At 39.6% G+C, this 72,089-nt stretch overlaps 1 protein-coding gene and 1 long non-coding RNA gene across 8 annotated transcripts; one reads left to right on the forward strand and one right to left on the reverse strand.

Annotated features, from left to right (window-relative positions):
- The first annotated feature begins 16,527 nt into the window (after nt 1–16,527).
- LOC104611721 (pentatricopeptide repeat-containing protein At1g77405) lies at nt 16,528–48,636 on the forward strand. Of its 7 annotated transcripts, none has more exons than XM_010278907.3 (4): nt 16,609–16,753; nt 16,835–16,890; nt 47,673–47,823; nt 48,207–48,636. In XM_010278907.3, exons 1-4 carry the CDS (start codon nt 16,615–16,617, stop codon nt 48,467–48,469), a joined length of 609 nt encoding a protein of 202 aa, XP_010277209.2. In that variant the 5' UTR covers nt 16,609–16,614; the 3' UTR covers nt 48,470–48,636. The 7 variants fall into 7 exon arrangements, with proteins under 7 accessions (XP_088749250.1, XP_088749251.1, XP_088749249.1 ...); XM_010278909.2 differs by having other exon boundaries at nt 16,615–16,753; nt 16,830–16,890; XM_010278908.3 differs by having other exon boundaries at nt 16,636–16,711; nt 16,830–16,890.
- Nucleotides 40,751–46,880, reverse strand: LOC148789991 (uncharacterized). The gene is made up of 2 exons (XR_016079455.1): nt 44,242–46,880; nt 40,751–44,054 (listed from the first exon to the last, which is right to left on the reverse strand). It is a non-coding gene; the product is annotated as an uncharacterized LOC148789991 (long non-coding RNA).
- Nucleotides 48,637–72,089: the final 23,453 nt, after the last annotated feature.

Consider the following 72,089-nt stretch of genomic DNA (forward strand, 5'->3'; position numbering starts at 1 on the left):
GTCTTCCAGAGGATGCTTGTTACTTTGTTTTGAATTTTGATGGGTAGAGAATGATTGTTATTTGATAAAATTGAGCTCCATGCGCCCCACTGATCAAACATTAGAGTTTTCTGTTCAATCTGCGGCTAGGTTGATCAATCTTCGCAATGGTTCTTGCTTTGTTCTTCTTTAGCACTTCAGAGTGAGGTGTAATATGGTTCTTGAAATCAAATGGTTTCTGTGGTTTATCCAAGGTAGATTTTAGAGGAAATGTTGAAGGACCAAAAGCATCTGGCACAATTTATAAGACATTTTATGATATTATTTTAAACTCACCCTTCATCTTTTTGGGATTCTCTTGGGCCATGTTTTCTTCAACTCTCATTCTTGCTCATTATTTCTAACAATAAAATTGTAGAATTGACAAAATGGGTATAATGAGAAAATATTGCTAGAATTAAACATTTTTTTCAAAAATAAAATGATTAATTTCTTTTTGTGTCAAAAATGAGAATATCGTTTGAACCTATTACAAATATAATAAAATATCATATAACTGTGTTCCATGTTATTCATTTTTATTCTTTAAAGAAGCTTTGTGCCAACAGTTTAGGGGGTCTGTAGTGTGGATGAGAAATTGGGTGGTGTATTTTCATCCACACAAATATGGCATGGATACATCCACACTCCACACCATGCCGTAGTAGGATAGTTGTCCTACACTGGATAAAAATATGTAGGTTGAACCACATCATAACCTCATAGGCGTACTACAAGGTGTGGTGTAATTCAACCATGCTCTATGTTTTGATTTCATGCATCTTGCCTACATTGTGTGAGATGATCTGTGTTGTTAATCAAGAATAAACAATATTCTATTTTTTAAGTAATATATATTATAAATAATTAAGATAATTAGTAAAAACCATTTGTTAAAAAAGCAATAATAAATCACAAAAATTAATAAAATATTATAAAAATTAAAAAATATATTAAAATTAGTAAATTTCCAATAGTGATATTTTTTTATAAAATCAAATAATTTTATAAAAAACGATAATTTTTATACAAATTATAGAAATTAAAGGAAAGGTCCATGATTTTGGAATTATCGAGATTGGATAAAATGCTTTGTGTGAAGTAGGAAATCATTAATTTTGGAATTGGCCACCATGGTGTGGAAAAGTCCACGAGATTTAACCATGGACGATATTTTAAGACATGTTGTGGGCCGTTCCACGATATAGTGTGGTTCGGCCCACACCACGGTGCAACCAAACGATGAGGTGAGGCATGGCGTGTTTCAAAATGGAATATATCATAGACATGCCATCGTTCCAAACACCACCTAGGTCTTCAAAACTGCCAATATAGATTTTTATCAAATTTTTAATAAGTGGAGAGAGTAGTGAGAGAACATACGTGGTCTACAATTTGAACATGATGATTTAGACATGAGACAAGGCTCTTGGGTTGCACCTTGGGTGGGCCTAACCTGAGCTCTTGCATAGGTTGGGAATGAGTTGAGATCTTGGGTAGTCCAAGTCTGGTCCAATACAATCCAAGGTTGCCTAACCTTCTATAATACATATATATATATATATATATATAACTTAGGTTATGTGCCCATGATCGACATTGCGCTGCATGAACATAAGGAAGAGTATCTCAGTAATCACAATGAAAAGCTATTGTAGCATATGACCTTATGAATGCACCTATAGGAGCACCAATTCGTGTCATTAAGAAAATGGTGAATACTGGTGATGATCCATTGACCTTTCAGTCATTGAGCAACTTAGCTGAAGAAAATGGCCTATTCAACTGAGTGATCAACTATGCTTTATCACTTAGAATCAGCTTTTAATGCAAGCCCAAATTGAGATTCTTTCAAGAGGTCCATTTTGTTTGGGTTCCATGTAAGTATTCTTAAATGAGTTCCCTTAAGTTTTATTTCCCTAAAATATAAAGTTGTAAGTTAGTTTCTCCTGATCTCCTAGATAAACATTCAATTTCATACTTGATCTCATTTAGTTTATCTATGTGAGCTACTCTTATAGTACAATAGAACCACAAAGGAAGCAAGGAAAATGGTTCCAAAAGAAAAGGAAACAAAAATAATAGTTTTCAATTCTTGTTAGTGAGGAATTTCTTTTCAATTCTTGAAAGGAACTATTATAATGGTTTCTTTCTAGGAGGCTTGGAGATCAATATTATTCAAACATAGAATTCTTGCTTATTGTATTTTCTTTTGTGTTTATGCTTTAACTATTATTATTATTACATAGTTTTGAATCTTGTGGAATCTAATAGATGTTCTCCATCAAAGGGACGTTTCTTCTTGACATAATAATTTCATGGAAGGGATTGATTTGTTATTTGAATTATCATATTCAATTAATAGAATGCTCAGTTGTCAGGGGACATTGCTAAGAGTTTGCCACGTGTCTTATGAGATCACTCTAGGACGATGTTTTCTTTCGTCTAAGGATTCTCATAATACGCATGTGATACTTCCTTTTGTGGGTTTTTTATACTTACATGGCATGGATGAAGTTAGTGCTAGCCTGATGTGTCTTCCTTAATCCTACTGGGTGTCCTATCACGAGTGATACTGGCTAGTCGTATTTTCGTTCATCGCCAATTTGTGATGGATTTAAGCTCATCGCAGGCTCACGATGACTTTAGGCTCATCGCAAGTCCGTGGTGAATTCGGATTCGTCATAGGTATGTTGTGGCTTTGATTTCATCACAGGTCTGTGGTGGCTTTGAGATCATCACAAGTCTATATAGGCTTTGAGCTCATCGCAAATCTATGGTGGCTCTAAGCTCATCGCAAGTTTGTGCCGAGTTGTGAATTCGTTGCGGGTGTCTTTGTAGCATTGGTTTAGTACCTTTGTTGCCATTGCAGTCATGGTGAACAACATCTACCTACACATGCTATTATCTTGCTATGTCCATACTTGAAGCTTACACAAATATTCTTTTAAACACAAAATATAGTCCACCAATAGACCACTAAATCTAGGTAGATGGTAGATGCACTTAAAAGTTGTTCTATTACCTGTGACGCACAAAACAAAAATGGTTTATGACTTCCCATTTAATGCCTAGTCAAAAATCCATATATAATATTTGCTAAGGTTCAGTTTCTTGGCATCTAGGGGGCTATGATGATTCTTTCATCTACAATTACAAAAGTTATTTGATTGTTGAACACAAGGATCTGGTACCTACAATTTTTTATGTCATGACTGCACTTTATCTTTCTAAAGTGTACACCAGTGGGTATCCTGAATTATTGGTTGGGGATTTAGTTCTTTAGGCTGCATTTGGAAACAATGCAATTAAGTGTGAATGCAAATATGTAGAGTGTAAAACGGTCTATATAAATTGCAAAGTTGGGTTAGTTTTGCATTGACATATTTACCTTCTTACCAAACAGACTTTTAGCTATAATGGATGCAAACACGAATTCCAATAAAGCATATGCCTTTTTTTATCAAAAGCCCACTTGAATGCAAAATTACTTCTTTTTTATTGATGTACTTGTACATCTTATTATCAATGTAAATATGCACTGGTTTGTCATTTTGTCAATGCATAAATGTAATGTTGCCAAACATAGGCAAAAGTGAACAATAGTGAAAATTTACCTTGAACCAGGATTTACACTTTAATTGCATTGTTTCCAAACACGACCTTACTTTTAAAAACTATCATTTCTAGTATTATAAGAGCCTTATAGTAATTTGGAGCCTCTTTATTGCTATAAGGTTGTTTCTTTTAGTTAAAGATTTTATTCAGTTGTATCTTAATGTGTTGCTAAAGGAAAGTATGGCTTCCTTCTCTAGGTCTTAAATTAAGCAAGGCCACAAACCATATCTACTAAGTTTTGTTAATCAAAAGAAAAAGTAACATAAAACACATAGATTTGTTACCAAGAAAGCACATAGATGTCGTAATAAAATAGCACCCTAAGTCCAAAGTATAAAGATGATGAGGTTTTAGTTGTAGAGAGAGAGAATGTGAGAGAGATAGAGAGAGAAAGAGAGATAAAACATTTTGGCTATTTGTAAGCTATTTAAGCATCCGCCTGGTTTTGTTAATCAAAAGGAAAAGTAACATAAAACACATAGATTTGTTACCAAGAAAGCACATAGATGTCATAATAAAATAGCACCCTAAGTCTAAAGTATAAAGATGATAAGGTTTTAGTTGTAGAGAGAGAGAGAGATAGACCTGGATGTGATTAGAATATAAGGTATAATTAAAAACATGATGGAGAAGAAGGCACATTACTTCAATCAAATCAGTTCCAGATTATAGGTGGTAGTATACTATGATTATCTTGCAGTCAAAGGAGTTGGATGATGATGAAAAGATATTTACAAAATAAATTATGGCTATTTATCAACAAAGATAAGTGGCTTTTGCATAGGAAACCATGAACAATAATAAGAAATCAAAAGCAAATAATAAAACTCGATGAACTAAAAAGGGGAAAAGAGATTCAATAGTGCCCCTTAGATACTTTGGATAATAAGTGTAGGTACATAGCACTCACTCAATCCCTCAAAGCACAGCGAACACTGGATTGATACCACACAGGTGCCTGCAATCTGCTTGCAGCCAATCTTTCCTCTGCGATGAACCTACAACACATCGCAGGTCTGTGATGAACCCACGGTTCAGCGCATGTTGGTGATAAATCCATTTTTAGCATAAGCCCAAAGCAGCCCTAGGACGAACTTGCGATGAGGCGCACACGTACCCAACCTAGCGATAAATTCTGAATCACCATGGGCCCCGGTTCATTAAGAATTGGATCTAGATCTTACCTACACATACACGACTTTGAGGTAACGAACACGATAAAATGTCACATAGGCCCGATAAGACGTCACCTGCCAGAAGGTGACGTCACTAGCGCCACGTTGGTTAAGTAAGGCGCGAAGGGGTAGTAGTACACATGAGCTATGAGGATCTCTGAGTGAAAAGAAAGTCAATCATTGACCAGATTTCCATAGAGACACGCGACAAAACCTCAATAGTGCCCTTAATAATTGGCAGCAGATCCAATATTCACTTTCCTAGTCGAACACAAACGCCTTTAAGTCCTTCTTTTCAGGATCTCGGGGTCTTCCCCCATAAATAAGATCCTTCTCATAACGAAACAGATTTCACTCAATCACCGGATATCCCCATCACTGATCCCTTATCCCAACATTCTCTCTGACACACCCTAATCTCCGATCAAACCCTTATGGCTTCAGGACTTCCTCTATCTTTCAAGGAGACCATTACCCTAGCCTAACCGCCACTTTACTTACAATAAGAGATCTAAGGCAAAAGAGATTCAACCAACTATAAATGAAGGAAGATCAGATTTACCTTTCTGAAAATAAAGGCAAATTGGTGGATTTGGATAATAAGGTCGGATCTCTCTTCTGATAAGGGAAGCAACCTAAAACAAAAAAAAAATCAAAATAAGAATTTAATAGATAGAAATGAGGATAGAGTTACTTCTCCCATTTTTAGAAATTGAGGGCAAAGATCGTTACATCTATTGCAACTCAAAACCACCCTCTTCTCTCTTGAACTCTCTTCGAGGGCTTTAGAGAAAGCAATTGAAATCGATGCAATGAGTATGCCTATTTACTTCAACAAAATATCAAAGCAAAAATTTCCTTTGTTTTAGGGAAGCAATATTTTTTCTTATTTTCAATGCAAACCCTAGTCTATACACATTTTTGCATTGAAAATTGGTGTATTTTTTAACCCTTATCAAATGGATGCACACCTGAATCAAAGTGCAAATTTTCAACGATTCAGCATTTACACTCCAACCAAACGTAACCTAAAATTTTCCAATGGTGGAAATACCTTTTGAGACTTCTAGATATTTTCTAAATAAGTGGAACTTAATATTGTAGGGATAAATCTTCCAATTCATGGAAATTGATGAGGAGTGTTTTGGTAGCACTTCGTTTACTGGTAACTTGGATGCCGATTGATGAGGAGCGATCTGGTAGCTTCCTGGTGGCCAATGACTCTGAAGTTGAGTTGGAGAATTCTTGTTGGACAATGGCTTGGAGGTTGAGTAGACTAGGCAGAACCAGGAGGTTGTTCGGGTGCCGAGCTAGGTAGATAGGTGAGTTGTGTAACTCTTTAGAGAGACCTATAAGGAATCAGTGTTAGAGGACCCGGGTGGCTTACTTGGTGTGGTTGCTTCGATGCTTAAGTCAATACTCTTTGTGTGCGAGTTGAATGTTTGTATGCTAGTAAGCTATTAGAGGATCCGGGTGGCTTACTTGGTGTGGTTGCTCTGATGCTTAAGTCAATACTCTTTGTGTGCGAGTTGAATGTTTGTATGCTAGTAAGCTAGTGAGCTAATAATCGCATGTACCTTCTCCCCCCTGTGATGTTGGAGGTGAGGCCTATATATAGGTGTTGCTTGGCGTGGGCTTTACACATCGCGTCCGAGATCTCTGGAAGGTTGTGCCTAATTGGTCCGAAGTCCTCAGAGGTAGCCATGCACGTAGAATAGTCTTCACGCCTTGTCTTGCAGGTCGGAGTGGGGGCCAACTTCTAAGAACCTGGGAGTGATGGGATGTGCATGCAGAATGGGTTGCCGAGCATGTCTTGCAGGTCGCCACCTAGACCTTAATCAGGTTGGCAAGCCCTCAAAGGAGGTCGCTCCTCACGTCGAGGTCACTTCGGCTGGTGACGAGGTGCCACAAGTTGGCCTTAGACGGGTGCTACAAGCCACCCTGAATTGTGGATGAGGTCGCCAACTAGGTTTTCGCCAGGTCGGCGTCGGAGGCAAGTTGCCAAGATGGGCTCTATCATTTTGGCTAAGACAAGTCATCACCTATGTGGTGCTGGGGTGTCATCCAACTGTTCTGAGATGCCACGTGTCATGATGTCACTGGAGGGCCAAATCCACCCTCATCAATTGCCCACTCCCAAGCTGAGATCAGCTCGGTGAAGGGAGTAGCTTGTTTCTTTGACCTGGAATGACTAATTTGATGAGCCCATAGCCGTTGGCGTTAATCTAGTTTTGCTCCCCAAGTTGGAAGAGTCTAAGTTTTGAATGCAGCCTTATGCAGGATCTCACCGTCTTGAATATCGGGGCGCAAGGACGAATTCATCCATTCAAGGAGAGGTGAAGCTAGCACTCTGAGGACATCTACCTTACCAAGGATGTAACCATCAAGAAGTTTTTCAATTCAACCCAATACCTCATGAGTGAAGTTTTCCGTCCCATCTTCAAGAGGGGCCTATAACTACGTGACTGCCTCGTCAAGTCGCTCAACCCGAGTAGACTACAACACAATGTCCCTCGAGCTGATTCTCAAAAGAGTAGCCAACGAAGTCAATGTGGAGCCTGATACCAAGGTGGAGGTCAGTTGTGAAGAGATCGGCCAAGTTTGCATCTTCCATAGTGCTGAAAGTGAACTAGTCTTTCCTTTGTTTCTTTTTCTCTCTCTTTTTTTTTAAGTTGGTGGTGAGATGTCGATGTCCTTTGAGATCAATTTACACGTGTTGCCGAGCTAGATAAACAGGGGGCCGACCTACTTAGATCGGTCTACCTGTTGTCGTCGTGCTTTGAGGTTGGCTTGAGGAGGCCTTAGCTAAATGCAATATAGTTTTCCCTTAGGACTCAATTTGACCAGGTCGCCGAGGCAGACAGTCATTCTATTGTAGTCTTAAATGCGGCTACTTCTATGTTGTCACTTTGAGATTGGTTTCCCCGAGTAGGTGCTTGCGAGATCATGGCGTACATGTACCACCTGCTCCTGGAACTGCTGGCTGCTCACTCCTATTAGAGTCAAGGGAAGCTCACCTTGAGGGTCGGCTCTATTGTTTACAGGTCACCTACTTTCACGGGAACTACGAAGGGCTCGACCTATGAGGCAAATTCCACATTCGGTTCGCTTCCAACTCTCAGGGGATCCATGAAGAGCTCGATATGTATGTTACTCTCTGTGTTGGATGATAGGTTGATGCTGCGGCTACACCTGCATCAACCCTTGGAGACGCTGGTCATCTACTCCTATGAGAAGCCACAGGAAGCTCGACCTGCGAGGGCAGCTCTACTAACTGTAGCTCACCAGCATACAAAGAGCCTTGAAAGGCTCGACCTGCAAGGGCATTCGCATAGTCTGTAGGCCGCTGACTCCGCGGGAACCGCGAAGGGCTCAACCTATAGGGGAGACCTTGCGAAGAGAGCTATTGAGGCTTGTTCGGGCTGAACTAAGGTCAACAAAGTTGCTCGATCTATTGGCCATCAACTCCCGTGGGAGCCACGAAGGGCTCGACCTACGGGGGCTTCCTTACTCTGAGGTGCCTATTGTCGGACTACTGGTTTGCTGTTTATTATTCTGTGAATGCGCCGAACTTCTCCTCCCATGTCCACATTTGGAGATCCATGCTTCATCTCATAAAACTGTCGCACTTCAATCCTAGTGGGAACCATTGATGGCTCTACCGAGGGGCGTTCACATGAGTTAGTAGTGTGTTTGCCTGGGGTAATGGGAGTGTTGGGTTCAGTGCAGTTAATACTCCATGAAGTGCTAGGGGTACTGATCTTGTTTGATTGTCATAGAGGGGTTTTCAAGGTTATCATGGATGTTCTTGCCCCCCAGTAACTGATACTTTGTTCTTGATGTTGGTGCTGCTCAAAAGTATCATTAAATTGACAAAAATGGAAATTAGAATGTGAAAACTTAGCAATCTAGAAGGTGAGATCTTAGCTTTCTAAAAGGTGAGAACTTATCTTTTTGTTGCATTTCCCATAGACGGCGCCAATTGATGAGGAGTGTTTTGGCAACACCCCATTTACTAATAACTTGGATGCCGATTGATGAGGCGCGATCTGGCATCTTCCTGGTGGCTGATGACTCTGAAGTCGAGTTGGAGAATTCCTACTGGAAGGTGGCTTGGATGCCGAGCGGACTAGGTAGAACTAGGAGGTTGTTTGGGTGCTGAGCTAGCTAGATAGGTGAGCTGTGTAGCTCTTTAGAGAGACCTGCAAGGAATCAGTATCAAGACCTGGCGTGGTCGCTTCGATGCTTAAGTCAATACTCTTTGTGTGTGACCTGAATGTTTCTATGCTAGTAAGCTATTGAGCCAATAATCACGCGTACTTTCTCCCTCGTATGAGGTTGGAGGTGAGGCTTATATATAAGCGTTGCTTGGTGTGGGCTTTACGCATCGTGTCAGAGATCTCTGGGAGGTCGTGCCTGACCGGTCCGAAGTCTTCAAAGGTAGCCATGCACGTAGACTAGTCTTTGTGCCTTGTTCGGTTTTCTCCGGAAGATTCGATGCAGGGGCCAACTTCCAAGAATCCGAGAGTGATGGGATGTGCATGCAGAATGGGTCGGTAAGCACGTCTCGCAGGTCGCCACTTGGACCTCAATTAGGTCGACAAGTCCTTGAAAGAGGTCATTCCTCACATTGAGGTCACTTCGGTTGGTGACAAGGTGCCACAGGTTGGCCCTAGATGGGGTGCTACAAGCCGCCCTGAATTGCGGACGAGGTCGCTAGCTAGGTTTTCACCAAGTTGGCATCGGAGGCAGGTCGCCAGGTCGGCGGCGGAGGTAGGTTGCCAAGTCGGGCTCTATCATTTTGGATAAAACAAGTCATCGCCTATGTGGTGTCGGGGTGTCATCTAGCTATTCTAAGATGCCATGTGTCATGATGTCGTTGGAGGGCCAAATCCGACCTCATCAGAAATCTTGGAAGAAATAAAAAAAATAAAAGTTGTGGATTAATGGAGAGGTAAAACCATGGTTGGTGATAAGGTATGAAGGGAGCTATTTCTTTTAGTTGCAATTTCAGTTATTTGGTTGCACCTGAGCTTTTTTTTTCTTTTTTTTAAGAATCACAATCTTTCAAAAGAGGATTGAAGAAGATCTTGTTTTATAAGGAAGGGGCAAAATTGTTTGTGTTATTGTTGTTTATGTCCTTTTAGAACTCCAATGTATTTTCAAAGTAAATATAAATATGTATTTAGGTTTTTTTTGGATGTTTTCTTTTCATTAATCCTAAATCCTTGAAGGCTAAGACCTAATGTCTCTTGCTTGAATGCTAAAATCACTGCTTCCTAGTGTTTGAATCATTGCCATCTACTTGTTACAACTCGACCATTCTTATTGGCTAAGTTGTGTGGCACTCACTCACTTAACCCTCTAAGCAAGTGCTAGTCAAAGTTGTGTTTAAGACCCTTCTTATACAACTTGAATTCATATAAATGAGGGAGGAGACACACACATTACCTCCCTCAAGAATTCTCTAGAACTATGTATAGATTGCATCATTAGAGAGGTTTTCTAAAACATTCAATCTTCTATACACTATTAGAGAATGCTCCTCTATAATATGTGTATATCCAACTAAGATGTCACAAGTGTGGCAAGAATTCCTAAGGCCTGTTTGGCATCAATTCTAAAAAATTCTCAAAATTCATTCATTTTTGTAAAGAACAAATTCTAAGAATTTTTCAAATTTTGAGAAAGAGTGAGGCATTTGGCAACTTATTTTTTCTTGTTCTCTCATTAATAAAGACCTATCCAATATTGCAAATATGAAAACTCCAAGAGGGAGTGCAGAATTGAAATATCTAAATCAATGTTGTACCTATACAAATTGGAAATAAAGATCTAAAAATAAAAATTCCAAAATATAAGACATTCAAAATGATGGAATCATGTACTATCCAAAACATTAGTGCAATAAGCTTCATAGTGAAGACCAAAAATCGGCGAACCAGATCGGCAATTTAAATTAAACGAGAAGAACCCATTATAAAATACAATGAAAAAACCCACTTCTTTTATTGATAGGAATATCTAAAGAAAATGAAAATAAATACAGGATTATAGAAAAAGCAAAGAGAACAAAAATGCAATAAACAAGAAAAAATATAATAGCAAAGAGAGGGGTTTGGGGGTTTTTAGAATGAGATAGTGTTTTCAGGGGGGTTTGAAATGCCATTCAATTAAGGACAAATTTCTTAAACTACCCTTATGGTTTAGCTAATTAACTAACTCTACCCTTACTGTTTATATATTGTCTTAAAGCACCCTTAAGTTTTCTAACAATTGACTAAAGCCTCCCTTACTGTTAACTTTCCATCACACTCTGTTCACATGTGACATCACGTGATTATTATATTTTTGAAAATTCCTAAAATACCCTTTAAACACCATCTAAAGCCACTTCTTCTCCTATCAAACGAAAATGTTCTATTTACCCTCACAATGTTAATCGTCATTCCTCTTCTTCTTTTAAGGGGTTTTCTTAGGGAGGAAGTCGTGCTACTTTAATATGGGTGATGGATATGATGATATGGAGGCAAGCCAATCACTAAAGGAGAATAGAGGGGCTGGTTGGCTGGAATTATAGAAATAGAGGAGGATTTACAAACTAGGTTCGCTTTCGTCATTCCTACTTGTTTTGTTGGAGATTTTGAAGCTATTTGTAGGTCTTTGCATCCTGGTCCAATAAGTTTGTTTTATTGGAGCAACAAAGGAAAACCATGGGTGAGATTGGATGTTGGTACCCCAATAAATGTCAAAGTCACCTTCAATGGCAATAGACTACACAAATGCTCTATTTTGACAACTTTGGCCATGAGTGGATAGAGAAGCTATCCACTGGTTGATATGCAAACCCACGCGAAACACTTGGTTGAGTTTGCTGATAGAGAAGCTATCCCCTTGACCCAACCATGCCTAGCTCGCCTCCATCCTTCTACCAAAAAGGCTCTTCTCAACAAGCTATCCCCCCTTTACGAGATGTTAAGCTTTTCCACCATAAGTAATAAACAAGGAAAAAAAAAATTGGTCGTGCCTTAGTCAAGCCACTAGTTCCCTCTATTTTTCAAGAACTAAAGTGAGTGTTGCTTCCTCTACATCCTATGGAATCGGATGAAACCTTGTCCTGAAATTAGAATTTCCAGGAACTACACGAGACCTGATCTTAGCCAAAATGGTGTAGGAGTTCGAGTCGAGTGCTCACCCCTTCCAACACAAGATAGACTTTAGCGAGAAGTTGGAATTCATGGTTGTGATGAACAACACCCTTTGGGTTGTGGTCAGTTCGAGGACTTAAAAGCTCCCAGGATCTGACACTATGGTGAACTTATTATTTTCTATGAAATTTCAAAAGCTTCTGAAGTCTAAACCATATATGTTTTATTTTCTGTTATTCTATTTGCTGAAGAAAAATTTTACGTGGTCTGTGAGTTTGTGATTTCATCTCTCTTTCCATAGTTATTATATTATTTCCTTTCTCCCTTTGTTTTTATGTAGTAATTTCCACTGGATTCTCTGGTGGAATACCAAAAATCCTTAGTAGTGATGGCATTAACAAATGGATTCCAGGTTTAAATGACTAGGCGGTTTGGGTGATTTACCCCTCTAATAGAAGAGAATTACCTCGCTATTATTTCTTGAGTGTTCGTGAAGTATCTTGAATTGATGAGGAAGTTGCAGACGGTTTATTGCCTTGAACCAGGGTTTGGAAATAGATCTTTTTCACTTTGTTGCTTGTTTTGATTTTCTGAGAAGGATTATGGAGAAGGGAAAAGAATTGGTTTTTGTTTCGTATTCATCTTTGGTTTCTTGTATCCAAGAGTAAATCTCAAAGTTTCCCCGGTTCTCGTCCGAGTTGCAAAGTTGTAGACTGAGGTTGCCATTTAAGGCATGCGCTTGTGTCATTTTCTCAACTTCCTCAAAATTTTCATTAGAAGGATTTTATTTTGAAAATTTGAGAAATAGTAGAGGGTAAATTTGACATTTCATTGTTTTCCATTAGTGCTTAACAATGATGTCAATTATAAAAAATAGTAGGGGTACTTTAAGACAATATGTAAACAGGGAAGGTAGAGTTAGTCAATTAGATAAACCATAAGGATAGTTTAAGAAATTTGCCCTTCAATTAATCTCAAGGAAGGAGAGGTTCTGACGTGGGAACAAAACTACAAAGACAAGAAAAACAATTGAAATGGTAATAATCTTAACTGAAATTTATCACAATATTGATTTGTGTTGTTTTCTGCACAAACTATGTAGTAAACTCCATGATACAAAGCTTCAAAAATGAAGGTGAGAACGTAATAGAAGAGATAAGGTATCAAGGCATTTTGTTATAATTTCATGAGAAATTTCAAATATGCCCTTAGTTTCATATGTGAATAGGGCATATCTGTTCGTTATAATTAAAAGACATAGCGAGAATTGATTAAGCTTTAGAATCCTATTCTTAAAATCTAGTTTTTTTTCCACTTCTAAGAATCAATTTTAGGATGGATTTTTTTTTTGTATAGAATAGAAAAGGAGGAGAATGTCGATCCAAATGCTATTCTACTTTTAGCCCTTCATCTGACTTAATTTTGTCACCTTATGACATGTCACATGTCACTAGTAATTGGTAAGTGCTTATCATTCATCAACCCCTTCCAATGTTAAATGTTAGTTTTTTTGTTGTTAGATAATGCCTATACAATTGAAATGACATCAACCTTTCATTTGTTGTAACAGGATTTTTTACATAAATCTCAAAGAGTGAATTTGCTTATTCTCATTTTGTCAACAATATTGTGTTTCAACTATTCATAAAAAAACAGTTTTGTGTTTCAATTCTAATCTTCTTACACAAAAATTTATTAATTTATACAAAATTCCAATTCTAATTTCCCAACAATAAACTATTGTCTCCTCTAAATCTAGCCATGCATCAGAGTTCTTTATTTCATTAATTCTTATTCATGTTTTTCTCAATGTTCAAAGAATTGGGTTGGGCATTGATAGGAAAAGGGAGAGTCTCACAAGTTAGAAGTTTAATTGAGGTCGCTATATACATACATCATATATTCAAAATATATAATTATATTCTACTATAACATAATATTAATTTTAGTTTCAAGTTTTTATTTTTTATTTTTTACATTAAGAATAAAGATTTGGGGCCAAAAAAGCTTTTTTTTTGGTCAACACCTTCGAACATATTGATCGCAAAGTTGACCTAAAATCAATAAAAAGTTTACCCTAATTAGACATTCGAACACTAAGTTATGGCCTTTGGAAGTTTGCATTTATGTTAAAAACCGATCAGTTTTCCAAAACTGAGACCAATTCATCGGTTTTCTAGTTGGATTGGTTGTGTCAACAATTTTGAGCATTCTTTTAGTTTCAATTTTAAATAATGGTTCAAAATTTTTGGTCTGGTTTTCTAAATAATGGTTTTTTAGTTCAAATAGTTAGGTCTCGCTTAACATCACTCCAAAGAATCTTTTTTTTTTTCTTTTTGTGATTTTTGTAATGCTTTCATTTTGAGATGAGATTGCCATTTGGGTAGGGTCTTTTCTCTAATATGGCTTCTATCTTTTTTTATACAACAAGAAAGAGGGTTAGCACCAGTTGAGAGTCCTTCCCACCATGGATTTTAGATGGAAAAATAAGGCCATTAGATGGAGTATGGGAAGTGAAGAAAAGAACTCATCTCCTATCTATATCTATATATTAAAGCGAAATGTGCCAAGCTGGCACTTTCCTTCTTTGTGGTTTATTCTCCAAGTCACTTACCTTTTTTCTAGTTTCTTCTAAAAAACATTTATCTTTTTTTTTTCTGTTTTTTTTTTTAACTTTCTAATTTTAAAATTGAGCAAAATAACTCAAGTGACCAATCACCTTTACGACTTTTAACATTGCTCATTAACTCATTATTAACTCTCTCTCTCTCTCTCTCCCTCTCTCTCTCTCTCTCTCTCTTCTTTCTCATTAACTCTTTTAATAATGCCTCCTCATTAATTATGCCATTAACTCTCTCATTCAATAACTAATCTCACTAACTCTCTTTCACCTCTATTACTCTATTAAATTTCACATAATTCATTTCAATTTAACTAGAATTTTTTATATATATATTAGATATATTTACATTAAATTGTAATTATTAGTAAAGATTAGTTATATTGAAATTAAGATATTCAATGATATATTATTACACTAAACAATCTATTTCCATTTAAAGTTATAATCTATTTATATTCCATTTAAAAACAATAGAAGTTAATTATTCATAATAAAAATAATTTAGTAAGTTACTTAAGAAAATAAAATAATTATTACTTATTTTTAATTAATATAATAAAAATAATAAGATAAATTAAAAACTAATATCAAATTAAAATTAATCTGAAACTAATATAATATTATCTAACAATTATCAGTTTTATAATTAATTTTTACTAATTTAAAATCAACTTAAGTTCTATTAAAAAATAAAAATTAATATACTTAATTAAATTTAATTTTAATAATTTCAAAAATTAATATAAAATATTAATCTTAAATATAGTTTAATTATTTTGAAATCAATTAAATTCCATTTAAAAATAAGAAAAATTATAAAAACCTATTTGGATTTTCTAACAATCCTATGAAACTCCCCAATGTTTTGACCTTGACAAGATCCTCCCCCATTGTTTTTGAAGAAAGGTGCAAATACCTTCCTTTTATCATCATTCCAAATAAAAATGTTGATGTAATGCATTAATTTTACTTCAGTCTTTTTGCCTTACTTTGTCTAAGAAGAGTAAGGATAATTATTCTTTGGAAGTTGTTTGGAAAAATAAATTGGTGAAGGGTAAAGTTTAAATTTTGAATTATGTATGATAATGCATTGACAATGATAAATGGTATTTTGGTAACTTAAGTGTCTTTGTTATTGAAATGCCAAGGGAAAGGAGGTATTCACACTTTGTTTTTCCAAAACTATAGGAGAGGCCATTGTTAGGGTCAAAATGCAAAAGTAGTTTATAAAATTATTATTTATATGATTTTTATAATTCTAACTAAAAATAATACAATAAATAACAATAAACCAATAAAAACTAATAAAAATTCTTTTTCAAAAAATTAGCATTAAGATAAAAAAAATAATACAAAAATCCAGAGAATAGGAAAATGACCACTCTCACTAAGGGCAACTTAGTTTGTGATTAGATAAATTAGACATAACCCAAAAAGTAACACTTGAATTGAACTAAGATATACACTACTTAATTGGAAATGTCATAAAACTCCATCCTAATCATAATCAATAATCAAGTCCGTGCATCGCACGGTCCTATCTAACTAATAAATATTTGTACTTGTACTCTTATAAAATGGAGCCTTAATAAAAGTGATAGATCTGCTCCTTACAAATGGGCGCCTCATAGGCACATCCACCATGCATTGAAACATTTCCCATGAATAATAACCAATAAATATTTGTACTTGTACTCTTACCAAACCAAACCTTCGTAAAAGTAACGGCATCTGCTCCTCACAGGCACATCTCCCATGCATTGCATTGGACATAACCAATAAATATCGGAGATGTTTCCAATGCATAATAGGATGTGCGTGAGGCGCCATGTGTGAAGAGGAGATCCGATCTCTTAATAAAACGAACCCGCGTGATCAAATCACAAGCGAGATAAAGGGGTAGAATGATAATTTATCCCACAAGGCCACAAATATAATAAGACTCAGATGAGAAATCTGTCCACGTCTACCTACAACACACTACCTCCGTGAATTGGGAACATCTCCCCTACGTAATAATATATAGAGATGGATGAGATGTCTCCCTCAAAAGCCCCAGCGCCCCCCTCTCATTCTTTCGTCGACCTTCTCTCTCTCTCTCTGCTCAACGGATCTATCTCTGCTCAACGGTACACATAATCTCCCTCTGTTCAACGGCACAAAAAGCTTGAGTATATTTCTTCTTAACTCGTCTTTACTTCTTCTTCTTCTTCCTTTCACAAGTACTGATCGAGACTCGCCGTTCAGTTCAGGTTTTTCACCGTGTTCTCCTTTTTCATCGATACACGCCGTTCTTTACCGTGTTCAGGTATAATCAACCCCCATTTCTCATTTTTTTTTTCAGACTCCATTGATGCATTAGGGTTTTAAATGTATATTTCCACGCCCAAATAGTTCCTTAGGGTTAGGGTTTAACATTTGTTAATGTTTCACATATTTCTCCACGACCAATGCATCAATTTCCGAATCCGCCCAAATAGTTTGCTGTAACTTGATCTCAACTGTATTTGCTTACCCTTCCAAAAACTCTCTTTCTTTTTCACAGTGGGGACTAACCAAAATCTGTGACAGTGAAATGCTGGTGCCATCCTCCTTTCTGAGAATATCAATAACTGTTGACTATCTACTACTGTTACTCCTCCCACAGCGACAACCTCTCATATTCCCTGTTCAAAGGCGTCGTTATGCTTCTTCCCCTTCAATTCCGTGGTTAAAATCTCTCAATCTTCCTCGTACTTCCCTTGTGAGTCAAGTGATGGTTGTTATGCTTCAAGACAAGCCTTTTGATGCTCAAACTGCCGCCTCAATTACTAGGCTCAATTTCAATCCATGGACTGTTGAGACTGTCTGTGAGGTTTTGAGATCCATTACCAGATTCTTTTTCCAATCTGCTAGATCAATTGGACGCCAAAAAGGTTTTAGGCACCGGACACCTCTTAGACAGAGAAATCTACGATTAGAATCTGATAATCTTCGGGATGGTTTGCGTTTTTTTGGCCCTGCTGCATACAGAGATCCTGAGAAGGTCAACTTAGGATTAGAAAAGGCGTTACAATTCTATTATTGGGTTGAGTCCCAATTTGAATTTATCCATAATGAGAGTACTTGTAGGGAGATGGCCTGTGTATTGGCAAAAGGGAATAGGCTGAAAATGCTGTGGAATTTTCTTAAAGAAATGGCTGGAAAAGGTAATGGACAACTTGTGACAACTGCTACTATCACCTGTTTGATAAAAGTTCTTGGAGAGGAGGGCTTAGCCAATGAAGCATTGGCAGCATTTTATCGGATGAAGCAGCTGCATTGTAAACCTGATGTTTATGCCTATAATACAGTCATATGTGCTCTTTGTAAAGTTGGGAATTTTAAGCAGGCAAAATTTTTAGTGGAACAAATGGAATTGCCTGGTTTTAGATGCCCTCCTGATATATTTACATACACTATTTTGATTAGCTCTTATTGTAAGCATAGCATGCTGACTGGGTGCCGCAAGGCCACTAGGAGGAGGTTGTGGGAGGCAAACCACTTGTTTCGGATAATGTTGCTTAAAGGTTTTGTTCCTGATGTTGTTACTTATAATTGTTTAATTGATTCCTGTTGCAAGACCTATAGGATTGACAGGGCATTAGAGCTTTTTGATGATATGATTCAGAGAGGATGTATCCCTAACCGGGTTACCTACAATTCATTTATTAGGTATTATGGCAAAACTAATGAGATTGACAAGGCCATTGAGATTTTAAACAGGATGAAATTGATGAACCATGGGATACCCACTACAAGCTCTTACACCCCTATCATACATGCATTATGTGAAGCGGGAAGAGTTTTGGAGGCACGGGATTTTCTTGTTGAGCTAGTTGAAGGTGGGTCAATTCCTAGAGAATATACATATAGATTAGTTTGTGATGCACTGAGTTCAGCAGGTGATGCTGGATTTTCTGATGAAATTCGGAGGTGGATTGAGAATGGGATCAATAATAGATATAAGCAAATAATGCAGGTGAAACCAATAATGAAAGGTAGTTCCATTACAGCAATGGTTAAATCTGGTGTTTGATGGTTTGGGAATGCTCAACCATGCTGAAATATGAGAAAATTGACTACTTGTGTAGTTTTCATCAAGTAAGCATTACCATTATGATTTTTTAAATCCCAATCAATTATTCTATGCATAGATCCCTAATTAATTATTTTTCATTTAAATGGAATGCACATTTCCCCTTTGTCTATAGACAGGTTGCTCAGTCTTCAATTATAATCTTGAATCTCTGATTTATGCACTTCAATGGAGAACAATAGAGGCAGAGAGTAATTTGCATCCTGGTTTGTAGCCTGGTAAATCCAGTTTAGGTGAATGGTGGGATATCAACTAATTAACTGTGGTCCTCTGATTTGGTCATGCAAGAGTGATTCTCAGAGAAATAGAAGGTTTGCTAAACTGAAAAACCTAGAAGTTTCAATGTCTTAGGTATCAAGAGTGGTCCTCTGAAGGTTTGCCACCATCAGTATCCCTATGCCTGACAAGGATGCCAGCATACCAGAGAAATAATGCCCAAGAACAAAACGAGAGGCCATGTATGGATCCAATACCCATTTCTTTCACAATTCCACTCCTTTTCCCTAAATTGACAGCTTTTGTGAGTGACTTGGAATATTCTTCAATTGCTTTTCTTCCCCCACAAAAGAATACACTGCACGAACCTGTGAAATAATCTGATCCATGGAAAGGAAAACTATATCAGTTGTCTTGGGTCAGCTTCTATGCTGATTTCTTTGTAATTTCTTGTTGTATATTAAAGCTTCTTAATTAATGGAAACAAGATTGGAAGATTAAAAAAGTTTAGTTAACTTCGTGGGCCATTAATTGGAACTTAATTGATGCTATTTGGCTTTCATATATGCTAAAATAATCTTCTCAACCATATGCAACAGGATTTGTATTCTTATAATAACCCTCCAACATAGACTAAAAGGGAAGGCAATATCCTAGAAATGGTTTATATACCGAAGAGTTCTGTTCACCAGGCTAGGTCAACTCTAATACTTGAGTGAGGGTAGTGTCACCATGCAATCAAGCTTTTAAACTTTGAAGGCAATATATACAGTACCACATTAGGGAATGTAAACTTGAGCTGAGGCAAAGGTAGGAGTTTACCTCTTCTGCAATACCGAAGAGTTCTGTTCACCATGCAATCAAGCTTTTAAACTTTGAAGGCAATATCTATACAGTACCACATTAGGGAATGTAAACTTGAGCTGAGACAAAGGTAGGAGTTTACCTCTTCTGCAATACCGAAGAGTTCTGTTCACCAGGCTAGGTCAACTCTAATACTTGAGTGAGGGTAGTGTCACCATGCAATCAAGCTTTTAAACTTTGAAGGCAATATCTCTACAGTACCACATTAGGGAATGTAAACTTGAGCTGAGACAAAGGTAGGAGTTTACCTCTTCTGTAACCTTCCCATCTTCAGCATAAGCTGCCTCACCTTTTCTTGACCATGTTGACATGATTATTGCATACTGGCCATACTCTCCACCAGAAATAACCACCAATGGAACAACAAGTCAAGATGACAAGTGAAAGCTGCCATACTGTTGTAAATCCTATAATAATGCATTGCCAACACAGAACTGAGCAAGGTACTGCAAAGCATGGCCTGTCTGCATTTAGATTAAAAGGAAAAAGGAAACACAATTTCAGTGGTCTTATTCAGACTCCAGATCATTTGGTCTTCCACGGCACCAGTTGTCCTATAACACATTCAGTTGTGTACCTTATCACCTATGGCATCCTGCGCGAGTACATCAGTTGAGATACGAAATTTGATGTTTGAATCCGTCTTCTGTATCAAATAATTTCATATCTTGTCTCAAGACAGATTAAAGATTTTCAATCTCAAACAAGCCATCTGTCTCTCCTGTTTGCATCCAGAATGCAATACCTGAGATCCATGTAGGAAGGGTTTTAATACAACCAGAGGTAAAAATTCCTTCATAGCCCCAAGGGCAAGATATAGACTTGTGGAAGTATGCCATTACCTCACCTAATATATTTAAACTGGACCATAACAGGAGATAAAGTGATGAGATGCATAGAGGTAATATAAAGCTAAAAAGTAAATATTAGGACGTATCCATCCATGCTGAAGCGAAGACAAGGACTCCTAATTAAACAAAGTGCAAGGCTTGTTGCAATAGAAATAAATATTCAACTGCAATTAAAGTGAACTCCATCAATAGGATTAGAGAACTTTTGCAATTTGGATACAAGGCTTCCAGATCCAGTCCTGTGGAGCAAGGTGATGGGGTTGAGAAGGCAAAAGAATGGGGTATTAGTAGACTGATATTGAGGGAGACTCAAAAACTGTGGTAAAATAACTCCATCAATAGGATTAGAGAACTTTTGCAATTTGGATACAAGGCTTCCAGATCCAGTCCTGTGGAGCAAGGTGATGGGGTTGAGAAGGCAAAAGAATGGGTATTAGTAGACTGATATTGAGGGTGACTCAAAAACTGTGGTAAAATGGCTGCATAAGGGGAAGGGGGTGACATGAGATTTGAGGATTCAGGAGATTTAAATGGCTGTCAAAGGATAACTACCAACAGTTTGGCAGATAGCTTTGCCCAACAAGGGGTTCATAAAACACATGTTTTGGGCTCAAATGTAATCTTGGTTTGGGTCAGCTTCTAAAGCTGGTTTTTATTTTCACAACTTCTTGTTGTAACCTGGTTTTTTTTTTCTAATTAATGAGATCTTTTCTTTGTTGTTGATAAAAAAAGGCTGGCTGAAGTTTCCGAATGTTCTACTGTACAGTTTCTTCAAGCTCCAAATATAAGTTGGATTAGAGATTATTCTCAGGGAATGTAACATGACACATGTTTTGGGCTCAAATGTAATCTTGGTTTGGGTCAGCTTCTAAAGCTGGTTTTTATTTTCACAACTTCTTGTTGTAACCTGGTTTTTTTTTTCTAATTAATGAGATCTTTTCTTTGTTGTTGATAAAAAAAGGCTGGCTGAAGTTTCCGAATGTTCTACTGTACAGTTTCTTCAAGCTCCAAATATAAGTTGGATTAGAGATTATTCTCAGGGAATGTAACATGGTGTTGCAAGATGGCTTAATGTTAATGGGCCTTCCATCCTTAATTATTATTTAAATGATGTGTTGGAGTATTAGTAGAAGTGTAGAATGATAACTTGTTATGTGATGAACTATGCGGGACCTACATTGTTTTTTTGTATAGGTGAATGCATGAGTGGGGCTGATAGGTGATAATCACATATGTCAATGTGTAGATAGGGAAATGCATGGGTGGGGCCCACTTTAATATTTTGTGTAGGTGTAAATGTGTAAGTGGGAACCGCAAATACTTTTTTTTTTTTGAAAAGGCAAGGTAAATTTATTAGATTAAACTTTTAAGAGTACAAAACAGAACCTGGCAACAACAAGGCAAGCCTGAGAACCCCCCATTACAAGCACCAAATTGACTGATTTCTCAGTAATTGAGCTACATTTATATGCTTGAATTCTCTGGGGTGACTGAAATCCAGGATATCAGTTCACCAGCCATCTGACAAATTTCCTCAGGCCCTCTCACTCTTTGTTTAAAATTTCTGTTGTTTCTCTTTGTTGTAACCTGGTTTTTTTTTTTCTAATTAATGAGATCTTTTCTTTGTTGTTGATAAAAAAAGGCTGGCTGAAGTTTCCGAATGTTCTACTGTACAGTTTCTTCAAGCTCCAAATATAAGTTGGATTAGAGATTATTCTCAGGGAATGTAACATGACACATGTTTTGGGCTCAAATGTAATCTTGGTTTGGGTCAGCTTCTAAAGCTGGTTTTTATTTTCACAACTTCTTGTTGTAACCTGTTTTTTTTTTTCTAATTAATGAGATCTTTTCTTTGTTGTTGATAAAAAAAGGCTGGCTGAAGTTTCCGAATGTTCTACTGTACAGTTTCTTCAAGCTCCAAATATAAGTTGGATTAGAGATTATTCTCAGGGAATGTAACATGGTGTTGCAAGATGGCTTAATGTTAATGGGCCTTCCATCCTTAATTATTATTTAAATGATGTGTTGGAGTATTAGTAGAAGTGTAGAATGATAACTTGTTATGTGATGAACTATGCGGGACCTACATTGTTTTTTTGTATAGGTGAATGCATGAGTGGGGCTGATAGGTGATAATCACATATGTCAATGTGTAGATAGGGAAATGCATGGGTGGGGCCCACTTTAATATTTTGTGTAGGTGTAAATGTGTAAGTGGGAACCACAAATACTTTTTTTTTTTTGAAAAGGCAAGGTAAATTTATTAGATTAAACTTTTAAGAGTACAAAACAGAACCTGGCAACAACAAGGCAAGCCTGAGAACCCCCCATTACAAGCACCAAATTGACTGATTTCTCAGTAATTGAGCTACATTTATATGCTTGAATTCTCTGGGGTGACTGAAATCCAGGATATCAGTTCACCAGCCATCTGACAAATTTCCTCAGGCCCTCTCACTCTTTGTTTAAAATTTCTGTTGTTTCTCTTTGTTGTAACCTGGTTTTTTTTTTCTAATTAATGAGATCTTTTCTTTGTTGTTGATAAAAAAAGGCTGGCTGAAGTTTCCGAATGTTCTACTGTACAGTTTCTTCAAGCTCCAAATATAAGTTGGATTAGAGATTATTCTCAGGGAATGTAACATGGTGTTGCAAGATGGCTTAATGTTAATGGGCCTTCCATCCTTAATTATTATTTAAATGATGTGTTGGAGTATTAGTAGAAGTGTAGAATGATAACTTGTTATGTGATGAACTATGCGGGACCTACATTGTTTTTTTGTATAGGTGAATGCATGAGTGGGGCTGATAGGTGATAATCACATATGTCAATGTGTAGATAGGGAAATGCATGGGTGGGGCCCACTTTAATATTTTGTGTAGGTGTAAATGTGTAAGTGGGAACCGCAAATACTTTTTTTTTTTTGAAAAGGAAAGGTAAATTTATTAGATTAAACTTTTAAGAGTACAAAACAGAACCTGGCAACAACAAGGCAAGCCTGAGAACCCCCCATTACAAGCACCAAATTGACTGATTTCTCAGTAATTGAGCTACATTTATATGCTTGAATTCTCTGGGGTGACTGAAATCCAGGATATCAGTTCACCAGCCATCTGACAAATTTCCTCAGGCCCTCTCACTCTTTGTTTAAAATTTCTGTTGTTTCTCTTTGTTGTAACCTGGTTTTTTTTTTTTCTAATTAATGAGATCTTTTCTTTGTTGTTGATAAAAAAAGGCTGGCTGAAGTTTCCGAATGTTCTACTGTACAGTTTCTTCAAGCTCCAAATATAAGTTGGATTAGAGATTATTCTCAGGGAATGTAACATGGTGTTGCATAGATCATTGGTGTTGCAAGATGGCTTAATGTTAATGGGCCTTCCATCCTTAATTATTATTTAAATGATGTGTTGGAGTATTAGTAGAAGTGTAGAATAATAACTTGTTATGTGATGAACTATGCGGGACCTACATTGTTTTTTTGTATAGGTGAATGCATGAGTGGGGCTGATAGGTGATAATCACACATGTCAATGTGTAGATAGGGAAATGCATGGGTGGGGCCCACTTTAATATTTTGTGTAGGTGTAAATGTGTAAGTGGGAACCACAAATACTTTTTTTTTTTTGAAAAGGCAAGGTAAATTTATTAGATTAAACTTTTAAGAGTACAAAACAGAACCTGGCAACAACAAGGCAAGCCTGAGAACCCCCCATTACAAGCACCAAATTGACTGATTTCTCAGTAATTGAGCTACATTTATATGCTTGAATTCTCTGGGGTGACTGAAATCCAGGATATCAGTTCACCAGCCATCTGACAAATTTCCTCAGGCCCTCTCACTCTTTGTTTAAAATTTCTGTTGTTTCTCTCAGACCAAATAGCCCAAATCACTGCTGCTGGGATGGAGGTCCAGACCAGTTTCCCTCTTTTCTTCAAATTACTGATCTTCCAGCTACAGAGCAAATCCTTAATAGATTTTGGCATGACCCAACATATCCCCACAGCCTTCAAGAAGTGGTACCATACCTGGGCAGCAAACGGGCAATGAATGCATAGATGATCCATAGACTCATGATGATCATCACAAAGGGCACAAGACTTATTCGGGATCCACAAGTCTCTTCTTTCAAGGTTAGTTCTGGATAGACATTTCTTTCAAGATTAGTTCCGGACAGACATTTATTTAAGGCCATTGTGCAAACCTCCTCAGCAGGAAAGTCCCCCACTGCCACTTTACTACTGAGTCTATTGACCATAGATTTTACTGAGAAATTACCCTCTTTGGATCAGACCCAATTCCATTGATCATCCTGATTATAGTCAATGTTTTGAACCTGTAAAGTTTCCAACAACCTCATAGCTTCTTGAACTTCTCAATCAAAAAGACCTCTTCTGAACTGGGGAACCCATGTCACCTCATTGCCCAAAACTGTGTATAAATCAGCCAAAACATTCTAGTTGGAGGCACATTGATAGATGAGAGGAAACTCTTCAGCCAAGGTATGGTCTAGACACCAATGATCTTTCCAGAATTTAACCCTATCCCCTTTAACAACTTTGAGACTGATTCCCCCATCAAATAAGGGGAAGAACTTCATGATGCTTTTGCATAAAGAGTAGCCCCAGTTAGGAGGGGGGCTCTTGTTCTCCAGTTTCCCCATTCAACCCCGAATTTAGAAGCTATCAGGCTTCTCCACCAGGCTCCCCTTTCAGTGGCAAATCTCCAGATCCGTTTACAAAGCGAGGCCAAATTAATCACCTTAATCCTTCTCAAGCCTAGGCCCCCTTCCTCCCTAGGGAGATATTATTTGTATGTTTGAATGTGTTAGTAGGGGTCCCACACATGACATTTCACATGTATGTAAGAGGGACCCACAAGTGTGCTTGCTAAACATTCTTCTGGTGTTTCTAGCTTTTTAGAAGATCTTTAAAAAAATTGCAACAAAACAATTTTTGGTCTTTGAAGATCTACCTGCGAAAGCTCATCAGTCTTTTGAAGTCTTGGGCTTTTGTAAGATCTTCCTAAAAAACCTTACCAGAATGCCTCCTTAGTCAGTGGTCGATCTCTTGGGTATGTGTATGTTTATTTTTTTGTTCTTTGTTCTCTCTCGCCCCTCACATTTTTTTGTTCTTCGTTTTTAGTCATTTTCTCTACTCAACCGTTTGCTATGTTGTAATGTTTACTTGTGAGATGAAAGGGGTTGGATTTTGTTTATAATTTCTTGATGTAGGATAGATAATTTATTTTTTTCAATCTCTTCTAATTTTTCAATCTCTGTTACTAAACTTTTGTGCCGTGTTTTTGAATGTGCCTGAGCCATATTGGCATTTGATAAAGTGGGTACTGATTTCATGGGTCCTATACAGATTATGTTCCCATGACTGTAACTTTGTAGAGAAGAGCAAAATATCTAGATAACAACAATTCATCAAGCCATCAATTTTTGCACCTTGGTTAGGCTGGTAACCACTTTATTTATGCTCTATTTTTTGTTTTTTATGGGTTGAGCTTTGAACTGTGGTCCCTTTCTCTTTCTTTGGCCATAGGGGTTATACTGTTATACTGGTTTCGTTCTACATTAATAAATCTCTCTTTGGTTGTTGTTACTGATAAAAGTGAGGAATGTGGCAGAATGGGGGTGAAGGGGCAAAACTTGTTACCCAGGTGCTATGGTTGGCTGGTTTATTTTTTTTTGATAAAATGGTTAACTTTATTCGAAATAAAGAAGAGGTACACGAGTGTACACAACAATTAAGCATTCAGAAAGTTACATAGGCAGAAGGCTATCACTAAAAAGGTAATCCCTGTGGGCGCCAGATTTAGCTAGACTGTCAGCTTCAGAATTTAGCTCCCTTGGAATCCAGACTACATGAGCATTTAAAGAAGAGAGGATGTCTCTCACTTCAGCCAGGTAGTGAGGTAAGGCCCAAGGCCCACTGTCAGGATTAGAAAGCCAATTAATGGTGTTGGCTGAATCTCCTTTAATGGTAAGGTTTAGTAAGCCCATGTCTTTTGCAATCCTGATGCCGGTTAGAGCTGCCATGACTTCGGCCTTTGTTGAGGAGGCTATCCCAATCGGCCCACTAAAAGCCCAGCTGATAATGCCATTTCTATTTCGAATTACCCCTCCAATACCCGCTGCACTTGGGTTTCCAAAAGGCACTCCCATCAAAATACAAGGTCGTCTCCCCTTCCACTTCAGATCTGAAACTACGACAAGTGATGAGCTGTATATGATTAGAGTGAAGAAAATTTACGGTGTTCTGTATATGATTAGAGTGAAGAAAATTTACGGTGTTTCTTTGAAGGTCATCAAATATAACTCCTCTAAAGTAAATTGAGTTGGAAGTCCACAAGAAGCATCTGTAACAAATTAGAGAAATCAGCTCCTCAAGGTTTTTTGTTTTGTTGGTAAACACCCGGTTGTTTCTCTCTTCCCAAATGCTCCAGAAAATAGCATGTGCAGCAGATTGCCATAAAGTTTTCCCTCTTTTTCTTAATCCTCTTCCAGACCATTGCCCTAAGCATTCAACCACATTTTTTGGGAACACCCAGTTATATTCAAATAGTGATAGAAAAAAGTTGCAAAATTTTCTAGATTCCTCACAGTGAAGCTGGATGTGATTGGTAGATTCCCCAACTTTAAGGCAGAAACAACAAACATGGGGGTATAGATAATACCTTTCATGGTTCTTTTTCTGAAGGAGGTTGTAAGTGTTGATTTTCTTTAAGCTGGCTTCCCACACAAAAAAAAATACCCTAGAAGGGATATGAGCACACCAAATCCTCTTGTAGGGGTACTGATCAGTAGTTTGTTCTTCCCTAACTAAAGCCTTGAAGCAAGATTTGGTTGAAAACTTACCTGATCGGTGAAGGGTCCAAACACGAAGATCAGGGGAATTTTGGGAGAGGTATACCTCTCTCAGGGTGTGCAAGAAGCTAGTGATTTCACTAAGTTCCAGGTCCCTTGGAGGTCTCCTAAGATTTAGATTCCAATTGAAGTAAGTGGGGGAGGGGGGTAAAACTTAATTGTTTTAGAGGGAAGGCTGAATAGGTGAGGGAAGGAGTTGGCTAAGGTAGAATTAACCTACCATAGGTCGGTCCAAAACTTAATTGTATTGCCCTTTCCCACCTTATATCTGATGAAGGTGATGAAAAAAATGTAGTTCGAGATTATACCTTTCCAAGGGTGGGTGTCTTTGACTCGATTCAAGTGGAGTTTGCTATCCCAACCGTTGGCGTGCTTCCCGTATTTGCTAGTAATTACAGCAGTCTAAAGTGCACTTGGTTCTAGAGGGAATCGCCACAACCATTTACTGAGAAGAGCTGTGTTTCTTTCAAGTGGCCTACTCCCAATCCACCACCCTCCTTTGGTTTGCTAGCCTGAGACCACTTCACAAGGTGAGAGCCCCTTTCCCCACCTCCTTCCCAAATGAAGTTTCTCTGAAGTTTTTCTACCTGAATTGCTATCTTGTTGGTATGGAAGATAGAGTGGTAGTAGGTGGGAAGGTTTGCCAATGATGCTCTAACTAGAGTGAGCCTCCCCCCTTGGGACAGGTAGTTCCTTTTCCATGTGGCTAACTTCTCACATTTTTCTAGAATTGGTTCCCAAAAACTTTGATTTCTCGAATTCCCTTCAAGAGGCATCCCTAGGTAGAAGAAGGGGAGGTTTTCTGCTTTACATCCCAAGATCTTTGTGAAAGTGTTCAAGGAGTGAGCACTAGCTAGATTTAGGCCAACAATACTACTCTTTGAGAAGTTTACTTGCAGTCCAGAAATTCATTCAAAACAGGTGATGACCCTTTTCAGATTTGATACAAATTTTTCATTAGCCTCTAGAAAAAAGATAGTATCGTCGGCAAACTGGAGATGAGATATCTGGGTTGGCTTCCCGTCCGACTTCAAAACCTTTCACCAGTTGGCTAAAGATTTCTGTGACTAGAGTAAAAAGCAATGGGGAGAGGGGGCAGCCTTGTCTTAAGCCTCTACTAGCGTTAAAATATCCTTTTGGTTGCCCATTAATTAGAACTGAGAACCAGGTGGAGCTTATACATCCCTCGACCCACTGAATCCACTTGTTTCCAAATCCCATTAATTTCATTATTTCCATGAGACCCTCCCAGTCTACTTTGTCGTATGCTTTTTCCAAATTGAGTTTCACAATCACACCTATTTGCCATTCGACTTTCTCTCTTCAACGCATTCGTTTGCTATTAGGATGCTGTCAATGATTTGTCACCCTTTGACGAATGCAAATTTATTCGGGGAAATGATTTCACCTAAAACTTTCTTTAATCCTTCAGCTAGAACCTTTGCTAAAATTTTGTATACACTCCCAATCAAGCTGATAGGTCTAAAATCTTTTGCTTCTAAAGTAACCTTTCTCTTGGGAATCAAGCATATGAAATTAGAGTTATTTCCTTTGTTGACAATGGCTGAATGATAAAAATCATTGAACACCTGTATCAAATCTGAACTGATTATGTTCCAACAAATCTGATAAAAAAAATTGGGAAACCATCAGGGCTCGGGGCTCTATCTCCATCCATGCTAAAGACAACATCCTTCACTTCTTGTTCTTGAAGTGAAATTAGAGTTATTTCCTTTGTTGACAATGGCTGAATGATAAAAGTCATTGAACACCTGTATCAAATCTGAACTGATTATGTTCCAACAAATCTGATAAAAAAAATTGGGAAACCATTAGGGCTCGGGGCTCTATCTCCATCCATGCTAAAGGCAACATCCTTCACTTCTTGTTCTTGAAACTCTTTTTCTAACCACAAACTATTCTCCTTCAACAGTTTGAGCTCTTCCTAAAGGCTTAAGGAGAGTTTTCCTTCTTTGAGTAAAGATCTTTAAAGAAGTATAAGAAAGCTTCAAAAATTTCCTCAGGGTCCTCCACTTCCCGTTGCCCAATTTTTAATTTTGTTACAAGATTTCTTTTCAGCCTCCCAGATGCATATATGTGGAAAAACTAGAGTTATTGTCCCCTTTCTTTAACCATCTGACCCTAGATCTTTGTCTCTAGTAAACTTCTTCTCTCCTTACTACCTTTTCCCATTCTTTTCTTAGCTCAAATCTTCTCCTTCTTTCATTCTCATCTAGATGACCAATCTGCTCCTTTTGGTCTAAATCATCCAATTCAGATAAGATTGCTGATTTTTCTTCCTTGAAGGCTTTAAATTCCTCTTTGGCCCATCCTTTTAGCTTCCTTTTTACAAATTTTAATTTTTCCAAAAATCCGTACCATGGCCCATCCTTTTGTCTTGCATTCCTCCCACCATGAGGCAACCTGTTTACCGAATTCTTTGTGTTTCCGTCCAGAATTTTTCCAGCCTAAAAGGGGTTTTTCCTCTAATCATCAAATCTGTACTTAAGGTGATAGGCCAGTGATTCGAAGTACATCGGGAGTGGATCTCCTGAAAGGTCAGGGGTAATGGGCTTCCCAATCTGAAGTAATTAAGAATCTGTCATGCTTCTCCTACATGTTCGACCAGGTAAAGTTACCATTCCTTAGGGGGAGGTCGTGCAGCCTGTGTTTGGATATAAAGTTGGAGAACTCCCTCATGCTTCTATTTACCCTCTTCCCATTTGAACGTTCCTGACTGAATCTTGTAGCATTGAAGTCTCCTCCCACAACCCATGGAATCTCATCATGTTCATGCAATGAATCCAACTCTTCCCAAAACCTACTCTATCATTAGGGCCATAAACTACTGTTAGAATCCAGGTGAAAGCATTTGGCTTGTTTGTGAAAAGCACTGAAAGAGAGAATTCACCTCTATCAACTTCCACTCCTGAAACCACGTCTTCTCTCCACATGATAAAGATTCCTCCTGAAGTGCCTATGGCTGGGAGTGCAGCCCATTTTTTGCCTTTTAAACCCCAGATTGCTTTGATTAACTTCCTGTCCACCTCTTCTTTTTGGTTTCTTGTATTAGAATAATGTCAGGATTCTCTCTTCGGAAAGTATCTTTTACTAAGCTTCTCTTTATTTCACCCCCTTACATTTCAGCTCAGGATCTTCATCTTAAACTCTGTTGGTCTTATCCTTACTTGTTCTTTTGCTCCCTTCTCCTGCATATTCCAAATTTTGATCAGCCATATCCCATTGTAGCCTCTTTAATTCCCTACTCGGTCCCTTTTTCAAAATTTTCTTTGTCCATGATGTCTCGTGGTCAACTCCTTACCTCTTGTGCTGTTCCATTCTTTACTAGAAATCTTGCCGGATTCACATTGTTGGAGGCCTAATTTTTTGGCCATCTCTGTGACTACATCAATATTCTGTTCCCTCCTAGGTCGGCTAACCAGTTCCTTGGACATAGAGGTTGAACCTGAAACCTCCACAAAATCACCTTTGTTTGGGAAAGCCATTGGTTGGGACAGCTGGCCACCTGAACCTGGAACACAAGGACAATAAGGGTGGCAATGAGAAGGTGAATCATGATAATGATAAAAACAAAAAGAAAGTTCTGGATTTGAAATGGGAGTTGAGTTCAAGAGATTTGCGAACTGGTTTTGCGGTAAGTTTCTTCGTCGTCCAGCCTCAAAGCTTTTGTTGGCGGAAAGAATTCCATAATCTGGATCTACCAAATGGACGTCTTCCAACATTTCTACACTTCCCCACGCTTCTCTTTCTACAAAAAGAACTTTGGATCTGTTGAGAGCTATCTCCTGAGTATCCATTTCTGATTCTGTCCTGTAAGTGCTCAGGTCTTCATCCGACTCGGATTCTTCTCCGGAGGAGCTTGGGGTTGAGATCTGCGACGGAGTTGGGGGTCGGTGGATTCCCTTTTTGCGATCATTTGGACTTGGGGGAGTTGCAGGGATGTTTTCTTTGCTGAAAGTTGGTGTCAATGGGGGAGCTTGGAGTGGCCTTCTCCTTGGTATGGGGGTGAGTGACAGCCCGAAGGTTTGACGGGCTTCCTGACCTGGTCGGGTTTGGGTATCTAGTGGGACTTCGCAGCATTTGGGTCCAAAACAATAAGCTCTGGCGCGGGCTTTGAGACAAGAGCCACGGATTCATTCAACTTTTGAAAGTTTTTCCTTTTAAGGCTCTTGGAAAAAAGTTACTCTCCTCTTCCTTTATATTTTCCTGGCAAGGAATGATTTTTCTTCTTCCTTGCTTTACATGCCTTTGCAACAGTTGCCATCTTTTTTTCATCCTTAACACGAAAGTTTCCTGCACTGGTCACAGGCTCAACTGCAGCTACAAAGGAATCTCAAGTTCGTGAATCGGCACTCTGAGTTGACTCGGTGGATGGAGAAGATGATCCTATTTTCTTCTCTACTTCGATCATGGCAAAGAACCATACATTTCTATCAAGGATTGGTATCGAACGGGGGATGGAGTGAACTCCTCGGTCTTTCACCTTTAGACGAGCGAAACTCAACTCTGGCCAGCCCTTGGTTTTGGGGTCATTCTCTTCCAGCCCTTCACATAAGCTTCCTATCAGGGAAAACACCTCCTTCAACCATAAGTGAAACCGGAGGCCGTGAACTACGATCCAACCATCAAAACTTAACTCGGAAGGAACTGCGTTAATAGTCGGTTACCACCGATCGATCTTCACCCACCTACCATAGACGAGAATCTTCTCCAACCTCACCCAAGCAGAGACTAGATCTTTAGACGAGGCAAAACCCACAACCCTGTTTCGGGAGAAGGGGTGGAGACGTAAGAGTTCTGGGGAATGAAGATTTGCTGAAATTCCTAGCTCCACTTCGTTCCAAGTTAGGTCGTCAGTTTTGGAGCACGCAAAGGCCTTTTTCCATTTGCCGAAGGGTCTCAGTTGATTTGCTATGGAGATGTGGGCAGAGCCGCTAGCCTTAACGACTCTGCTCGTAGCCGATAAGGATGGGAAATCCCCTTGTAGGGGAACTTAAGAGGTTGGCAAACTAGGACTTGGGAGAAATGAGTTTAATACATCAACGAAAGATTTCCAACCTAATTTCCTTGCTTCTTTGGGGATGCAAATGATTCTAAGCTTCTTAGCAATTTCCCAACAGCTTAAGCGGATGAACCTACCCCATCTATTTTCATTTATTTGAATGAGAAGCACCTTCCCTTTGTGGGCGTGTTTTCGTTCCTTTACCACAATCTTTTGATCTTTGATCGGCTCTCGAAGGAAATCTACTGACCACTCTTCTACTGACAATGAGATTTTTGACAAAGCACCTCTACCTCTCTCGGTCAAGGCCAGAACACCATCGTGTTTGTGGAGTGTTGAATCAAATTCAAAGGTTTTTGATCCTATTGCTACTAACTGTCGCATGTTTCTTAGACTTGACACTGGTGTTAGCAATCGTCGGAGTTAACAACTGCCAGCCATACACGTCGCATGTTTCTTGCACGTTCCTGTCTCTAAGCTTTGAGATATTTTAGGAGCACTTCACATTGAGACAACTCTCATATTTTTTTCCATTTTGGCTGGTTTATGGATTTAAAATATTGGTTGTCATACTGATACCATTTGAGTTCAAGTAAGTTATGCTCTTTTGATAGGATTTTCTACTTGGATCAATGGTTTCACGTATTCTTGATGTATCCATTTTTTACTTGATAATGTTTAATTGTTCTTCTTTCTGTCAAGTTGCCAATTCATCATCTCTATTCAAGTTCTCTGTCCAGCTTTGGCCAAACTAACAAGTCCTTTTAGCAGCGTAATCTGCGTGTTAAAACATTTTGAGTCTGTATCCTTATTTTTTCTATTTTTCTTAAAGTTCTTACTATCCATTTCATGGTCTTAGCTAAGATGCATTGGTCAGAATTGGCCCAATAAGTTTTAGGTTTGGGTTTTAACCACCTTTCTTCACATTGTTGTACCCATTCTGCTATTCAATTGGTAAAGGATGCCAAACAGGCAATGATTTAAAGGGCATGCTTAGGCGCACCTTTAGGGGACTCCTTTTGGGCAGAGTTAATGGCTGTAGTAGGGGACTCCTTTTGGGCAGAGTTAATGGCTGTAGTATGTGAGAAAAAAATTTAAGTGGTGCACAAAAGAAATGCAGCTGAAGATTAATTGGGTTCAAAGGTTGGCTAACAATTTAGAGGATAACCTAGAAAAGCAAGGATTAGAAAGATCTCTTTTTTGGGCTACATTGTAAAATTGGATGGGGGATAGTGTGATCCATGTAATGTGTTGTATAGTTTTTCTTCCTGTTGTATATTCTTATTTCTTTATCTTTATTGAAATTGCGTTGCAATATCAATAAAAAAATTTGAGGGTTGGAGAAAAATCTCCATGGACCATTAACCATCATTTTATTTAGAATACTACCAAGTATAGGAGTATAATTAGAGATCATTGAGCCAGTTACATTCTAAGGCCCCATTTGTTTGGTGGGTCCTAGGTAAGCCATCTTTCCCTCAGGTAAGTTTTTTGGCAACTTACGCAGGAAAGTTTCACCCATGGAGGGGGAAAAGTGGCCAAATTATGTGGGACTAAAATGCCCCAGCTTACCCACTAACATTTCTCTACAAAAGAACATAGGTAAATGTACTTACTTGGGTAGCACTTTCCCAGGTAGCTCCAAATGAATGGGGCCTAAATGTAATAGCCTCAAGTGTAGGTTGCTAGTTGAGGGAAGTAGTGCAGCAACTAATACATATTTCTTTTCATTATTTAGATCTATTTGATTCTAGTAGCTAGACAGTATACTATTGAAGCATTTAAGAATCTTTAGAAGTGACTTTCACTAGAAAGAGCTATTCAAAAGGTAGGCATTCATTGGAAATCCACAGATTAAAGAGATTGTAAGCTCTTGTTATTTTTTTGTTGTTGGTCACTGTTGATGGATCAACTACAAATGGTCACTTTGAACAATGAGCTCATTTTATTGTTTGGCTAGATCTATTGTCTTATTTTAGGTGAATATGTGTTATTTTTTTTTTTGATGGAAAAGCTTGTAATCTTCTATTAGATTTGGATTGGTAACAGAGGTATGCTCCCAGAATGCATCTAGCTGTTGTTCCTGTTAAAGCTTGTTATTTTCCACTTGATGTATTTCTTCCTTAGTAAATTTAAGCCTTATGTTGATATCAATTTTGAAAAATATTCTTTATGGAACTTGTCACAAAAAAAAAGGCTATGGACTTCTAAGTTTAGGTACCTATTTTTATATCTTTGGCCAAAGAAGTGCTTGAAGGAAGTTTCTATACATGGTTGTTGGAGGCTTTTTAAAATGAAATGGTTCATTCAAATATTTCTTTTGGATAGGGAAAGTGCTGTGATTTATGGTCCATTAAAGAAGCTTTGATTTTTGGGGTAGGCCTTTTGAATTCATACCTATAATGGGACAATCTTTTGATGTACTAAAAGTTGAGAGTATATGGCCATGAGTCTGAGGTGATTATGTTTGTGAATGGGAAACTAGTTTGTTGAATGCATCTAGTTTGTTGAATGCATCTAAGCCTATCCAATGAATCTTTTTTTATAGACTATTTGGTAAAAAGAGATTTGCCCAAACTTGGTGGAAGAACTGCGGAGATTTCAGTAGCTATGGATATCTTTATATGGCTTAAGAAAGTATTAAGCAAGAAACATGTCAAGTGAAAACAGAGAAGCTTTAATAGGAATTAATGCTTGGTGCGTTTTGGGAACACATGTCTATTACCAATCCACTTTTCTCATGAAGATTTTATACTTTTCCTTCATAATAAAGCATGTCCTTTAAAAAGGCAATATGGTGGGCCATTAAAATAACAAGAAGAATTCATTGCTCAAGTTCTCACCTTGTATGGTTGTTCTAGTAGGGAGATTGCAAAATTAATCAATGAATACTATCTCTTTCTTCCGTTTGTGTTTCTAATTTTATGCCTTTGTTTTTAATTGGAATCTTATGGTATAGCTTCTGCACTTTCAAAGTGTAAAGCCTACCTCACATTGTGTGGGGGGTGATGGCATAGGTAGGTAAACCAAAAATACATTGGGGTGGGGGGTGTGGCTATAGCTTTATGGTGTAGCAGCTTTTTCCATTGCATTTGACTTTGAATTGTTTTAGTTTTTCAGTAATTCAGAGTTCTATAAAGATTTCTATGGTAGTTTTTAATGTTCTTAGCTAGTTTCTGAGGCTTAGTTATTTTTTCTTTGTAGTATATTTTGACCTTGCCACCTCAGTGGGCCTTGGCGCAACAGTTGGGTTGCATTGTGACCTGAGTGACCAACGGTTCAAATCTTGGAAACAGCCTCCCTGTATGTGCAGGGGTAAGGCTGCATACATCTGCCCCTCCCTACACCCTGCATTGGCAGGAGCCTTGTGCACTGGCTTACCTTTAGTATATTTTGAATGCAACCCTTTGAAGGGCATGAACTATGAGATGACAAACATCATTCCCCTTAATATCTTTAACATGCTACTATGGCCCCTTATCTTCTTGAATTTCAATCCTCTAGGTCGAAACTGAAAACAAAGAAGTTGAGTGTTTCAATATAGCGCAGAGAGATACTGATGATCGTGAGGAAAGAAGAGTTGATGCAATTGAAGATTTAGAAATGGCTTCAATGGAAAGGGCTAGTGATCTTTTTGAGAAGGATAGTATAAGGAGAGATGGTAAGAACAAAAATCTGGATTGGGTAGGGATTTGTGGATAGGGCCTAAAGGAAGTGACGAGGGAAGGATAAAAGAGGATGATGGTAAATGTAGAGTTCTTCAGAATACGAAAAAAACCAAGAGGAAATTCAGGTTGATTGGTTCATGTTACCATAGTTTTTTATTGGTTGGGCTAGTGTTTTAAAAGTGCAAGGTGCAAAAAAGGCGTAGGGGTCAATTTGCGCATGAGGCGCAAGGCGAGGCGCACGCCTTTTTGAAGCAAGGTGCAAAAATACAAAAAAATCTAAAAAATAAAAAAATATTAAACATAATATTAATAAAAAATATAAACTTAAATTTTAAAATAAATGTTTTAAAAAACCTATTATCTAAAATTATAATACATAAACATAAGATGTAAAGCATATTCAAATGAGAAAAAATAAAATCAAACATATAAAACATTTTCAAGCATGTAAAACCTCTAATCTCTTTTTTCACTCAATTGCATTACTTCAAGTAGCTAATGTAATATAAAACATATTACATTCTTGATTCTACGAGTCGCCTTTGTGCCATGCCCCTTGAGGCAAGCCCAAACAAGTCCACATTAGGTCTTAAATTCTTAGTTTTCACGCAAAATAATGATTTTATGGTTTTAATTGCTTTTTAAGAAGACATTTTATTAGGATGAATGAATTAGTCGCTATGTTCAAAAAAAGCAAAAAAGCGAAAAATTTTACAAGGCGCACTCCTGTGCTGAGGCGCAAGGACCTAGGTGGGGTGCATACCCTGAAATGTGCCTCGCCTGTGCGCCTAGGTGTGCCATTTAAATCACTGGGTTGGGCTATGTGGTGCAGGGCCTTGTAGTATGTTTAAGAGAATATATGGGAGGAAGAAGGTGAATGTAAGTAAAGGATGGGTGGAAGAGTTTGATTCTAAGGAGGAACAAGATTTGTTGGAGACAGGGGATAGTTATTCTGGTGAAATGTAATTTGAGGTTGCAATTCTAGAATAGGAAGGAAAGAGTCATATCTAGAGGATGAAGGATTAGAGACACGAGATAATGAGCATGAAGGAAAAAGATTTGTTGGAGACAAGGGATAGTTATTCTGGTGAAATGTAATTTGAGGTTGCAATTCTAGAATAGGAAGGAAAAAGTCATATCTAGAGGATGAAGGATCAAAGACACGGGATAATGAAGATGAATAGATTAATGATCAAGTGAGATCTGGTGAAAAGAAAATTGATGTGGAAGAAGTGGTAGAGGAAGAGGTTCGAGTCAGTAAAATATTATTTTTTCTTGTGTGGAGAAGAGATTGCAAGGAAAACAGTTTTGCAGTTGGAGAAGAGTAAGGGTGACAAGACAATGAATTTTGAAGATTATGTAGGAGAAAGGAAAAGGTGATTCTAAAAAGGGGAATAGGGGTGTTTCTGGCTGGAATGAAGATTGAAGTTTTCGGTTTATGGGAATGGGTGCACAAATCTTAGGTTGGTAATGATGTGGAAGAACTTTCAAGAAGGCTTTGGAGAATTGGTTGAGTTTTTTCAGTGGATGTTCTAATATTTTGTTGGGTGTTAATTGTTTTCTTCGTGGTTTAGTTTCGTATTTTTTTGTTTGTATTTGGGGCAATTTTTTCATCATCTGGTGTTGTATGGAGCACTTTTGGTTTAATAAAATTTTTATTTTTTTGTTCCTTACCAAAAAAAGAATAGCTTGGTTTTTTTTTGCCAATTACATGTGCTAGCTTTAGGTTTAGGTCACTTCGTGGGGGGAAGATGCACAACAACTAATACATGTTTCTTTTCATTATGTAGATATATTTGCTTTCTAGCAACTATAATCTTTAAAAGTGTCTTTCACAAGAAAGAGTTGGGCCCGTTTGGAGCGTCTTTCCGCGCTGTCTTTTGGTTGTTTATAACCTGGGAAGATTGATTTTCGGTCTATTTTTGTTTGGCGTGCGAAAGATCTAGCCTCCAAAAGATGGAACACCGAAAAGACGTGAAAAACCCATTTTGGGCCGATTTCAAGAAGCTCCAAATGAAGTTTCTCGCGTCTTTTGCATTTTATTCTGGTGCAGAAAGGCCCGGGAAGACGCACGGAAAGACGTGCGTTTGCCAAACGTGCTTTGGGCTGCTCAGATCTTCATGCAAAAGCTCAATGCGTCTTTTGATTGTCAAAGCTACCAAAAGATCTTCCAAAAAAGACACGGCAAACGGGCCCTTAGTCAAAAGCTAGGCATTAATTGGGAAAACTATAGATTGAGGTGATTGTAAAACTCTTGTTAATTTTTCATTAGTTTCCATGATTGGATTGGTTACAAAAGTTGAGTTTGAATGAGCTGTTGTTCAAGCAGACCTATTATCTTGTTTTAGGAAAGCATGCTTCCTTTTGAGGAAGGGCATAATCTTCTATTAGATTTGGATCAATAACAGAGGTATGCTCCCAGAATGCACCTAGCTGATGTTCCTATTAGAGTTATGTTATTTTCCACTTGATGTATTTCTTGCTTGGTACCTACAAGTCTTCTAGTGATGTTCGTGGTTTTGAAAGGTATTCTTTATATTTCACTAGATTTGGATAAACTCACTCAAAGCTTAATCAAACTATTTGGCATTGGATTATTAATATGGCATGGATAATTTCAAAATGAAGGAGCTTTGGGTGCTATGGATATCTTTGGATGTCTTGAGGGTGTCATGCAAAAACATGTCAAGTGGAAAAATAGAAGCTTCAATAGGAGCTAATGCTTGGTGCATTCTGGGAACATATGTCTGTCATTGACCTACCTTTTCTTATGAAGATTATGTACTTATTCCTTCATGTTATAGTATTTCCTCTAAAACAAGGTGGGCTACTAGAACAGCATTGTTCAGACTATCACATTATGTGATCGATCTAGAAGGGAGACTAAAAAAATTAACAAGTGGCTGCAATCTTTCTTTTTTGGTATCCATAATTAAGTCTATCTTTTAATTTGTCTTTGTTCTTTAATTAGTATTTTTGGATTTCTATAGAGATTTCTATAGAGATTTCTATTGTAGTTTCATTTTGTGAAATTGAAAATAGAACTTTTGGGGCTAAGAGAAGATTTAGGAAATTTATTTGGCTGGAATGAAGATTGGAGTTTTCGGTTTCTGGGAATGGGTGCAAAAAGAAATCCTAGGTTGGTGATGATGTGGAAGAACTTTCAAGAAGGTTTTGGAGAATTGGTTGAGTTGTTTTTTAGTGGATGTTCTAATATTTTGTTGGGTGTTAATTGTTTTCTTCGTAGTTTAGTTTTGTATTTTTTTTTTGTATTTTTTGTTTGTATTTGGGGCGATTTTTTCATCAACTGGTGTTGTATGGAGCACTTTTGGTTTAATAAAATTTTTATTTTTTTGTTCCTTGCCAAAAAAGAATAGCTAGGGTTTTTTTGCCAATTACATGTGCTAGCTTCAGGTTTAGGTCACTTTGTGGGGGAAGATGCACAACAACTAATACATGTTTCTTTTCATTATCTAGATATATTTGCTTTCTATAGCAACTAGGATCTTTAAAAGTGTCTTTCACAAGAAAGAGTTAGTCAAAAGGTAGGCATTAATCGGAAAAACCATAGATTGAAGAGATTGTAAACTCTTGTTAATTTTTCATTAGTTGCCATGATTGGATTGGTTACAAAAGTTGAGTTCGAATGAGCTGTTGTTGTTGTTCAAGTAGATCTATTATGCTTCCTTTAGAGGAAGGGCATAATCTTCTATTAGATTTGGATCAATAACAGAGGTATGCTCCCAGAATGCACCTAGCTGATGTTCCTATTAGAGTTTGTTATTTTCCACCCGATGTATTTCTTGCTTGGTACCTACAAGTCTTCTAGTGATGTTCGTGGTTTTGAAAGGTATTATTTATATTTCACTAGACTCGGATAAACTCACTCAAACCTTAATCAAACTATTTGGGGTTGGATTATTAATATGACATGGATAATTTCAAAATGAAGTAGCTTTGGGTGCTATGGATGTCTTTGGATGTCTTGAGGGTATTATGCAAAAACATGTCAAGTGGAAAAATAGAAGCTTCAATAGGAAGCTAATGCTTGGTGCATTCTGGGAACATATGTCTGTCATTGACCTACTTTTTCTTGTGAAGATTATGTACTTATTTCTTCATGTTATAGTATTTCCTCTAAAACAAGGTGGGCTACTAGAATAGCATTGCTCAGACTATCACCTTATGTGATCGATCTAGAAGGGAGACTAAAAAAATTAACAAGTGGCTGCAATCTTTCTTTTTTGGTATCCATAATTAAGCCTATCTTTTAATTTGTCTTTGTTCTTTAATTAGTATTTTTGGATTTTTACAGAGATTTCTATTGTAGTTTCATTTTGTGAAATTGAAAATAGAACTTTTGGGGCTAAGAGAAGGTTTAGGGAATTTATCTGGCTGGAACTAAGATTGGAGTTTTCGGTTTCTGGAAATGGGTGAAAAAGAAATATTAGGTTGGTGATGATGTGAAGAACTTTTAAGAAGGCTTTGGAGAATTGGTTGAGTTGTTTTTTCAGTGGATGTTCTAATATTTTGTTGGGTGTTAATTGATTTCTTCGTAGTTTAGTTTCGTTTTTTTTTTTTTTGTATTTTTTGTTTGTACTTGGGGCGATTTTTTCACCAATTGGTGTTGTTATGGAGCTCTTTTGGTTTAATAAAATTTTTATTTATTTTTGTTCCTTACCAAAAAAGAATAGCTAGGGTTTTTTTGCCAATTATACATGTGCTAGCTTCAGGTTTAGGTCACTTTGTGGGGGAAGATGCACAACAACTAATTTTTTGTTTGTACTTGGGGCGATTTTTTCACCAATTGGTGTTGTATGGAGCTCTTTTGGTTTAATAAAATTTTTATTTATTTTTTTGTTCCTTACCAAAAAAGAATAGCTAGGGTTTTTTTGCCAATTACATGTGCTAGCTTCAGGTTTAGGTCACTTTGTGGGGGAAGATGCACAACAACTATTTTTTTGTTTGTACTTGGGGCGATTTTTTCACCAATTGGTGTTGTATGGAGCTCTTTTGGTTTAATAAAATTTTTATTTATTTTTGTTCCTTACCAAAAAAGAATAGCTAGGGTTTTTTTGCCAATTACATGTGCTAGCTTCAGGTTTAGGTCACTTTGTGGGGGAAGATGCACAACAACTAATTTTTTGTTTGTACTTGGGGCGATTTTTTCACCAATTGGTGTTGTATGGAGCTCTTTTGGTTTAATAAAATTTTTATTTATTTTTGTTCCTTACCAAAAAGGAATAGCTAGGATTTTTTTGCCAATTACATGTGCTAGCTTCAGGTTTAGGTCACTTTGTGGGGGAAGATGCACAACAACTAATTTTTTGTTTGTACTTGGGGCGATTTTTTCACCAATTGGTGTTGTACGGAGCTCTTTTGGTTTAATAAAATTTTTATTTATTTTTGTTCCTTACCAAAAAAGAATAGCTAGGGTTTTTTTGCCAATTACATGTGCTAGCTTCAGGTTTAGGTCACCTTGTGGGGGAAGATGCACAACAAATAATACATGTTTCTTTTCATTATCTAGATATATTTGCTTTCTATAGCAACTAGGATCTTTAAATGTCTTTCACAAGAAAGAGTTAGTCAAAAGGTAGGCATTAATTGAAAAAACCATAGATTGAGGAGATTGTAAACTCTTGTTAATTTTTCATTAGTTGCCATGATTGGATTGGTTACAAAAGTTGAGTTCGAATGAGCTGTTGTTGTTGTTCAAGTAGATCTATTATGCTTCCTTTTGAGGAAAGGCATAATCTTCTATTAGATTTGGATCAATAACAGAGGTATGCTCCCAGAATGCACCTAGCTGATGTTCCTATTAGAGTTTGTTATTTTCCACCCGATGTATTTCTTGCTTGGTACCTACAAGTCTTCTAGTGATGTTTGTGGTTTTGAAAGGTATTATTTATATTTCACTAGACTCGGATAAACTCACTCAAACCTTAATCAAACTATTTGGGGTTGGATTATTAATATGACATGGATAATTTCAAAATGAAGTAGCTTTGGGTGCTATGGATATCTTTGGATGTCTTGAGGGTATTATGCAAAAACATGTCAAGTGGAAAAATAGAAGCTTCAATAGGAAGCTAATGCTTGGTGCATTCTGGGAACATATGTCTGTCATTGACCTACTTTTTCTTGTGAAGATTATGTACTTATTTCTTCATGTTATAGTATTTCCTCTAAAACAAGGTGGGCTACTAGAATAGCATTGCTCAGACTATCACCTTATGTGATCGATCTAGAAGGGAGACTAAAAAAATTAACAAGTGGCTGCAATCTTTCTTTTTTGGTATCCATAATTAAGCCTATCTTTTAATTTGTCTTTGTTCTTTAATTAGTATTTTTGGATTTCTACAGAGATTTCTATTGTAGTTTCATTTTGTGAAATTGAAAATAGAACTTTTGTGGCTAAGAGAAGATTTAGGGAATTTATTTGGCTGGAACGAAGATTGGAGTTTTCGGTTTCTGGAAATGGGTGCAAAAAGAAATCTTAGGTTGGTGATGATGTTGAAGAACTTTTAAGAAGGCTTTGGAGAATTGGTTGAGTTGTTTTTTCAGTGGATGTTCTAATATTTTGTTGGGTGTTAATTGTTTTCTTCGTAGTTTAGTTTCGTATTTTTTTTTCATATTTTTTTTTGTATTTTTTGTTTGTACTTGGGGCGATTTTTTCACCAACTGGTGTTGTATGGAGCACTTTTGGTTTAATAAAATTTTTATTTTTTTGTTCCTTACCAAAAAAGAACAGCTAGGGTTTTTTTTTTGTCAATTACATGTGCTAGCTTCAGGTGTAGGTCACTTCATGGGGGAAGATTCACAACAACTAATACATGTTTCTTTTCATTATCTATGTATTTGCTTTCTAACAACTAGAATCTTTGAAAGTGTCTTTCACAAGAAAGAGTTGGTCAGAAGGTAGGCATTAATTGGAAAAACCATAGATTGAGGAGATTGTAAACTCTTGTTAATTTTTCATTAGTTGCAATGATTGGATTGGTTACAAAAGTTGAGTTTGAATGAGCTGTTGTTGTTGTTCAAGTAGACCTATTATCTTGTTTTAGGAAAGCATGCTTCCTTTTGGGGAAGGGCATAATCTTCTATTAGATTTGGATCAATAACAGAGGTATGCTCCCAGAATGCACCTAGCTGATGTTCCTATTAGAGTTTGTATTTCACTAGACTCGGATAAACTCACTCAAACCTTAATCAAACTATTTGGGGTTGGATTATTAATATGACATGGATAATTTCAAAATGAAGGAGATTTGGGTGCTTTGGATATCTTTGGATGTCTTGAGGGTATTATGCAAACACCTGTCAAGTGGAAAAATAGAAGCTTCAATAGGAGCTAATGCTTGGTGCATTCTGGGAACATACGTCTGTCATTGACCTACCTTTTCTTGTGAAGATTATGTACTTATTCCTTCATGTTATAGTATTTCCTCTAAAACAAGGTGGGCTACTAGAATAGCATTGCTCAGACTATCACCTTATGTGATCGATCTAGAAGGGAGACTAAAAAATTTAACAAGTGGCTGCAATTTTTCTTTTTTGGTATCCATAATTAAGCCTATCTTTTAATTTGTTTTTGGCTGCAATTTTTCTTTTTTGGTATCCATAATTAAGCCTATCTTTTAATTTGTTTTTGTTCTTTAATTAGTATTTTTGGATTTCTATAGAGATTTCTATTGTAGTTTTGTTTTATGAAATTGAAAATAGAACTTTTGGGGCTAAGAGAAGGTTTAGGGAATTTATTTCAAGAAATAGCCTCATTGAAGCATGGCAGAATGAACCAAATTTTATATGCTCTAATGGGCAACTCATCCAAATTTTGGAAGATTGGAGTCTTACCCTAACCTGGACCTGACCTGCCCTGCCTTGTTGAATGCATAAGGGGGAGTTTTCCATGATGAAGAAGTTGCAAATTCTAAAAGTAGATGCTCATATGATCAAAAGATGGAATTTATAGACTGTTATATTGTTGAACAAATCAAACAAGGAAAAACTTTTTTCACTGAAGTGATTATAGGAGTCTAACCCTAACCTGGACCTGACCTGCCTTGTTGAATGCATAAGGGGGAGTTTTCCATGGTGAAGAAGTTGCAAATTCTAAAAGCAGATGCTCATATGATCAAAAGATGGAATTTATAGACTGTTGTATTATTGAACAAATCAAACAAGGAAAAACTTTTTTCACTGAAGTGATTATAGGAAGTAAATCATTTATTCGGGTTGACTGAGTTGGAGAGAGAACTAACTAACCATAAAAGGAAAAAAAACATTAAAAGAGAGATCTCTACCATTATTCTTTGAAAAGAAAAAAAAATCTAGGGCTCTATTGTTGAATGGTTGTATAATTGTATCTTAGTGGGCTGTCAAACAAACAATGGATGGGATGCTGGTTGTCTTCATAGAGCTTCCTTGGCTTCTCCTTGGAAAGCCATCCATGACTGTCTTCCCGCCTTCCTCAATCACATTAGGTATGATTTGGTCTTGGGTCAAAAGATTAGGTTCTGGGAGGATATCTGGGTTGGGGAAACCCCTTTATAGGAGGTCTTCCCTTCTCTTTATGTTATTTCCATTTTTAAAGTCAGGCTGGTGGCTGACTTCCTTTGTTCGTCCCCATCACCTGATCTAAACTGGAATTTGGGTTTTATTAGGAATCTTAGAGAGTCTGAAGTTCCTCTTGTTTCTGATATGCTCTCCTTGTTGAACTCTATGGTTCTTGGGGATGGTGGTGTGGATAGTAGGGTCTGGACTCTTAACTTGACTGGGGCTTTCACTTGTAAATCCTTTTTCAATTCCCTTGTTGCTTTTTCTCCCTCCCCTTCCCCATTTACCCTGTGAAAGAAATTTGGTGTCCTCCCATTCCCCCTAGAGTGAATGCCTTTTGTTGGGTAGTGTTTCATGGTTGCATTAATACTTGTGATAAGCTTCAAAGAAAAAGGCCAAACTGGTGTTTGTCCCCCAACTGGTGCAGCTTGTGCAAGGTTAATGGTGAGATTGCTTTTCATCTTTTAATCTCCATCCTTTTATTTGTTTTATCTGGGTGTAGTTTGCCTCACTTTTTGGTTGCAGGTGGCTCTCTCCTGTTAGCTTGGAAGGGCTGTTTTCCCCTTCTGTTTGCAGGTGTGCTACTAAAAGAGGTAGACTGATGTGGAAATCAAAGTTTTCAAGGCGCAAGGCTAGGCAACGGGGGGGGGGGGGTGCCTTGTCGCCTTGTCGCCTAGGCATTGCCTAGGCGATGGAATTTTTTAAGTAAAAATCACATATCCTAGGGTAGTTCCCTAGGTTCCATAACCAGCTTTCTTTAATAACCATCCATAGTTTTCATATTTATGAGAAGAAAAAGAAGAAAGGAAAGAAGAAGAAGAAGAAATGTGTTGATTAGACAACTATGGTGGAAAGAACTAAGGAGGCATTTATTGAGGCCATAACCCCTCGAGTGGCTCATTAGGTTAAGATCTTGAGCTTGTAGAGTTGTGTTTGGTCTCTTCTGAATGTTTCCAATGTTCCAAATGCACTGTTTTCCTTATCTAACTTTGCTTCTTAATGGTGCTTGCTGGCCTTTCCTATCTCTAGAGCATGGGGGTATCAGGTGATCATCCACATCTGAATTGTTGACACATGAAGCCACTCAACCCAATCCGATATGCTTTGACTGGCCTCCCCCTCGGTCCTTAAAGTGGTCTCCCTTCTTTGTTTGCTTGAAGGAGACTATTCTCTTATCCTTTATCATCTGAAAGTTTTATTTTCTTTCTTTGATCTGCCCCTTAATGAACATTTGAATGACTGTACTCCCTAGGTCTGATCATTATTTTTTTTCTTTGTATTATACTATTAAAACCCCTACTCCCAAAAATATCTAAGGCTGCTCCTTGAGCTAATTGAGGTTGCTGATTTTGCTTCTTTGAACTCCTCCATGTCGTGTTTGGCCCTTCCTTGTCTCTCCCCATTCAAAATTCCAATATAATTTTGTATGTAAGCCAGCTCATCATTCTTCCCCAATGGTAATGCATGCCTAATCTTTGTCGTTAACCTTTACTTTAAGGTCATAAACCTCGATTTCAAAGTACAATTCAATGGTAGTTTGAGACCTTCAGTATTATCTGTTTTAATCAATATTCTTGCCAAAATCAACTAATTCCTTGTTATGTTTATATATCTATCTTCATAAATCCTTCTAAATGATTGACAACTACCAGAAAAGTTGGCATATACCACGCATGCAGTGTTGTGCTGACCACATTTACCCAATGCGTTTTCTTTCCAACTGGCCTTCTCTTGGCCTCGCTTCATAAACTCCGTTGGTTAAGTTGTAAATCTGGTTTTCTACTTTGGGCTTTGTTTGGGCTTGTGCCTCACTTGCACACATGTGGTGCTAGAAGGTCCTTGTGATTCTATTGTGTTTGTTGATTTTGGAACACTGACATGTGTTGACCAATTAATATTGGAATGCTAATTTACAGCTCTATCAATTAGTTATTTTAGCGTTGTTTACTACTTTTTGGGAGTGTTTCATTTCTGTTTACTAGTTTGACCTTATTGGTTGTTTCCTAACAATTTTTGAGGCAGCTAATAGTAAAGTTCAGCATGCCCTTTTTATTGGAGATCTCAACGTGTTCTCTTGCATGCTAATTTGAAGCCTATTGCTTTGTACAATTTCTTTTCATTGAGGGTTTGTTGCAGAAGCTTATGGTATAAAGTACTGATACCGATGGGTTAGCAAGGAAGAGCTGTAAACCCTTCTGCACTCTGCTCGTGTCCATACTTGCCACTCTTATGTATTTTGGAGTTATACTTCTGTATTCTTCCCCATCATATTTTCTTAAGCTTTTTGAACAGTTCATGCTTTGTAAAATGCTCTTCAATGTTATTTATTTTTGATAAATCTCTTCAGTGGTACAATTAAACATCTTGTTTATATACTCCCCTGTACATGTTAGATCCAGAACACTCCTGCCATCTGTTTCCATCTTCGTATGCATGCATTCAATTATTATACTGGAAAGACATGATAATGGAAAAAAACTTATGACCAACCAAAGAACCAACCACTATCATAAAAGTGGTAACCAATCATGAAAATTCATGGGAGGGTTTTGATTGGTCAAAGTTCTTCCAGTATCACACCTTGTCATAGATCTATGCACATACATATACAACAAGTCTCTTGAGACGGCCAAAGAAAAGAGGAACAATAATGTGGAAGGCAGTCAGAGCGGCATTGGTAGTCACATGGGAAGAAAAGAATGGGAGGATCTTCAATGAAAAGAGTAATATTTTGTGATAAAAAAAAAACAAGTGTCTGAATCCATGGTCTTTACATCAATGGAACACTTCATTAATCTTTTTCTGTTCTCTCCTCTTTCCATACAACTCTTCATCAAACATTCTGTGTCTGTTGTGATAAATGATTTGGGTGATTGTGTACTGTTTGTCTAACACATGGTATTTTATTTGATGGTTTGGCAGAAAATGTCAGCGTATGAGAATGTTGTTGGTGGGAAGCTGAAGCTGAAGGGGAAAGCTTTGGATGTGAAGGCTGGTGGGACTAAGAAGAAAAAGAAACATAAGAAGCATTATGATCAAATATCTCAACTTACTGGAAGCGAGCTTTCAACAGGTTTTTTGTTATGCCCTAATCAGAATTGTGAAACTATTTTTCTTTATAGAGAAGAGAAAATATCCTTTTCATCATCACTGTGAAAATCAATTCATCCTGCTTCACATTGACTGAAAATAGGAAATTTAGTTTATTTATTTTTGGTAAAAAATAGTAAGTTTGATTTGCGTCATTGTTTTCAACTCAATCTGATTTCCTGCGTGATCAGGGCCATAGTAGCTGTCTTTCTTAATTTGTTGTAAAGGTGCTAGTCTTAATTTGTAAATGGACCACCATTGGATAATATGTTTGTCAATGAGATGCATTGAATATAGCTCCCTTTCTGGGCAACACTTTCAGTCTGCCTTCTCTGATTTTCTTTAATCTTTCTTTGTGGATTTAAGGTGGAAGCACAGGAGTGTCAACTGATCAAACCGAGGAGGATATAAATGAGACCGACAAATTGGGTGGGGAAGGAAATGCTGGTACTCATGACGATCTTCTCACGCCTGCTGAAAGGCGGTACATTGATCAGAGGGAGAAAATAGATGTCCGAAGGCTGGCGAAGAATGCTAACAAATCACATCGCGATCGGATTCAGGACTTCAACCAGTATCTGGCAAATATGAGTGAGCACTATGATATTCCTAAAGTTGGCCCAGGTTGACTAGTCAAGATTGTAACCACCTAACCTACCTACTGTTGCCAAAAGGTTCAATTATTAGTTTTTATTTCTTCATTATTAGTGAGTGGCACATCATGATCATGGTTCTGTGGTTGCAAGCCTGTACACTGAATTATCCTTTATGGTTCAATTGACCAGGTTATGTTAAATCTTGCATTTTTGTATTTTTAATTTGTAACACTAAAAATGTGAATTTCCCAGGTTCAATTGACAAGGCACTAACAGGCATGAGTGATTAAAAATAAGTGCTCATTTGAATAAGCACTTGTTTTGGGCTGAGATCACACCGATAAAGTATTTATTGGCGTTTGGAAAGTAAGCACTTGTTTGAAAATGATTACTCATTTGAAAAGCTCAAAATTTCAGTGTTTTTAACCTGCCAATTGACCTGGTCGGTTAAACTGTTCCATGATTTTGGATCCGGTTTTAATTAAACCCGGAATTTGATCAAAAGTTGTTGACTAGGTCAAAAACCGGTGGTCTCAAATGACAATTTTTAATACAAATAAAAAAAATAAAAACTGAATTAAATAAAGTAAAATAATGCATATATAGTGCTGATGTGGCATGGTTGACTCATTCGACCCAGACCATACCTCGACCCGTAACCCAGAGATAAAAGTGGTTCGTAATTTGGATCGATTTTTAAAACATTGCAAAATTTTCTGGCCTGTCTTGTGTTCAAAGTATCGATACTTGGCCAATTCCAATTGGCCCTTCAGTGGGACTGGTTTATGTCCCGACTACCTCTGAACCAGACCCTGACCCAATTCAACCCCTGTAGGGGCGTATTTGGGAAGGGCCCAATACAATACACATTGGCAGATACGGGCCTATATGCAACGATTTTTTGAACCCTCATGTCAATTTGAAAATACCTATAATGCCACTATTTGAAACAAACAAGTACTTTTTCATAACACTTAGCACTTAATAAATACTTATTTTTCAAATATTAACCACTCCCAAATTTGGCCTAAAAGTTAAATTCATTCATCTTGCATGGAACAAATGTCCTGATTTAGTAACATAAAAAGGGAGCTACAAGATTTAGAAATACAGAATGCTTGCTTTGCCAAAGTGTGCGGTTTACATGATTATACTGAACACTGAGGGAAGCAGTGAGCTATCAATTTCCACATGCTGAAAGCCCCACATCTTTGAGCAAGCTTTAGGCACTCCATCAGTCCAATAAAAAGGGAGCCAAGTTTCCCCCCCAACCCTATCTGGGTGGATGATTGTCACACTGAAGCGTATGGCCAGACGTTTTCTCTAATCTTGGGCCCCTTTAGACCCTCTTTTGCCTTTGGTTGTAGACGACCAGATAATTTTTTCACCTCTTCCTACTCTGCTTGCACTTTCTTTCTATTCACCACGATTCATGAACTGAGGTCGGATTTCCTGCACTCACTTCGGTGTAGGCTGGGTGCTGCACGTCAGCATCCAATATGTATCTCAATTTCCACGCACGGGAATTATGAAACGGTAAACTTGGTTCCTTTAATTTTTCATATTTTATTTTTTAAATTCAATAAATAAGTAATAACAGAAAATAATGAAAAAAAAAATGACTGCTAATTCGATAGATAGGAGAGGGTAACCAAAGTTGCAGAAAATCAATTCAGATCTCTACCCACACCTACACTACAGCTGGGAACATCTCCCCGTGAACGGTGACATGCACATACGGGTGGTGTTCTCAATGTTGTACAATTGTAGTGAGGCATGGGTAGAGATTCGAACTCGCAGGATCCGTGAAATTCGTGTCCGACTTACGATATCGAATACCATCTTATATACTATTAAAGGGAAAGGGTGGTCTCTCTCTCTATATAATAAGATTCTTTATTGAAAATTCTCAAATTACAATAAACAAATATAAGAAATTTTATATATTTTAACTGTTCGGTTTGAACGGACGATCCATTCTGAAAACAAAAATTACAAATAAAAAAATACGGAGCCATTATGGCCATCGGTTTTTGGGTCAATGTTTGACCATCCGGTTTGAACGGATGGCCAGTTCTAACAACAAAATTATAGGCAAAAAATTGAGTGTGTAAGGTCCAATAAGCAATACCATATGTGTTATGTCATTCGAGTGTGTGACTCATACGACCTGAAACGGAACCATTTTGGCCACCGGTTTTCAGGTCGATGGTTTGACCGTTCGGTTCGAACTAATGGTGCATTCTAACAACAAAAATTAAAAAAAAAAAGACCAAAAACCATGGAACATGTCAACGACAGTTTGACCATCTAGTTTGAATGGACGGCCCGTTCTAACAACAAAAATTACGGGCAAAAAATTGTGTGTAAGGTCCATTAACCAGTATCATACGTGTTATAACCAGTATCATTGGCCACTAGTTTTTAGGTCAATGGTTCGACCGTCCGGTTTTGACAACAAAAATTAAAAAACGGAAAAAAAACATGGAACATGTCAATGATGGTTCGACTGTTTGGTTTGAATGGATGGCCTGTTCTAACAAAAAAAATTACAAGCAAAAAATTACGGAACTGTTATGGCCACCGGTTTTCGGGTTGATGGTTTGACCATCCAATTCAAACGGATGGCCCGTTCTAACAACAAAAATTACAGGCAAAAAATTGTGTGTGTGAGGTCCATTAAGCAGTATCATATGTGTTATGTGTCATTCAAGAGTGTTACTCATACAACCCAAAAACGGAACCATTCTGGCCATCAGTTTTCGGGTCGATGGTTCAACCATGCAGTTCAAACGGATGGCCCGTTTTGACAACAAAAATTAAAAAAAAAGGCCAAAACCATTGAATGGGTCGACGGTTCGATTGCTCGGGTCAATGGGTCGTTGACTGATTTAATGGTTTTTGGCTAGGGACTGGGATTGGGATAAAACGGAACCGTTACTTGGACGGTTCCTAATTAAAAAAAAAATGGTGGTTCAACCATCTGGTTCGAACGGATAGCTTGTTTTGACAACAAAAATTATAGGCAAAAAATTGAGTGTGTGAGGTCCATTAATCAGTATCATGCGTGTTATGTCATTCGAGCATGTGACTCATACGACCAAAAAATGGAACCATTATGGTCACCAGTTTTCGGGTCGACGGTTCGACTGTCCAGTTTGAACGAACAACTCGTTCTGACAACAAAAATTAAAAAATGGCCAAAAATCATTGAACATGTCAGCGGGTCAATGGTTCGACTACCCGGGTCAATGGACCATTGACCGATTCAATGGTTTTTGGCCAGGGACTGGGATTGGGATAAAACGGAATCGGTTGCCTAGATAGTTCCCAATTAAAAAAAAATAAAAAACGACCAAAACCATTGAACGGGTTGATGGGTTGTTGACCGATTCAATGATTGGCCAGGAACCAGGATTGGGGTAAAATGGAACCAGTTGCCTGGATGGTTCCCGGAAATGTCTGTCTGTCTGGATCAACGGTGGTTCGAAAACCATGGTTTTTATTCTTTTGGATTTTCGCTATTCAAAGGTTTCTTCTAATGTGGGCTTTATTCGAGTGTGTGCAGTATGTTCCTTTTTTTTCATTTTCTGCTTTTGTTTTTTTTGTGGTTGGTCTTCTTCTTTAAGATTCTCCAAAACGGTCTAGTGTTTATCTCCATTTTATTTATTCCCTTTTGATTTTTCTTTGGGTTTTCTTGTGCAATATTTTTTTTTAACTTCTTACAAGACGATCTGCTTTGTCTCTTTCTTTGATTGCATCGAAACTTTGAACTCGACTTTCTTATTTTTTTCTTGATTTTTCCACTTTAATTTTATTATCGAACAACTTTGATCCCCTAGTTGACAACAACCCTTTTTCCATATTTATCAATACCTTCGACATCGTACCCTACCTAACACCTTTGTTGCCAAATCCTTAACTAGACGACGCGCCCAACACTGCGCCATATTAGGTGGCACCTTATATAGATGATCCTTTGATGACACCCTTTGTCGTTTTCTGTTACCACTAAAGCCATAGAAGATGCCCATTATGGCCCTTGTGGTGGCCACGTTAACAGTGATGCTTTAGCTAAAAAGATCCTTAGGGCGGGTTTCTACTGGTCCACCATGGTCAAAGACTGTCATGATCCTTGTCAGTATCACTCTCCACTCATCCATGCACCAGCCGAATCTTTACATTACATCACCATTCATTGGCCATTTTGTTATATTGTCGGACCTTTTGAACCCTCTAATGGTAACAAATTCATCATCATCATCGCTACAGATTACTTTACTAAATGGGTAAAATCCACCACTCTAAAATCTCAAGACACAAAATCCATAGTCCGCTTCATTTACCAACACCTCTTGTGTCGTTACGGCAATACCCGTAATCCATTGTCACCGATAATGGAAAACCATTTCACAATCAAGATGTAGATAAACTATGCAATGCCTACCACATCAAGCACCATTTTTCAACAATCTATAATCCTCAATCCAATGGACAAGCTGAAATATCAAACAAAACAATAAATAGTCTCTGTATTAGGAAATGGTTGGTCAACTAAATTATTTCCAGCTCTCCTAGCATACCGCACCTCTTTTAGAACACCAACAAGCGCCACACCTTATTCACTTGTCTTTGGCACTGAAGCCATTTTATCCATGGATCCTTATGCATGACACAATCCCATATGATACACTTCATCAATCACACTTGCACCACTTACATCCCTTAGAAGAACACCGGTTACATGCTCTTGATCACATGCATGCATATCAAAAATGCATTTCTCATTGTTATAATAAGCATGCATGCAGTCGTAGCTTTAATGTTGGTGATTTGGTACTCAAACAATGTTTTCAGTACCATGGTAAGTTCCGTCCTGATTGGGAAGGACCATTTGTTATAATTACTACATACTCTACCTCTGTCTAGTGCATAGCTCATGTTGATGGTACATCCCATCTCCTTTCATTTACACTTTTTTTCATTTATTCCTTTTAACATTTACTACTTTTAACTTGGCACCTTCAAAACCACTTTCTTTTATTCACTTATACATACTGAAACAGATGTGCTTTTGATGAATCTTCAACATCTCTATTCAACTCTTTGTTCTTCTTCAAATTTGTTGCGTTTTGTTTTGGATTGCAACTCTCTAACTTCTATTTTAACAAATAATAATAATAAATATTTCCTTTGCTTGTCTTTACTTCTCATGTTTTCCACTTGCAAGTTTTTAGAGCGAAATTGATTTCTAGCCAACTCTCCTCTATTTCCTTGCTACATCAATGTGAAGCATATAAGGATGGTTGTATGTTATTGCTCCTCTTCCTCTTTCTTTACCTAACTTAAATTCTCTTCATTTTTTCATCCTTCACATACCCTACCTTCCTTGTCTCTACCACTCTCTCTTCTTGGCTGCCATGTGCTTTTGCACGGGGCAATCTCTCTCTGGTTACATTCACTCACCAAAACATGAAACCCCATTTCATTCAACCTAGTTCTTTGCCACTCATTGCACACAACAAGTGACAAAGAGGGGCAATTGTAAATATAAAATCATTTTAATTCTTTTTTTTTTATTTTTCCTATGGGCCCCATCCCTCCTTTATTTTTATGTTTTCCTCTCCTTTCCCCCCCACTCCCTCTTCTTTCCCTTTCTTTACTCCGCTCCCTTCTCTCCTCTCCCCTATTTCCTCCCTTTCACTCTCCCTCTCTTTATCACCGTATCTTCTTTGTTTTTTTTTTTTTTCTTTCTTATTTTAATTTTCCACATGCTTACTGATGTAGGGTGATTTGGCCCGACCTCGTAGCATGGGGACACGTGGACATGACCTGGCATAAGTGACAACTCAGTGTGACAGCCTGGCCACTACTCGGCGTAGCGAGCTCGCCGAGGCCTGGCCAAACAACTCGATGGGTGTGACAACTCGTCGAGAAGCAAGGCCCAGCTCGCCCCGAAACCTGAGGATGGAGCACCCCGAGCTCCCCCATGTGAAGGGACCCGAGCTCCTCCTGAGACTCGAGCTCCCCCATGCGAAGGGACCCGAGCTCCTCCTGAGACTTGAGCTCTCCCTTCCTAAGAAGGAAGCACCCCAACTTTTGGCTAAATGTCCCGAGGGAGAAACACCTCGGGATAGCACCATCGAGACTCCTGCTCGTACTTACTTAAAACTCGCCTCCAGTGCGGGCACCTTGGTGTACCTCAGCGCCTCGGTGCAAGGCAAACCTGCCCCAGGTGGTTCGGTGCACGGTAGCTCGGCAGACTGTAGGGAGATCTGCTTGACATTCATGCCTACCTGACATCCGTACCTGCCGGATCCGGTGGCAGTGCTCGGATCCCTTGCTAGACGGCGTTCTACCTACCGTCGCTGAAAGGCATGGCATGCCTGACGAGTCCGTGCCCTGCAGTAGCGGCCTGTAATAGCATCCTGCACCTGCCACCTCTGCCCTGTCAGTAACGGCTAGGGCAGTGACGGTTATGCCTGATATGACCGAGCTCCAGTATAAAAGGACACTGACCCTCACAAAGCAAAGGTATTGAAGCTTAAGCACTTTCAACACTCTTACTCTCTGTTCTTCCTTTGAGATTTCTCCAGTTCTAACTTAGCCATCGAAGTGTTCCCACCGAGAGAGCTCCCCGAGAATCCTTCACCTTCTTCTTCCTCTCAGGTGCTGCCCGTCCCAGCTAGAAGCCAAGTCACAGCCAGCTAGGAGTGCCCAAATTGTGCAGCATCATTTGGCACCGTTTGTGGGAATACGCTTCAAAAAGCCTCCCTCTAACTTCTGTGAAACTTCCCTCTCTTTAACTCATCGGCACCACCGACACCCATGGCTTCTTCTAGCAACTCCAAATGTCGGAACACCCCAGAGGAGCAACTCCAACTTCCCACCGTCTGCATCGAACAGTTCACCGTCCCCCTCTTTGTGGACAGGGTTCCTAGCTTGAACATGCCTATGACGGTGGCACCCGTGACTGTTCCACTGCCCCTGCAGTCGGGACGACCTTCGCTGAACCCACCATCCTCCCTCTGGTGGCCGGCCAATGTCAACTTGAAGACCTGACGCAGTGCATGCGGGCCATGCAGGCCCAGTTGCAACAGTTTCAACAACTTCAGTTCCACCAGCAGCAAGTGCTACACCAAGTGTCCCAGTATCAGTACCAGCAACAATTCCCATAACTCCCTCCCCGGCATCCGGCTACACAATCAACTAAGCCTCATCGCCGCAGTGAACTCCCTTCCCGCCGGGGAGAGACTTTGGCATCATCTCATGGAAGGAAGGGAAGACTCCTTACCCCCGCCTCGCGGCCTGCAGTCAGGTCGGGGGCTTCCCATCCGGTTAGGCCGGCGTAACCTCAGCATTCGCAATGCGAGCCTCTGCTTGTAGAGAACAGGTTCAAAGTGCTAGCCGATGACCTGGAACAAGGTCCTTCTGCCCGCAGCTACCGACAATCATCCCTACCTCCCTTGGGCCCATCGAGCTCAGCAATACTGAGGCCAGTAGCACCAACACCGAGCCAACTAAGAAACAGCGGAGATGTCGCCGGGCTCACCGAACTGCCACCACCCACGAGCTGCTCGAGCTCAAGGGCGAAATAGAAATAAGTTTGGGAGAGGTAAGAGATGCACCACTTCTCTCAGTCCCCTCTCCTCTGTCTTCGGAGCTCCTAGCTATCCCCATGCCTAGGGACTTCAAGCTCCCCCCGTTGGACAACTACGACGGGTCCTTCGACCCCAATGACCACGTCGACGCCTTCCAATCCTAGATGCATCTGGCCAGGGTGAGTGAATCTTGCATGTGCGTGGCCTTCTCCACTACATTCAAGGGAGTAGCCCGCACCTGGTACCGAAACCTCGCGCTGGGTTCAAAAAGAAGTTGGGCGCAGTTCGTGCAGGTCTTCACCTCCCATTTCGTCACCAGTAAGAGGTGCCCGAAGACTCAGGAAAGCCTCCTCAGCATAGTCCAGAGGGATGGGGAGTCTATCCGGAACTACATCAAGCGGTTCAATGACGCTTGCATACAGATACCTGACCTGGACCCCACAGTTCGGCTCACTGCGGCCAAACGGGGCATCACCCACAAAGAGTTTAAATGGCACGTGGTCATCAACCAACCCAAGACCGTGACTGAGTTCCTCAAGATTGCAGATCAGTTCATAGGAACGAAGGAGGAGATCAACCAGAAGGGTGAGCTGAAAGAATGGTAGGATCCATCTAATGGATGCCATGAAGGTTGCGGAATGGGTGGGCGAATTTCAAAAATTTTCCTACCTTCTTCCAACTGGGAATCATATTCCCTAAATTCAGAATACAATATTCAAGGATCCTACTTCAACCATAATCGACCAGATCTGAACCAAAAAGGAAAAGAGAGGAATTATACCTGATACAGAGAAGCAGTATCTCCCAAAGTTGGGGTTCATGCCCAAAGAGGACACCAAGATCCGTTCCTACTGAAGATGACACAACTGTATGTGGAACGGAACCAGCAGAGTGCGTCCTACACATTGGATCCTTCGCAAGAATCCTCTGGAAACTTTGAGCACGAAATCTTTTCAGCCTTTTCTATAAAGCAGATATCAAGAAACAATTTCTTGATTTCTTTCTTCTTCAAAGATCGGATCTTGTAAAAAAGGATGGCGGCGGTTGGAGGAGAACCCCTGGGACGAAGATGGCTGAATAGCTTCTCTTCTTTCTAGAGTCTGTATGAGATCCAATCTCAAATCGCAGGATGCTCTCTTGCTTGCACAAAAACCCTTAGGTTCGAAATCTGATATTGATTTCTCTCTCTTAGAGTTTCTCCTCTTTTCTTCTTTCTTAAGAAACCTCCTAATTAGGAGTTATCCCAATCCAAATCAGTATTTGGATAGGGGATGATCTAAATCCTATCTGCAGATTAAGTTAGCTTACTCCTGATCTTATCAGAAGGTTACTAGATTCAAATCTGATTTAAATTTGGTATACCAGAGTGGATAAGGTTAAAAGGCCCTATCCTTTTCTAACTTTAATCCCAGAAACGCCCCATAGATGGGTGATCATATCAGCCCAGCTCGAAATGGGCTTTTGGCCCATTTAAGTGTTCAATGCTTAACTAGCTTCCAATTTGCTGCCCAGTTGGGCTTCTTTGTATGGTGTGGGACCCAAGCATTGATCTACACACCAGCCACATGGGTTCGGCCCAACCTTTGTTACAAGGCCCAACCGAATTCACTGAAAAGCTCAGTAAACCCCTGAGCCCATCACATGGACCCTATGGGCCCAACACTTACATTAAGTGGTCCCTGGGCCAAGCCATCTTATAAAAACCTAGGGACTATGGGCAGGTGCAAGATTAGCCCATCAGGTACTATCCTAAATGGTCTTACAGCCCTTAATGATCAAGCACTGCCCGACAAGAGCGGAACTCTCCCTCGGCTGCAAGGAACAGTGCCGCACTCTCCACTCACATGGATCCTGGGAATTAAAACCGTTTGCAAACATTTTGAAACCGTACAAATATATATATATATATATATATATATATATATATATATTAATTTTGCAAAACAAAATTCCAACGATTGAAATCAACTGTCGGCAGTTTGGTTTCCATTAGAGAGAGTGCATTCCCAATCATTACCTTTGTCCGACAAAGGAGCTGATCCTATCACTATGATCATCCACTCAGATGAATTCTCAGACTGTCCCAACATACCCAGGTTTTGATCCCCGCTAAGGATCTCACTGATTGGCATATCAAAGACAGCTCGATCCGACACCTAGTGAAGTGTTATAATCGAGTCTACGGGTCAGGTGTAACTTTCCAGTTTTGTCCATCTGTCTCCAAGGTCCAGGGCAATACTGGAAATCTGGTCCGGTTCAAGGATTCGAGTAATCCCATACTGCATGTGCCTTGGGTCTTACCCTGGTGGCCGAGACAGGCCATCCCAACACTTGGTGGCACACCAGTATCAGCCTTGGTAGGATAAATCTCCCTAGACTTATCCAATGGCTATGAACATTTAAAACTAACACGAGTTTCTATAAGTGTCCAGTTTTAGGGTCTTACATAGAATTATACCAAACAACATGAATCAAACATGCACTTTATTTATTTACACTAAATATCAAAAATACATCAAATCGAATTGAAGCTAAGGGCATACAAAACTGTGTAACAGCTCCCACTTGTACTTAGGTCCAATCTGGTACAAGTTAGAGTCCCATACTTTTCACGTGTTTCTCAAACACCTTCTGTGTCAATGGCTTAGTCAATGGGTCTGCCACATTATCCGCTGATGCTACCTTCTGAATTAGGACATCCCCTCTACCAACGATCTCCCGTAGTATGTGGTACTTCCTCTCGATGTGCTTTGACTTCGAGTGGGCCCGAGGCTCTTTAGCCTGGGCAATCGCTCCATTGTTGTCACACAACAACGGGATGAGTGATGTGCTGGACGGAATCACTCCCAATTCGTGTATGAATTTCTTTATCCACACGGCTTCCTTGGCAACTTCACTTGCGGCAATGTACTCGGCCTCGGTTGTGGAATCTGTAGTGGACCCCTGTTTATTGCTTTTCTAGCAAACAACACATGATCCTATCGTGAAAACATATCCAGATGTAGACTTTCTATCATCTGGATCCGACTGGAAATCGACATTAGTATACCCTAGAACTTGTAGTGAACTACCATCGAATACCAGACAAAACTCTTTTGTCCTTCGAAGGTATTTGAGTATGTTCTTCACAGCAGTCCAATGCTCCTGCCCTGGGTTGGCCTGGAATCTGCTTACCACACTCACCGCCTGAGCAATGTCCGGGCGAGTGCACAGCATGGCATACATGATGCTCCCTACGGCTGAGGCATAGGGAACATCTCTCATGCCCTCAATCTCCTCAAAAGTCTTGGGAGACATCTTCTTGGAGAGAGTGACTCCGTGCCTGAAAGGAACGTTTCCTTTCTTGGAGTTCTCTATGCTGTATCTTTTGACAATTTTGTCAATGTAAGCAGACTGGGATAATTCAATTATCCGCTTCGATCTATCTCTATAGAGTCGAAGACCCAGTATGTATGAAGCTTTTCCAAGATCTTTCATGGAGAACTGTTGTGATAGCCATACCTTAACCGAAGTCAACATTCCTACATCATTCCCAATGAGTAGGATATCGTCCACGTACAACACCAAAAAGGTGATCTTATCCCCACTGGACTTCCTGTAAACACAGGGTTCATCCGGATTCTGCTCAAAGTCAAACATTTTGACGGCTGAATCAAAACGGATGTTCCAACTCCTAGAAGCCTGCTTAAGTCCATATATGGATCTATTAAGTTTACATACCATGTGTTCCTGACCAATAGCAATGAAGCCTTGCGGCTGCTGCATGTAGATATCTTCACCAAGATCTCCATTTAGGAACGCGGTTTTGACATCCATCTGCCAAATCTCGTAGCCATGGTACGCTGCTATAGCTAGCAGGATCCTAATGGATTTAAGCATGGCCACAGGCGAAAAAGTTTCCTCATAATCGATGCCTTCTTTCTGATTATACCCTTTCGCCACCAAACGAGCTTTGTAGGTCTCAATCCTGCCATCGGGGCCCTTCTTCCTCTTGTAGATCCATTTGCAACCAATTGCTTTCACCCCGGAGGGCGGATCTACTAAAGTCTAGACTCCATTGGTCTCCATCGAGTCCATCTCACCTCTCATGGCCTCCATCCACTTCTGGGAATCTATGTCTAACATAGCTTCCGCATAAGTTACGGGATCCTCCTCACTAGTCAAGGCTTCCACCAGGTAACTATCCTGGTCATAACCATATCGGACTGGTGGTCTGGATACCCGAGTGGATCTTCTAGGTTGGTCAGTACTTGGAACTTGCAGGACATCTCCCACTACTCCTGAGCTCTCCTCATCAAGAACTATTTCCTGACGATGGGTGTCCAAGATGTATTCGTTTTTTAAGAGTTGGGCGTTTCGACTGCATAACACTTTCTGCTCACTTGGGTCATAGAATAGATAACCCACTGAATCTTTTGGGTAGCCTATAAATAGGCAACGACTGGTTTTGGACTCCAATTTGTCCGCACTTGTTCTTTTTACGTGTGTAGGACAACCCCAAATCTTCAAGTGTCTTACACTTGGCTTCCTTCTAGTCCATAGTTTATATGGAGTTTTCGGAACCAATTTGGTTGGAGCCCGATTCAGCATGTAGATAGCAGTCTCTAATGCATATCTCCAAAAGGATGTGGGTAATTCTGAGCGTATGAGAAGTGACCGGACCATGTTCAACAAGGTCCTATTCCTCCTCTCTGAAACACCGTTGAGTTGAGGTGTAGCAGGAGGAGCTAGTTGTGACATTATCCCGCTGACCTTTAAGTAGTCCCTGAATTCGTCAAAGAGATACTCGCTACCTCGATCCGATCGAAGGGCCTTAATTTCTCTCCCTAACTGTTTCTCGACTTCCTGTCTGAACTCTTTGAACTTTTCAAAGGATTCAGACTTGTGTCTCATTAGGTACACGTAACCATATCGGAGAAATCATCTGTAAAGGTGATGAAATACGTGTGTTGATTCCGTGTCCTAACACTCAGGGGACCACATACATCAGTATGTAATAGGTCAAGTGTGCCTGCAGATCTTTTAGGCTTACCGTCAAATGGCCGCTTAGTCATCTTACCTTGTAGGCAAGGCTCACAAGTGGGAGGATTTTCTACGGTTAGAAAATCCAAAGGACCATCCTTTACCAGCCTTGTGATTTGGTCAACACCGATATGGCCAAGTCGGTAATGCCAGAGGCACGTGGGATTTACTGCATCACGATTTCTTTTCTTGGGATTTTCGATCGACGTAGTTTCGATTAAGTTAGTTTCAAGAGAAGGATGTAGAACATAGAGACCGTTCTCCAGTTCCCCGCATGCGATGAATTTGTTATTCTGTTTAACAGTAATCATATTACTAAAATAAACAGTATATCCATCAGCACACAGTTTAAAAACCAAAATTAAATTTCTTCTCAAGTTCTGTACATAAAGACAATCTTTAAGTATAAGCACTCATTCTCTAAGGACTAATTCTACGGTTCCTATTGCCGTAGCTGCAACACTTGCAGTCGTTCCCAAGAATAGTGTTACTTCGCCTTCACTCAATCTTCTGCTAATTTTGAACCCTGTAGTGAGTTACATGCATGAGTTGAAGCCCCGGAGTCAACACACCAGGACACAGAAGTAACTAACATATTAGTTTCTATGACACAAGTTTCTACGTTACCTTTCTTAGATTCCAGGTAGGCAGGACAGTTCCTCTTCCAGTGGCCGGTCTGCTTGCATAAGTGACAGACATCAGATGCCTTGTTCTTCTTCTGCTTCTTGGGCTTGGCAGCTTTCTTTTGGGGCTTCTTTGCCTTTCTCTTTTTCTTACCCGATTTTTTAGCTTCAGCAAGCATAACCACAGGCTCATCCTTCTTTAGAAGATTCTCGACCCTCTGCAATATATTGCTGAGTTCCTTGACGTTGACATTCGGCTTGTTCATGTTGTAGTTCATTGTGAACGCATTGAAAGAAGAGGGCAAAGAATTCAGGATGGCATCCACTTGCGTACCAAGATCTAGCCCGGATCCAAGAGCTTCAAGTTTATTAATGTAGCCCATCATCCGAAGACAATGGTCATGAAACTTTCTGCCCTTTGGACATCTACGCGGTCATGAACAGTTTCAGGACCTTCAGTCGAGTAGAACGGTTCTGCTCTTCATACATTGTCTTTAGACTGTCCAATATGTCATTGGCTAGTTCGATCTGATCGAACTGCCTCTGTATTGAGTTGTCTAGTGAGGCAATGACAAAGCAGCGTGCTAGGGAGTTCTTATCCTCCCAATCTTGGTAGTCCCTCCTACGGGCCTCAGAAGCCTTATTACCTGGACGCTCTGGGGCAGGATTTTTCACTACCTTATCTAACTTTTCAGAAGTTAGGACTAGCATAAGATTTTTGTACCAGTCGGCATAGTTTGGGCCCTTAAGCTTGTTATCGTCTAGAAGCTTTGCGAATTGATCGTTTGCCATTTTCTGATAAAACAACAAAGTCGTTAGTCCACAACTTAAGTTTGATTCATGTTACCTACATAGATATGGTTTTTAATCTATGTTCCATTCCCATTTGTTCATCTCTGAGATTTCCCTCCTTTCTCAGTGATGAAGATGACGAAATGTATCTGGAAATGTGGGAAATCACATGGGGTGCGTGAGGCCAACTGTTTCAGCTGCATAACCCCACCACCTTTCTGTGACGGATCATATCCACTCATCGAATGAGTTTCCCTTTGGTCTCTGTCAGACAAGGTTCATAGTCATTTTCAAGTAAACCTTTCTGTCCAGTGAGTGCTCACCCCTCATATTCAGGTTACGCCAAGGTACCGTGAGAGAGTTCCCATTTTCTGGTGAAGCCCCTCCCACATCAGTCTATGACGCCCCTATCATCTTATGAAACACTCTGACAGATCCAATAGCAAATGGATAACCCAATTTTATGGTGTGTTTCGTCATTACTGAAGGACCCATCATTGTGCTAATGATGGAAGGCCTTTAGAGAGTCCATCATATGGATCTCCCTATCACATGCACTCATATTTGCTGGAGGGAACAAAATTACGCCCTAGTTCTAATTTAAGTCAAACCAGTGTGGCTCCCACTGACTTTTATAAAGTCAGATTTCTGGTGGGCCTTAATCGGCTAGGGTTTCCGTACGCATCCCTTTTCAGGGTTGTGAGGCCCACCAAATAAAGAGGGGTCATCCAATGACCTCAAGGGACACCATGGCAATGATGTGCATTCAGCCATGGTGTGCGCAAGAGCCACTAACGAGTCATCATGGGCCAAGTGCTTGTGGCCCATGGTCGCAGCACATCAAACACCCAAACATCACCTGTAATGGAAGAATTGATTCAATCAATTAACTGCTGTAAAGCCCATTGAACAGCCCATTTAAAAACATAACATTAACAATTACTGTCTATTAGGTGTATGGGCTGAATCGCAGATAGCAATTCGGCCCATACAACTTTTCTCACAAGAGTGGGCTTTTGCAGTTTTAACCTTTTAAAACTGGGCTTTACAGGTGGGCCGAATTAATCCCTATAATTGAACATCAGATTTGGAACTTCAAGAGGGAGAAAATTGGACTGAAAAACAGTCCTTTTTGAACCCTAGATTCGGTCCAAACAGTTTTGGTCCAATCTAGTCCGAAAATGTTCGAAACTGATTTTCAATCAAGGGTTAATTCATGAAAGATCTGAAATTAATAATTTTGATTTTAAACAAACACAAATCAAATATGGACTGTTCGCACCACCTACAAAACAGAGGTTAATCACTAGGGTTGCAGTTTCACAAACTGCAAATCGCAGAAAACAATTTCTTCATTTGCAAATCTCCAACGCCGCCTTCTTCTTCATTCTTCTTTAATCAAGAAAATAAAAAAAAAAACAGAAATTCTATTTCTATTAATTAATTAATTACATTCTTGATCAAATCCTATACATTCAGTCTAGAAAAAAAATTATTTACAGACCGAATTGAATAAAAAAGAATAAAAAAAAGGAAAAAGGGTGCACAGACCATCTGCACCAAATCTGCACTGCGATCTCCAGGTTCGAACAATCCATTAAATCAAAATAAATAAAGAACAGTTCTAAATAAATTTGGAATTTAACAAAATTAATTTCAGATCAATCGCCCTTAACAATAAACAGTTTCTTGAAATAAAGAAAACAATCTGCGCAAATCTTGGCAGAATATCTTCTGTCCATCTGCGCAGGTTCAGATCTGATTTTCTTTTGGTTCAAGATTCGAACCTGTGGCTCTGATACCACTGAAAGAATGGTAGGATCCATCTAATGGACGCCATGAAGGTTGCGGAATGGGTGGGCGAATTTCAAAAATTTTCCTACCTTCTTCCAACTGGGAATCATATTCCCTAAATTCAGAATACAATATTCAAGGATCCTACTTCAACCATAATCAAACCAAATCTGAACCAAAAGGAAAATGGAGGAATTATACCTGATCCAAAGAAGCAGTATCTCCCAAAGTTGGTGTTCACGCCCAAAGAGGACACCAAGATCCTCTCCTCCTGAAGATGACACAACTGTATGTGGAACGGAACCAGCAGAGTGTGTCCTACACACTGGATCCTTCGCAAGAATCCTATGGAAACTTTGAGCACGAAATCTTTTCAGTCTTTTCTGCAAAGCTGATATCAAGAAACAGTATCTTGATTTCTTTCTTCTTCAAAGATTGAATATTGTAAGAAAGGATGGCGGTGGTTGGAGGAGAACCCCTGGGACGAAGATGGCTGAATAGCTTCTCTTCTTTCTAGAGTCTATATGAGATCCAATCTCAAATCGCAGGATGCTCTCTTGCTTGCACAAAAACCCTTAGGTTCGAAATCTGATATTGATTTCTCTCTCTTAGAGTTTCTCCTCTTTTCTTCTTTCTTAAGAAACCTCATAATTAGGAGTTATCCCAATCCAAATCAGTATTTGGATAGGGGAAGATCTTAATCCTATATGCAGATTAAGTTAGCTTACTCCTGATCTTATCAGGAGGTTACCAGATTCAAATCTGATTTGAATTTGGTCTCCTAGAGTGGATAAGGTTAAAGGCCCTATCTTTTTCTAACTTTAATCCCAGAAACGCCCCATAGATGGGTGATCATATCAGCCTAGCTCGAAATGGGCTATTGGCCCATTTAAGTGTTCAGTGCTTAACTAGTTTCCAATTTGCTGCCCAGTTGGGCTTCTTTGTATGGCGTGGGATCCAAGCATTGATCTACACACCAGCCACATGGGTTCGGCCCAGCCGAATTCACTGAAAAGCTCAGTAAACCCCTGAGCCCATCACATGGACCCTATGGGCCCAACTAGACCTGTTCATGGGCCGGGTAGCCCGAAGGCCCGGCCCGGCCCGGCCCGCACCCTGACCGGGCTTGGTCATATAATTAGGCCCGCGGGCCTGACCTCGGGCTTAACATAGGAAGCCCGACTGTGTTTCGGGCCGGGCTCGGGATTTGTCAAAAAAGCCTGGCCCGACTCAATATTATATATTTTATAAAATATATAATATGTATTTTATATATTATATAAAATATATAAATAATATAATATTTATTAAAAGATATATTTATAATTTAATATATATATATTATTATTTTCTTTATAATTTCAATATATATCTCTCTCTCTATTCAGCTGCTTCAACATTAATAATAATAATAATAGTATAGGCTAAATTTCGGGCCCGGGCCCAGGCTCGGGCTTCGGGCTTTTTATGAGGGCCGGGCTCAGGCCCAAGTTGTAGGCCCGGTGGTCGGGTCGGGCTCGGGCTCGGACCTTAATAAAATTTGTTAATACATAGTAAAAGCCCGACCCGAGCCAGGCCCGGCCCGGCCCATGAACAGGTCTAGGCCCAACACTTACATTAAGTGGTCCCTGGGCCAAGCCATCTTATAAAAACCCAGGGACTATGGGCAGGTGCAAGATTAGCCCATCAGGGACTATCCTAAATGGTCTTACACTTAACCTCTCAGCCCTTAATGATCAAGCATTGCCCGACAAGAGAGGTCCTCTCCCTCGGCTGTAAGGAACAGTGCCGCACTCTCCACCCACATGGATCCTGGGAATTAAAACCATTTGCAAACATTTTGAAACCGTACAAATATATATATTAATTTTGCAAAACAAAATTCCAACGATTGAAATCAACTGTCGGCAGTTTGGTTTCCATCAAAGAGAGTGCATTCCCAATCATTACCTTTGTTCGACAAAGGGGCTGTTCCTGTCACTATGATCACCCACTCAGATGAATTCTCAAACTGTCCCAACATACCTAGGTTTTCATCCCCGCTAAGGATCTCACTAATTGGCATATCAAAGACAGCTCAATCCAACACCTAGTGAAGTGTCATAATCGAGTCTACGGGTCAGGTGTAACTTTCCAGTTTTGCCCATCTGTCTCCAAGGTCCAAGGCAATACTGGAAATCTGGTCCGGTTCAAGGATTCGAGTAATCCCATACTACATGTGCCTTGGGTCTTACCCTGGTGGCCGAGACAGGCCATCCCAACACTTGGTGGCACACCAGTATCAGCCTTGGTAGGATAAATCTCCCCAGACTTATCCAATGGCTTTGAACATTTAAAACTAACACGAGTCTCTATAAGTGTCCAGTTTTAGGGTCTTACACAGAATTATACCAAACAACATGAATCAAACATGCACTTTATTTATTTACACTAAATATCAAAAGTACATCAAATCGTATTGAAGCTAAGGGCATACAAAACTGTCTAACATGAGCACGTCCTTGAAAAAAGAAAAAGGGAAAGCAGAAAGGGTGTTTACGCCCCTCAACACAAAATGGGCCGAGATCCTCATGGCAATCAAGGATGCTCTATATGTAAAGTGGCCACCTCGGCTAAAGGCCGATCCTAATGTTAGGAACAAAAACCTATATTGTAGTTTCCATAGAGATCACGATCATAGTACAACAAATTGTAAGAATCTCCACGATGAGATAGAAGAACTCGTTCGTTGTGGATATTTGAGAAATTTTGTACAGCATAGCAGTAATAATAATAAAGCAGGTCAGCACGGGGAGCAGAATAAAGAAGCCCCCGAGTCCAACAGATAGGCAGTGTAGCCTTACAGGCAGCCTCCAGACGAGAGACCAGGGGAACCATCCATGTAATCGTCGGAGGATTGACTTTTGCAGGCTACACTTCGGCAGCAGCTCGGTCATCAGCCCGCGAAGCCACCAGAGAAGAACTAAACCCCCCAAAACGGCCAAGGGTGGAAGATCCGATCTTCTTCACTGAAGACGATGCGCGAGGGGTCCGTTACCCCCACGATGACGCACTCATCATCAAGATCAAAATCAACGACTTCGAGGTCAGGCGCATCCTGGTAGACTCGGGCAACTCGGTGGATATCCTCTTCAAGGCAGCCTTTGATCAGCTTCAGCTCCCAGAAAGCGACCTGAAGCCCGCAAGCACTCCACTGGTGGGATTTAGTGGTGAGGAGGTCAGGCCTCTAGGGAAAGTCACTGTACCGATGGAGGTCGGTACCTGGTAGGGGTGTTCACGGGTCAGGTTGGGTCGGTTTATTGGGGTTTTACCAACCGATCTGACCTGGTCGGGTTACTTGAGGTGGGAACCGAAACCGACCCACTGATAGGCCCAACCGACCTAGTCGGTTTGAGTCGGGTTGGGTCGGTTTCGGTTTTGCTCCTATATTTAAATACATATATAAACAAAAATATACATACAAATAAAATATATTGGAAATTTGGAATATATATTTTCTGGAAATATATATCTCATATATTTCAGAATATATATTTTTTAGATATAAATTTTTTCAGATATTTCGGTTTTTATGTAAAACTGAAATATCTTTATTTAATAGTTTTAAATATAAAATATATTTAAATTAAAACTGAAATATATATTTAAAATTTTAAATAGATGAGGTTTTTCATACAAAACTGAAGTTTTTTGTGTAAATATATCATCATTAACTGGATTTTGTCAAAGCTTAAACTTAAACAAAACACAAATAAAATATATCAACTTGTAACATGCATTAAATTAAAAAAATAAATAAATAAATACTAACCTTTGAATGACTGAAGTTGAGACTTTGAGAATGAGACTTGAGCAGTTGAGCTTGAGGCCTTGAGTTGAGAGAATAAGAATAGAAGAGATCAAGAGATTAAGAGAATAGAAGATTTCTTCAGTTGAGGACTTGAGGGGGGCAGACCAACCAAGTTAGAGAATAGAAGATATTAAGAGAAGACAAAAGTTGTCAATAAAATAGAAAATTAGAAACCTTCTGAATTCTAATCTAGGTAAAAAACTAAAAAATGACACCTAATTGAATTCTAATTGTAATTTCCTAATGGGTTGCCTATTTGGTGTAAAAGACTATAGAAAGTTAGAAAGTATGATATATTGCCTATTCTAATTGTAATTGCCTAATGGGCCTTCTAGTTCTAGTAGAAGTCTAGAAGACTAGTTATAGTTAAGTAGGAAACTACTCAAACTAGGAACTACTAGTTCAGTTCGGGTCGGGTTGGTTTCAGTTTTCACACAAGAAAACCGAAACCGACCCGATATATCGGTTTATATATTTTCCCAACCCGAAAACCGATCGGTACTGATGAAAACCCGGCCGACTCGGGTTCGGTCGGTCCCGGTTGGTCGGTTTGGTCGGGTTGGGCATTCTTATGAGCAGCCCTAGTACCTGGCCCATTGTGGTAAGGCTCAATCACGAGTTCTTAGTGGTTGCGACCCCCTCTCCGTACAACGCGATACTAGGTCGGCCCATCACCCATGTCTTGCTAGCGGTAGTCTCCACCTACCACCTGGCAATGAAGTTCCCTACAGACTTTGGAGTCGGAGTGGCACGAGGCGATCAGCTCGAGTCCCGTAAGTGTTACGTAGCCGCCCTCAAATGGAAGGGCAAGGTAATTGATGACCTCGAGCTAGGGCGACCTACAGAGTAGTTCGTGGAGCAAGCTACACCTACCGAGGAGACCATCCCCATCCTGGGTTCAATAGAAGACCCAGCTCGGTTACTTCAGATTGGCGCTTCTCTTGAGGAGCCCCTGCGGTCTCAACTGGTAAGCTTCTTACTTGAAAATTTAGATGTTTTTGCATGGTCAGCGGCAGAAATGCCCGGCATAGACCACAACATTATCATTCATAGACTTAATACTGATCCTGTAGTTAGGTCTGTTAGACAAGAGAAACGCAACCTAGCCCTGGAGCGATGGAGGGCAGTCGACGAGGAGGTCGGGAAACTCCTTGCAGCCGATTTTATCAGGGAAGTCCACTACCCGAGCTGGGTGGCCAACCCCGTTCTAGTAAAAAAGGCTAACGGTAAGTGGCACATGTGCGTCGACTACACCGACCTGAACTGAGCTTGCCCAAAGGATTGCTTCCCTCTTCCCAGGATCGACCGGCTAGTGGACGCGACCTCGGGGCACGATTTGCTGAGCTTCTTGGACGCCTACTTGGGATATAACCAAATCAAAATGGACCCAACTGATGAGGAGAAAACTGCCTTCATAATCGAGTTCGGCCTGTACTGCTACAAGGTCATGCCCTTTGGGCTGAAGAACGCTGGGGCTACTTTCCAAAGACTTGTAAATAAGCTGTTTAAGCCACTTGTTGGCAAAAAAGTAGAGTGTTATGTAGACAACATGGTCGTGAAAATCCAATGGGATTTTCACATGAATTAATACAAGATTTACACTCATTTTTTGAAATCTTGCGTAGATTTAATATGAAGTTAAATCCGAATAAGTGTGTCTTCAATGTCACCTCGGGTAAATTCCTAGGGTACATCGTCAACCGGCAAGGCATTGAGGCCAACCCGGACAAAATTAAAGCCATCCTAGAAATGAGACCACCCCGAAAGTTAAAGGAGGTTCAGAAGTTGAACGGCCGGCTAGCTGCCCTGAACCGCTTCGTGTCCAAGTCAGCTGACCGCTGCTTGCCCTTCTTTAAGGCCATAAAAAACAAAGGTTTTGAATGGACTGAAGAGTGCCAGCTCGCGTTTAACGAGCTCAAAAGGCACCTGGCCAGCATCCCAGTCTTAACCTGACCTGAAGAGGGTTATGTCTTAGAGTTGTACCTCGGCGAGCGACGAGGTGGTCAGATCAGTACTAATAAGAGAAGTAGATCGGGTCCAATGGCTCGTCTATTATGTTAGTAAATTGTTGCAGGGTGCAGAGACGAGGTACCCCGAGATAGAGAAGTGAGCTTATGCACTGGTGACAGCGGCCCAAAAACTTTGCTCATACTTCCAGGCTCACACCATCGTTGTCCTTACCAACAAACCTTTGAGGCAAGTCCTGCTCAAGCCCGAGGTCTTAGGAAGGCTAACGAAGTGGGCCATCAAGCTCAGCGAATACGAACTCCAGTATAAACCGCAAACTGCTATCAAGGCCCAAGCCTTAGCAGATTTCGTCGAAGAGTGTACCTTCAGTTCTGAGGTCCCTAGGCCGGTGGAACACGAGGCCCCCAGTGCGGGCGAGCCTGGGGTTCCCGGGCCGGTTGAACTCAAGCCTCGTGGAGTAGCAACTAGCGCGATATCTCTCCTAGTTAGGTCAAGCCCGAAATGGGATGATGAATCCCAGATCCTTCACGTAGATGGCTTGTCAAACCGGTAGGGTAGCAGAGCTAGGATCGTTCTGTGCGGGCCAAGTAGTGTGAAACTAGAGTACGCACTACGCTTTGAGTTCGCGGCATCCAACAATGAAGCAGAGTACGAGGCACTGATAGCCAGGTTGGACCTGGCAAAGGAAGTGAAAGCCAAGCACGTCATCGTCTGCAGTGACTCCCAGCTCATGGTAAATCAGGTTATTGGTGAGTACGAAGCCCGTGAACCAACCATGGTAGCATACTTAGCCAAGGTAAGAGGGGCTCTGCTCAACTTCCGGTCATACTTCATCTAGCAAATCCCAAGATCAGAGAATGCCGAGGCCGATGCACTATCCCGTTTAGCTAGCACTGGTGATAACACCATGAGGACCGTGTATATAGAGGACTTGCCTCGGCCTAGCATTCTCAGGGGGCAGAGGAGGTAGCTCCCGTCGTTCAAGTAGAGCCGAGCTGAATTGATCCGCTCACGAGCTTCCTGCTACATGGGACCCTCCCTGCAGATCGTAATGCTGCCAGGAGGGTAGAGCGTTAGGCAGCCAAATATGTCATGATAGACGGATAGCTGCACCGAAGATCCTACATGCTCCCCTACCTGTGCTGCCTGCGACCCTCGGAAACCGAGCTCATCCTCCGCGATACTCATGAAGGCCTGTGCGGCGGACACTTGGGGGGTAGGGCCCTCGCTCAGAAAGCACTACGACAGGGGTATTACTGGCCAACGATGAAAGAAGATGCAACCGAGCTTGTCAAAAAATGCGACAAGTGTCAAAGCACGCCAACATCCACCACCAGCCTGCTGCCAACCTAAAATACCTCACTAGCCCATGGCCATTTGCACAATGGGGGATTGACCTACTCGGGCCATTCCCAACAGCAACAGGACAAAGGAGGTTCCTAGTGGTGGCAGTGGACTATTTCACAAAGTGGGTCGAAGCTGAACCTCTCACAACAATTACGACTCGGAACGTGCAAAACTTCGTTTTGAAGAACATAGTGTGTCACTTCGGATTACCTCGGGTACTGATCTCCAACAATGGTAAGCAGTTCGAAGACATCCAGTTCCAAAACTGGTGCCCAGACATGGGAATTCAGCAGAACTTCACCTCGGTGGCGCACCCTCAGTCAAATGGCCAAACAAAAGTTAAAAACAGGGCTATCCTTTGAGCACTAAAAGCGCGCCTCGACCGAGCTTAGGGACTTTGGACAGACGAGCTGCCCAGTGTACTATGGTCCTACCGTACCAAGGAAAAGACTGCCATAGAAGAAACCCCCTTTAACCTTACATATGACACCGAAGCAGTCATTCCAGTCGAGATTAAAGTCCCTTCGTTATGATTAGAAGCTTACGAGGACAGAGCAAATGAAGACGAGCTACATACCAACCTCAACCTGCTTGAAGAAGTACGGGACCTCACATACATCAAGATCGCGACCTACCAATAAAGGGTAGCTCGGTAT

Source organism: Nelumbo nucifera, chromosome 8 (assembly GCF_055504915.1).
Source record: "Nelumbo nucifera cultivar China Antique chromosome 8, China Antique-T2T, whole genome shotgun sequence".
Lineage (NCBI taxonomy): Eukaryota > Viridiplantae > Streptophyta > Magnoliopsida > Proteales > Nelumbonaceae > Nelumbo > Nelumbo nucifera.

Excerpts from the sequence above, each read along its gene's own strand:
- LOC104611721 (XM_088893123.1), top strand. The coding sequence starts at position 16,615 with ATGAGATGTCTCCCTCAAAAGCCCCAGCGCCCCCCTCTCATTCTTTCG. Across the intron at positions 16,754-16,834 it reads CAACGGCACAAAAAGCTTGA|GTTTTTCACCGTGTTCTCCT; the intron begins GTATATTTCTTC and ends CGTTCAGTTCAG. Across the intron at positions 16,891-17,127 it reads CCGTTCTTTACCGTGTTCAG|TGGGGACTAACCAAAATCTG; the intron begins GTATAATCAACC and ends TCTTTTTCACAG.